This window comes from Pollachius pollachius, assembly GCF_949987615.1.
Source record: "Pollachius pollachius genome assembly, chromosome: 16".
NCBI classification, from domain to species: domain Eukaryota; kingdom Metazoa; phylum Chordata; class Actinopteri; order Gadiformes; family Gadidae; genus Pollachius; species Pollachius pollachius.
Window position 1 is genome coordinate 5,878,756 of NC_136949.1, and position 70,525 is coordinate 5,949,280.

Consider the following 70,525-nt stretch of genomic DNA (forward strand, 5'->3'; position numbering starts at 1 on the left):
AGTGTGTTTGTAGTTGTGTGTATGTTTTGTGTGTGTGTGTCTGTGTGGTTGTGTTAGTATGAGTGTGTGTGCATGTGGGTGGTTGTCTGTGTGTGTTTATCTGTGTGTGTTTTGTGTGTGTGTGTGTGTGTGAGGGGGGGGAGGGGGAGCTCCATGTGTACGTGTGTGTGTGCTGTGTGTCAGGCCAACCTCATGGCAACACACATGACATCATAGCACATTCACACAACCCATTTAAACACACTTCTCTACCGATAAAAACTTTCTCAAGCACACATGGTCGAATCGACTCCAACCTACTTATCCGTACTCAATCTGACGATAATGCGTATTTACGAGAATGACAAATTTGCATTTCTTACCCTGAAAACACACAAACACACACACGCAGGTTAAACGACTCAGGCTCGAGGCATGATTAATTGTTTTTCTTGTCAGTGCTGTGACAGGGCTGCCGTTGACTGCACGGCCGTGACACTTTCCGAGGTCTGCAGCGGCTCTGGTCAGCGACACCAATGACAGGTTGAGAACCTTTCTCCTTCATGTCCTGTCAAGCCATTGTAAGGGCAGCGCTCACACTTTTTCCGATGCCCTCGGAAAAGTGACTGCATAGGTGGTCTGAGTGTTTAAAATGGCTCTTTATTTCCTTCCTTTCTTTTCCTCGGTCTCTCCCCCCCTTCATCTCTCTTTCCCCGCTTTCCCACTCTCTCCATCTCTCTCTCTCGCGCTCTCTCCCTCCATATACATCCGTCCCTCTCTCTGTCGCTCTCTGTTACTCTCTCGCTCTCTCCCTCCTTATACATCCCTCTCTCTCTCTCTCGCTCTGTGTTACTCTCTCTCACTCTCACTGTCTCTCTCTCTATCTAGCCTACTTGCTCTCTCTCCCTATCTCTCCCCCACCAATATTTACATTCTCTCTCTCTCTCTACCAGATAGAGGAACGGGGGGGGGGGCTGATTGTCAATAGCATGGACGGGAGTAGCCTCAGGGGCCCTAGAGCGGCAGTCTGTGTATTTCTGGAGCTCAGGCTGCGAGGTTTACCGAAACGTATTTTTATCATGAAAAGCCAACATGGAGAGGGCCAACCAAGCACAGCTGCTGCACTAATTTACTCTAAGCATGTACAAATAGGACGTCCCACACAGACCATGAAGAGAGAGGGGAGGTTTTGCTCTACGCGGCACTTTTGTCTGACCAGAAGAACAGGGATGCCTTCCAAAGAACAAACAGATCACTGCAGACAAGGAGAGGAAGAAGAAGAGGAGGAAAGGCAAGAGAGGGGCGGGGGATGTACATGGGTGTACGTGCACACACACACACACAAACAGCCACAAACTTGCAGGTGTGCACATATACACACTTGTGTGCATACACACAAAGCATACTCACACACAGACACACGCACATACACATACATACACATTTGCCTTAATTACAGCGATGTACCCCCATTATCATTTGCTATTTTAACGTTTTTTTATTTCATAAATCTCTCATAAGCTACAAAACACAGCGGACATTAAAAGCAAACACAACCTTCCCAGATTCCCTCTTTTTCCCACAACTTCTAGAAGTCTTTAATATTTACGGAGTCAAGGTCAGTGGCTGTCAGGGCCTATATTTCAAACCCATATGTATATGTTTTCTCAGCAAATTCTCAAGGTACTTCTGTACCTTCAGACCTGCACCAATGTCTCCCCTGTTCGCTCCCCCCTTTGGTTTTATTGCACCATGGAAAGTTTTATTTGCTCTTAAGCAATTCGCTGTGGAAACCCCCCATAGATCCTGCACAGCATTGTACATCTGCACAGGGAAACGCAAACGGGACGTACGCAGACGCACAGGGCGGACCCGCGTACAATGTGCGCTCGCACACACACTCTCACACGTGCCGACACACACCAGATATATGTCATGCATGCTGCATAGGCGTATAAGGCGTGTGCGCGACTACACACACACACGCACACACACACACACACTCACAGACTCACGGACACAGACAGACAAAGGCTTACACTCTCTCATACACACACACACACACACACACACACACAGAAACACGCACGTCCTTACACACACACACACACACACACAGCATAATTACACACTCACACACAAACACAGACACACACACACACACACATACAGACAGGGGCGTACACACTCACAGACGCACACACTTGCTAACACACACAAACACACAAAGAAGCACACAAGGAAATGTATACAGGACAGACATTAACACACATAGAAGAACACACAGACACATATTCAACCACACACAAACGCACATAAACAAACAGACCCACACACACGTGTACACACACACACACGCTTGCAGGTTAATATATACATGTGAAGGGGGTTCTACTCAAGGCCCCAGATGAATGGGGAACTTCAAACGGGGCCCTGGGTGTTAATGAACTGAATCCTGACAGGGTCGGCTTTCTGTGCGCCCAGACCCTGCGCCCCCACAATGCCTCCATTCACGGGGTCCTGCTCCACACAGAGCGTCAGGGCCCAGGTTATCGTGTTTGTGGAGTTTGCGCAACCTTTTATATACCTCTCACTAGTACCTACGTCTTCCCCGCCCCCCCTACCCCAGAGACGGTGGGGGGGGGGGGGCGGGGGGGAAACAATCGGGAAACAGCGTTGGCGTTCAGCTGATACAGGGGGCAGCAGCAGCAGCCTACCCACATGCATTAGCATGTTTCAAAATGGCCCCCATTCATGGGAACCGTCGTCGGGGGTTTGTGTGTTTGTGTGTGCACGCGTGTGTGTGTGTGCGTGCATGTGGGTGTGTGTGTGTGTGTGGGTGTGTGCACGTGTGTTTGTGTGTGCGTCCCAGCGCAGACACTCGCAGTGTTTCTTCCCGTCTCAGAGGTCAGGGGTCGCTGCTCCAGGTTCGTTGTGCGGAGCGGTACGCCGGCCGGTGTCCGACCAAACACTGGCATCGGGTCGTTGTTTTTTAAGGGGTAGTGGTTGTCGTTGATTGATCGGCTGCACATCTGGGGCTATGAGCTAACGGGCTCCTCATATGCAGGCTTTAAGGAGAAAAGGGGGTTTCTAAAGTACCTAAAGGCAACATACGATGGGCAAGCAGAGGAAATCTCTCTCTCTCTCTCTCCCTCTCCCTCTCTCTCTTCCTCTTCCTCTCCCTCTCTCTCTCACACTGTGACACATTTAATCAAATTCACTGTGGGCGTGCATAACGGCGATACACTTCAACACTATTCTCTTAGTGCTTTATTGATATCCAGAATGCCAACAGAGACGTCAGCCGCTGGGAGCCCCAGCGCACACCTGGTGAGACTGACCATAAAGGTTAAAAGACAGATATAAGCGGCGACATTTCAACAGAAACTCCCATGCCAAAGCACCATAAAACTGTCGAGTTTAATCTGCGGGGGGAAAAGAATACACCCTCCTCTCTCTCTCTCCCTCCCTCTATCTCTCCCTCTGCCTCTCTTTCTTGCTTTCTCTCTCCCTCGCTCTCCCTCACTCACTCTCCCTCCCTCCCTCTCATTCCCTCCCTCCCTCACCCTCCCTCCCTCTCATTCCTTCCCTCTCTCTCTCTCTCTCTCTCTCTCTCTCTCTCTCTCTCTCTCTCTTCCCCCCCCCCCCCCCTCTTTCCAGCTCGCTCAACGTCTACCATTGCAACCCATTGGAACCCTGAGGTGAATCGCCATCGATTCACCTCAGGCCATCCGTCCATACACTCCATCCACATGGGGTTGTTCTTCGCCCTTCCTATCGCCTCCAGGGGGGGCTCCAGCAGCCGACGTAGGTCGAGGGGTAGAAGAAGAAATACCGTCCGTGACAGGGAAAGCGATAGCCGGTGATGGAAGTTGTTTTACGGTAGCCACCGTTTTCCACACCCCAAAAGAGGAAGAGGAAAGAGCTGCGATGTTTAAACATGTGATATCCCCTTTCCACAAGGGTTTCTCGCCCAATGTCTGGAGGTGGGGAAGGGGCAGAGGTGCGTGGAGCAGGGTCACGCAGCTCTGACAGACAGTATTTATGGCCATCTAACCTGACACCAGCAGGAAACCTTTATTCGTTTCAGATGGGCGGCCTGTGAGCCCAGAACAGGGGAAGGGGGATATCGTAGCACTGGTCTGGCGCGGCGCGAGCTAACGGAAAGTTACGTTGGGGAAGGGAATACACCTTAATACGAAGGGATGTTCTCACCCGGTACTTCTGCCTATTTTTTGCGCTACTAATATTTTTTATAGTCCTGGCTTCTGCTTGGTGATTTTTTTTTTTTATGGATAAAAATTCAATGGAAACATACACAAGCACACTGCTAAGGGTGCTTTCTGACAGAAACACCTTTGGGTTGCACCTAGATAAATAAACAATTAATTTTAGAAATGAAGCAGTCTTTATGCTGGGCGTCTTCTGCGGTGGAGTGACTATCTGTGGGACGGTGTGTCAGACAGACATAAATAAAAAATAAAGGGACTTTTATCAACATTAATACGTTTTATTTTAGTCAGTCAGTCTCTCTCTAACTCTCTATCTCCCTCTCTCTCCTTCCCCCTCTCTCTCTCTCACTGTCTCGCTCCCCCTCTCTCTCACTGTCTGTCTGTCTCTCTCTCCCTTTATCCCTCTCTCCCCCTCTCTCTCTCTCTCTCTCTCTCTCTGCCTCTCTCTCTCTCTCTCTGCCTCTCTCTGTGTCCTTCTTAGGCCATAACACATTTTATTCACTTGAACCCTCCGCGAATTTGACTTCTTTAGAGTCACACTCACACACAACGATGGGCCAGCCGTCGCTTCCTCATCAGAGCGAGGTTCAGGAGAAAATAGGGCATGTATTAGCGCCAGAGAGCAAACAAATAACGGCCAGCTGGTGGGCTTCAGGGGGGCCAAAAGTACACACGTCAGGTTCCCAGGGGAGAGGGGTGTGAGGTGGGGAGGGTTCAAACGGTTAGGTACCCCTTCTCTGCTGCTACTAGGTTCCCAGGCTTCCCTGCATGGACCCTTAGCTACCCCCCCAACTTCCCCCAAATACACACACACTGATACACACTGACACACAGTCACACGCACACACACACCAAGTACCACCAGGGTTGTACCAGAAAGATGGGGCCCAGCAGTGGTTATGGGGGGGGGGGAGACCATGGGTGAACCGGGGGGGGGGGGGGGGGGGGGGGGGGGGGGGGGGGGGGGGGGGGGGGGGTTTGCAGAGTCCAAACCGGCGCGGTTGTTCCGGTGATTCCCGGATTGTTTGTTTGTGTGTTTGTTTGACACCGGTTGTTGACATTTTAGGAACGATCCCACGGAAGGCCTCCGTGCGATTGCTTTGGACAGCCCTCCGGTGACACGTCCAAGAGGCCAGAGGGAGGTGAGGTCAGCTTCTCGGCTGCATTGATTCACTGCTCCTGGAGCAACCACCTCCTCCGCCTCCTTCTACCTCCACCTCCACCTCCACCCTCTGTCCTCCTCCCCACCAAGCATGGGCCGGGGGCTGGAGGCTGAAGCGGCGGCATGAATGGGGCATTGTGATGGGTCTCCGTCACGCCGGTGAATGTTTTCACTTCCATTTGATCCGTCGGCAAGGCTGCTAATTGGGTTAGCGTGTTCTCAGGTCACCGGGAGGTTTGTCTTTCCAGAAATACAGAGAGACCGGGAAGAAGAAGAAGAAGGAGAAGATGAAGAAGAAGAAGCTTCCAGTTCATGGGTTCAAGCTTCTAAAAGCAGCTTGATCAGGGAGGCAGATGCTTAATTGATTGTGTCTTATGCTTAACGACCGACATTTTCCTGTCTTACGTTCTTCCTCTCTCTTTTCTCACTTTGTCGCTTGTCATCTGCTTGAAGTGTTGCTCAAAGCTTTCCACTTCAATAAATGTCACTATCCATCAGAAGGAAACACAATGCAAATCAAGCCTATGGCCCACTGGAGAAACCCCTTGCATTTACACTACGAATGTTACGAACTGGGTGTCGATGGCGATAGGCGCCATGCATTCAAACCCCAAACGGAGTCGCTTGAGTGGCACATTTTCCATCACCAAGCAGCGGCCTTTCGGGCTGGGAGGATATGGCGGAGCTATACCACTAAAAGACTTGGTTGTCAACTCTCATGCCTGTGTTGCGGCGTATTCTTATACGCAATAAGCGCCGCAACAGAGGACGAAACATACATTTCGAGATTGCAACTTTAAGGACCAAATTGCCAAGTGGAGTATCTCTCCGAGATGTTCTGTATAATAGTAATAGGCTGACGTAGAGACCAGAGGTAGGCTTCGTGGTTATGGGCCCATACTGGGCAATGTCGGGCCTGACCACAGCTGTCGGGATGAAATAGGGTGAGTGTCCACTCCTGTCCTGACCCCCGACCGCAGAGATGTTATTTTCCATGTTGTACCGTCCACAGAAGACACGGTTGTGTGACACAGCTGCCACTATTTATTTATTTGTTTGTTTGCTCTTTTCTCGTCACGGAATTATGTTTCCTGCAGGCAGCCCCCGCAAAAAAAACAAAAAGGGGCCCTCATCTGTCATCGTTTTACACGTAGTTGTAAATAAAGATTGTCAAAGTCTCATGCGCGTGTTTACTTTTCTTCGACGGTTTTGGCGTGGCCGGCGAAGGGCGAGGTGGTAAAAACAGACTGTCCTTAAAGCAGTGTCTTGGGCCAGAGCCCATGTGTGTTCAGGGCTTCTATTCCGCTACCGCGTCCAAGAGAGGCTGCTCTTCAATTGGTCCTCCACATTTGGATGGGCCGTCTGGATGGGGATTTTTTTTCTTTTTCGTCTGGCACGATCTTGGTAAATAGCGGGTAGGGCCTACAGTTATCGAGAATAAGTATGCGGTGATATAGAGTAGCATGAAAAAACAAAGCCACTATTTGGGAAGCGACACAAAGCAGTGCAGGGAACTTTGCACACTCACATTTGAACCATCTCAGGGGCCAGGGGACGGATTGTTGGCTTACTGCTAAATAATAAAGTGAAGCATGCTAATGTTATACACAAAATGCAAATAAGTATTTGAGGTTTGTGCTGAAATGTGTCAAAGTGGCCAGAGTTAGCTATAGGTTCATAATTACTTTATTAAGCGTTTGTACTTTGACAAGATCATACATTTTGGTTTGCAATACATCCAGGCATAACCGACTGCCACTGGATAATACAAAGATGTGCAATTATAATCCAGGCAGGAGGAGGGGGGCACAAAAAGCATGATATAGGCCTATAGCCTAACTGAAAAAGAGAAACAACAACTAAGACTGCTTCTCAGTCAGAGTGCCATTATATAGCCTATACAAATGTGAATGTCTAAACACAGTCAAATGACAAGGCAAATCAAAGAGAATGGTATTAAAGAACGGTGAATCCATTATTTGATCAACAAAAAAAAATCTCCACTGAAAATCCCACTTGCTGTGAAATAAAGCGGCGGTCAGAGCAGCGTCGTTCTTTTTCCACTCTTCAAGTGAAGCTTTATTATAGACTAGTGGCGCCACCGTGTGGCAGAATGAGGGAACGTGGGAGCTTGTTTAGTTACATTACCGAAATATATTCTTCAAAATGACTGCTAATTATGGCTTATTACGAGATAAACAGGCCGAACTAAGGCATACATTTGTTGTAAATTCGTCTCAATTAAAATTATTTAATTGGCTTGCATTTGATAACACATAATACACCCACATTAAACACCTGCTAAGTAGCACAAACTTTAATAAGTAATCACCAGAGGTGGACAGAGTACACAGCTTCCTTACTTGTACAAGTAAAAGTACTACAGTCAGATGTGTGTTTTTTCATCAATCAAATCAATAAACCTAAACCAGCAAAGAAGGCAATATAGCAATGTTCTGACACACCTCTGAACCTGACCGTGTTATACACGCAGCATAGCAAAGAAGAGAAAATAATAATGATTAAAGAAAATCAGCTAATCAGCTGTGTTTAGGTCAGCGTACAAAAAGGGAAAAAAAAATTCAGACAGTATTAAGCCCCTTCCTCTCACATTGACATACAGGCAAAGGCAGGAGAAAATACTTTCAGCTGAATAACAATATTCTCACACATCTATGTGTGACAACTGTGTGTGTGTGTGTGTGTGTGTGTACTGTACTTCAATTCAATCAAATGTCATGAAGTCCTTGTTCAACTTGAGGAGAAGTTGGTTCTCAAAATTGTGAATGAATTGATCCCCTTCTTGGGGTGAAAAGCAAACTTGCTATGCTAAAAAGCCTTTCACACGCGGCTGAAGCTGGCAGGGCTGTGTTGAGCTTTAGTGAGAGGTTACGCACAGCTGGATAGGGGGCCAGTGTGTTCACTCCTTCAGCTGTAGTGGCTAGGTATCCATCAAGTTGCTTACTTATCTCATGGGAATGCGTCTGCTTGACATTGGAGAAGAAGTCATCTTCATCAGAAGAGGTTGATGTGGTATCAGGAGACCGAAGACCTTCATCGTGTTCTGGCAGATGTGTCTTGATGTAACTAAGGCCTTGATTAGAAAACACAGAATCACACCAACAAACACATTTTTTGTTATAATTACTCTGTAAGTGAACAACTGCATAGAATCATTGTTGGATGTAAAGGTTTTTGAAAAAAAAACAAGCAAACAAAAACAAACAATTTCAAACATTTCAAACAAACATGTTCCTTACCAAGCTGTAGGACTGTGTCATTGCTGGTCCAGGAGGTTTTGAACCTTGGAACAAGAATGGCTGCTGCAATTAGCTCTGGCTCTGACATCATGCTCTCAAACCGCTTCCTCAAACCTTCAAGAAGAGCATCAACAAGTGGCTTGCAAAATCTGAGTGAAGGTCTGAACTTTTCAAGCTTAGTTGTGAGGGTGGTGACTGTCGGAGCCAGCCAGCCCATCTGAATGTTGACTTCTCCTTGTAGTATGTTGAAGGACTTCGCAACTGGACTCATGGTGGTGACATATTCCCCTAAAAAGGCTATGTCAGCCGGACTGTACCTAATAGAAACAGAAGAAAATAAACAAACACATATTTCAACAAAATCAATACAGAACCACTGTGCAATGCTGGACATTTATTTATTTGTTTATGTACCTACAGCAGATAATGTGGTAAGCATTACTCTAACAAAACAAGAACACAATTATACATTAACATAAGCTACTTACATTGGAACATTGAGTGCAGCACAGACCGTTGTCACAGACCCCTCTCCTCGGTCTCTAATGGTTCTGACCACACGTTCCACGGCCATGAAAGAGGAGTTCCATCGAGTTGAATCAGGCTGTACCAAGTGAAGCTTACAGTGTTCCACTATAAGCTCTGCATTTTGAGGAGACCTTGATGCATTATTCCAGAGTTCCTGACACTTAGAAAAGGCTGATCTGGACAATTTCTTGTAAGCTTCTGTCTTATTAGCCCGATCAACATCGACTGTGGAAACTAAATTTAGTAAATGGCATGCACAATGATGATGTTTCGGCAGCTGATACTGAAGCCCATCATCTTCCTCCAGAATGGCTTCCACATCCATGAATTCCCCTTCCTCTTCACCATCAGATGCATCACAATCTTCTCCTACTTCGCCTTCTGCAACTAACTCTTCATTGTTATTTTCGTCCTGCTGACCAAAGACACGAAACGCTTTCACGAAATTCGACCCGTTGTCTGTTAGTTCTAAATACCTTTTGACTTATTTCATACTCTGCATGAATGTCGGTCAAAACAGCTGCCAAGGCATCGAATGTGTGGGAGCCCCTTAGTTGACGGCAAGCAAGGGCAACTGAATGGCGTTCAAAACTGCAAGGAACGAGCCAGTGGGCTCCTTCCCCTGGCCGTCCAACAATCAGTAGTGGTGGCGATGTATGGTACCTTTTTCATTTCGTTCTTGAGACGTTCTTTCATTTTAGATGTAGCTGAATCAATCTTGCGCCGCACAGCTGTGCGGGACATGACAGCACTACTCGGTTGTAATTCTACAATAAGGTCTTGGAAGGATGGTTTCTCCACCAGGGAGAAGGGTTGGAGACCTTGAACGATGAAGCGGAGGATAGCCCGATCAACCGTCTTCTGAGACACCTGCTTGGTCTCCAGCAGTTTCAGTTGCTTCGCCTTGAAGCCTGTTCCACCTTCTGATGGCCTCTTGCAGGCTGTTGAAGTCAGTTGACAGTATTCCTCCAGATGCGTCTCATGCCTTCTCTTTAAAACACAGCATAATATTTCAGTTTACACTATAATAAACTAATAAATATTAGAAAAGATACCCATCATGTAGTCTACATAGCAGTATTATTAATTATGAAGTGCTGGTTGTTCATAATTTTCCAATGGCTCAAGACTAACTTTTAAATTGGTTTTACTGGTGCAACTTACTTTAATTTACGTGGACCAGCAGAGTATTTAAGTGCTTCTGACATTCTAACAAGTGCTGCAATATTAGGTCAGGCAAACACAAGACTTTGGGTAGAATATCTCTCATGTATTTAAATACAATTGTAGGCTACAGCAAGTTTTCATTGTATAATAAGACAGGTATAAGTACACTCAAGAGCGTTCCCCCACTTAAATAGGCATTTAAGCCCCACAGTTCAACAAACACTATTGTAAATTGCTGTCTAGGCCAGCTGAACTGTTATTTAAAAAAAAAAAAAAAAAAAAAGCCAAATAGCCCCTTAGACTAAACTGTAGGGCTAGCTCTAGTTATTCGCTCTAGTGAAATAAGTGAGCTGAAATGCCCTGCTTGCAACTAGCATAGCCTACGACTGAACTAATAAGCTTTTGCATTTTTTTTGTATGGTAAAAAAGACGTTTCGTACTCGAGCTCACACTAAAAGCGATACATTGTATGCTCTCCCTATTTGTCAGGGGCATGTCAAAACATGAATCTGAAAGGTCTTCAGTTGATTATCTATGTTACACGATTAGCTTGCCTCGGCTTATGCTAACTAATTGTCAGGCCAAAGTTAGCCATCTGAATGGCTAGCTACAGCCATGGCTGCTGGCAAATTGGCAGGGGGAATGTGGCTTCGACTACTCAAACGTAACCGAGAATGTAAAAAGCTGCATTATCGCAGCTAGCCAATCATTTAGTGCACTTTTCTGTAGCTAGAATCTAGCATAGAAATGCAAGGAAGTTTATTACAATGTACGTACCTTGACATGCTTCCGCAAATTGGAGGATGAATTTTTGTAGGCGTTGATGAAGTTCTCTTTTGGAAAACACTTGAAGCGAAAACTATCATTAACTTGTTCAGAAGATTTAAGTAGTCTGGCGAGGTGGGGCCACGGGTTGGCACATTCCCGGGATGGACCTGCTGCGTCTTCATCCATTGGTTCCTCCATGGTTTCGTCTCTCATCTAAATCTGACCATGGAGTTGACTTTGGCGGAAAGCGAAGGTGATTGCTGATAGGCTGAAGGCTGTCCCCAATCAGTGGCGCCTGCACAATCCAATCACGTTTGAGAGGGAAACAACAAATTGAGGGTTTCCAAGATTTTTCTTTTCTCCTTTTATTTAAGTAACGGGTACTCGCGGTTATGGATAGAAATGTAGTGGAGTAAAGAGTACAATATTTGCCTCTCAAATTTACTTGAGTAAAGTCATGAGTACTCCCCAAAAATGATACACGAGTAAAGAACAGATCCCTCAAAATTGTACTTAAGTACTGCACTCAAGTAAATGTACTCCGTTACTGTCCGGCTCTGGTAATCAATTTAATATAAAGTAATTATTCGAAATAAATCATGGAAAGAAAAAATCCCCTATTGATGTATTTATTTATGTGCTCATTAGTATTGCCAGACAAATTCGTCAATGCACATTAGGCCGCAGATTCTTCCCCCAAGGCCAAGCATTAAGATGATTAACGTGGACGACGACTTTCTGTAAAAACCATCCATCACCAGTCCAAGTTCTTCAGAAAATCATTTGGTTCATTCTCACTCTTAAAGATTCCACATCAAAATTAAATCTTATTTAGTTATGGTTAGGTCTCAATCAACATATTTCTTTGTTAGTTCTGATCGGCAAGTATTTTTTTGAAGAAGACTTTATAGTTTGTCTACAATACCACAATAGCCATAACATCAATTGTATGCCTATTTGGCGCATATATCAAATGTTGTGTTTCTCAATACTACATGTTTAGTATTAGCCTAGAGTAATGATAACCAGTGCCACATATAGTCCTTCTCTCTCGCTCTCGCTCTCTCTCTCTCTCTCTCTCTCTCTCTCTCTCTCTCTCTCTCTCTCTCTCTCTCTCTCTCTCTCTCTCTCTCTCTCTCTCTATCTATCTTTCTCTTTCTCTCTTCTAATGTAATACATCTCTCTCTGTATAACGTAATTCTTACCTACACGCTCTATAACTGCTCTCTCTCTCTGTAATTCCTGGACTAGCTATGCATCATATCCTGGTGTTCAGTCATAAAAAGAAGGTGGGGATTGACAGCCCACTTCCTTCACCTGCCTGAAAGGGGCGGGCTCTCCCACCGCAGAAGTACGCTCGTTATTTTCTCCACTCCACTGGACAGGAATATTTTTTTCACCCCCGCGAAACGGTCAACGATCGATTCACCTTGACTCAATTAAGAGGTACGTTTTGTTTCTTTTACTTATAAAAAACATAACAATGAATTTGGCTCTTGGCCAGTTTGAAGAAGAAAAAACAACAGAGTGCTACATTGTTGAATGAAATGTCACATTAAACCCAGTCATGACACAGGCCAAGTCTATCCAGTGTAGTTTGTGTCTACATGTGAAACCACCTTTGTTAGGTTAATACAGCGTTCAGTAACACATCACAGTTTCAACCAGAAGATCAGTGACTCTTAAGTGTAACAGTAGGCCTAACGGACGTGAATACGTGTAACTGTTATTGATGATTGTACAAGTTGTCCGTGATTTGTTGTTTTTGACTGCAATGCTGTCGCCTAAAACAGATTTATTTTAGTTCAAGCAGTGTTTTTTTTCCCCTAAACAAATATAAGCTACTTTAGGCTTCTCGTTAGAGATTTCTCACCACATGCCGTCAGAGCCTCGCCCAGTAAACAGTGTTGCAACTGAGCTCAGTCTACTTTATGACTCTGCTACACGATGAGTCAAAACAGAACTCGGGTCAGACAGCTTGTGGTCATTAATCCTGCCCGGTGGCTACTCGGTTCAATAGTTACAACCGCTGGACATCTCTAGAGGAACGCGACAGGTATGCCTGCAGAATTGATAGCCTCCAGCCATGGAATAGGCCTGTTCAGCGCACACTGTAAACGTGTGTGGTGTGTCTGTGTGTGTGTGTGTGTGTGTGTGTGTGTGTGTGTGTGTGTGTGTGTGTGTGATATATTTGTGGCATAAACAAGTGTGTTTGTGTGTGTGTGTGTGTGTGTGTGTGTGTGTCTGTGTGTGTGTGTGTGTGCGTGTTGTTTTTAAGCCTATTGTTCTGTAAGACAGTGCACGGCTGAGATAAGGTTGTGTGTGTGTGTGTGTGTGTGTGTGTGTGTGTGTCTGTGTGTGTGTGTGTGTGTGCGTGCGTGCTTGCGTGTGTGTGGGCTGGTGGGTACATTGCATGGTCTCTCCCGATCAGATACGTGTTCCTACTCGCCAGACATTCCTCAAGCTGTTGTTCTGCTGCCGTTCTTCCCCCTTTCTGCTACCCTTCACTAACTCTGCTCTGTCTTCTCCTCTCTTTGTGTATTCTCTCTCCTCTTCTCTTTCTTCCCATCTCTGTGTTTCTCTCCTCCTCTCTTTCTCCTTGGTACCCCTATCTTTCTCTTCTCCTCTTTTCTCTCTTTCTGCCTCTCTCTTCGTTTCTCATCTCCTCTATTCTCTCTTTCTTCCCTTCTCCTCTCTTCTCTCCTTCCCTCTTTATTATCTTCTATCGTCACACACACAAACACACACACACGCACACATACAAGCTCACACTCCGAGCTGTCGAGGGGGTGTCTCTCACTGTGATGAATGCTGTTGAGAGCAGAAGCCCCCAGGGCAGTACGGCTGTGTTTTAACCCTGGGTCACCGCCTGGTGTTTCTGCATCTGTCCCCCCCTACGGCCCTTCATATTACAAGCATCTGTCTGTCTCCGTCTGATCACCGATCATTTATTCATCATGGGGAGAGAGAGAGAGAGAGAGAGAGAGAGAGAGAGAGAGAGAGAGAGAGAGAGAGAGAGAGAGAGAGAGAGAGAGAGAGAGAGAAGGGTGTATGATCATGAACATGCCACCCACAAAATGTCTAAGCTTTCATTCCCTCCCAGCCCCTTGAGCAAACCCTAGTGTCTGTTCTTGTCTCTGTGAAAGTTGCTCCAAGGGCGTTCGGTGGTGGTGCTCCTTTTGCGATCATGATTTGTGAAACCAAAGGCTGATTCATGTGTTAGTCTTGAGCCTTCAAATTTGGCCTCTCGTCTACTTTAACTGCCTAGCCCAAAGAGACCCCCGCTGTCGTAGCAAACATGAAAGGAACTTCAAGCTTCCTCATCACATTATAAAAAGCACCAGATGTCACTGAACTGTTGCCAAAACTCATTTCAGGACAAGATTAGATAACGCTTTATTAGTCCCGAAAAGGAAATGACAGAAGGTGTTTCAGCGGCGAGGAACGTCACAACAATGAGAACAGAAATTACGATAACAATACAAACTACAACACCTACAATGCATGTACACCTATGAATAAAATCAATCTAATGGAATTAAATGAGGTAAACAAATATAATATAATATTATATAATACATACATTTAGACTAAATAAATACTAATGCCATCACCGGCGTAGACATCGACTTCCGGCAGCTCTTTGAAGGGGACTTCGAACTCGAGAGCCTTGAAGGTCCCAAAACGTTCCTGTCTCACACTCTGTTCCGTTCCCCCTGCCCCTTCCCCGCTGTGAGCAGGCCGGCAGTCATGGTCACAGCGGCCGAGTATGGCAACACGTCCTGGGAGCTGGCGGTGAAGGTGGACCAGAAGGAGGGCGAGGAGTCCATGAGGTTCAAGCTGCGCATCAAGGGCGACCTCCACGTGGGCGGCCTCATGCTCAAACTGGTGGAGAAGATCAGTGAGTATTATGCGTGCGTTTGTGTGGGTTTTTGTGTGTGTCTGTGTGTCTATGTTTCTGTGGGTGCCAATTTGTGTTTTTATGTTTGCGGTGTTTGTTTTTGAGTGTGTGTGTGTGTGTGTGTGTTTATAAGGTGTGCATGCATATGTGAGTGTGTGTGTGTGTTTATCGGGTGTGCATGCATATGTGAGTGTCTGTGTGTGTATTTAGTGCCAATTGTTTTTTATGTTTGGGGTGTTTGTGTGTGTGTGTGCATGTATGTTTGAGGTCGGAGTCAGTGTGAGTGTGGGTGTGGGTGTGAGTGTGTGTGTGTGTGTGTGTGTGTGTGAGGGAGTGTCCTTCAGTCGGCAAGCTGGATCAGACAACCCTTAATGACACGTGTCCGAAATTTCCCCTTGGATGAAAGTATCTCCTAAAAAGACATAACAGAAAAAACCAACACATGCTCGATCCCAGAGCCGCGGTATCAATCCACCTGCCGACACATTGACCCCTGCTCACACACAACACCACACCTTTGTTTATCCCAACGTTCATACACTGCTGGAGCATTTAATGTTCTCCAGTAACACTCATACACCGCCACTCACTCCCCGGGGTGCAAAGGTCCCTTTCCCTGGTCCCAGACACCTAACCACAAAACAGTCCTAAGACCGCCATTAGCCAAATAACGGTGAGCTCACTGTGAAAAGGCCCTTCCTCTGAGTCACTGGGAGGTAATGGTTGTGTCATGTGAGTGGGGTGCTTCCAGTGGGTGACTCAGTGACCGGTCATCGCCAAGGTTATATTTGCGCTGTCTACGGAATTTTGGAGAATGATAACATGACGCAAGCACACACTCATTCCCAGTCATACAACCACACCTTGTTCCTTTTTTTTACTGTTGTGTTGGTCGGCTGTCTGGCCACATGACAACGGGCACAATTGTTGTTATTATAAGATGAATGAGAATATGAATGAGTCTTGTTTGGGTTTGGTTTTTCTTAACAGTTCAATTCGTAATACTGTGCCTATAAATATGGAATGCTTGAGAAAGTTTCTTCTTGTTTTGGAAGTCCGTTCACTTAGGAAGACTTTAGTCAGACCAAGTTTGTTGGTTAGTTTGTTTTTTTGTTTGCTAAAGGATACCCATTAACTGCCAACACTGTAGTCCGCCAGTGGTGGTTAGCCATTGTTGACACCTTTGAACTCCATTTCCCAGAGACGCAACAGGACTGGTCGGACCACGCCCTGTGGTGGGGTCAGAGGAACATGTGGGTCCTGAAGACCCACTGGACCCTGGACAAGTACGGCATTCAGGTACCGCGGGACTTGGTTCTTTGTGGTGTTCCTGTGCACTTTCCATTCAAATCTGAATGGTGGCTTCTCATTGGCCGATTGGAGAAACACACTGTAATAATACGGTCTTGACTGAAATCAACAAACAAACAAATGATAAACCTGATAATAAGCATTAGCAAACGCCAACGTTTCGTACAAACATCCATTAAAAAAAATTGACGTAACGATTGATATTGGACGAAGAAAATCCAGAAAAGCTAAAGCTGAGGCTGCTTCCCTCACAGTCGGATGCAGACCTGTGCTACACACCGCAGCACAAGCCTCTGTTCCTGCAGCTGCCCAACATGAAGACCATCAAGATGACCGTCAGCTACTCCAACGTGGTGTTCAAGGCGGTGGCCGAGATCTGCCGCGTACTCAGTGAGTCACTGTGGTTTTCTTTCCATGTAGCGATGGGTCATAGTGGAGCATAGTAAGTGGCGAGCAGTGTTTGGCTCCCAAGGTTCATGGTTCAGAATATCAATGTAATCAGTCGGTATGAATAGGCATCCATTGTTTTAAAGAATTATTTTTGTATTTTTATGCTTTTTAATGATGGCGGTAGATAGACAGGAAGGTATGGGAGAGAGCGCATATGCAGCTCAGAACCAAGGGCAGGGATCGAACCCGGGTCGCTGCGATCAGGACTAAGCCTTACAGGCATCCTTAAGCAAGATCCATAGCTCCTACATGCAGATGTTGGAATGGATTGTTCATGAATGAGTTATTGCATGGGCCCCGTTTTTTTCCTGTGTTTGACGTAATTTCGCCATGATGGAGTGATTAATGACCATTATGTAATCTGATTCTTATTGGATTTCAAGCACACCGTGTGTACTGGAAAGGAGCGCACAAACAACAGAGTAACTGTAGGACAGATTGAAGGTTCTGTTGTGTTCGCCATCAAGAGGATTTGAAGCAGACTATGTGATGGCGTCCCTCCTTGGCTTCATTTCTCATGTTTGCCTCCTCGCAGACATCAGAAGACCTGAGGAAATGTCGCTACTCAAACGCACCGAGGACTGCAAGAAGAAGAAGAAGAAGGAGAAGAATGCCTTCTTGGATGAGGTCTTGGACATGGATGACCTCAATTTAAATACAGCAGCGTCAGGTACGACTCACAAACTGATCCGGAACATCCATCTGTCTGACATTCAACCCCTGTCCAGCCATCCATCCATCCACTATCCATTCATCATCCATCAGGGGCAAAAACTCAAGTTGCGTTCATTCTCTAAGTCTATTGGTATATCTGTGAATTTGTGAGACCTCAAAGGATTGAGTCTGTTCAGTCTTTCCTTTTGTGCTGTTAAACGGCCACTTTAAACTTTAGCATATGAATACTAAAACACACTGACATTATCAATGTTTCTGTGCATTGCCAGAGCATCTCTGTGTACTTTCTAGACAAGCACCTTTAATCCACCTTCACATTTCGTGAATTCCTTTCTCAATTATTTTCATGCAACCGCTCACACTGTTATGCTGTGCTTCAGGAAGCCCCGCCCACAGTAAGACCATGGTGGCGACCTATGACCCAGAGAACGGCATGCCCCTAACTGCCACCAGCCTGTGGTTTGGGGACAACCCCTTCACCGCCAGCCAGCCTAATCTCCCGCCTGCAGATCTGGCCAAAATGTACCAGCCCCTATCGCTGGAGGACAAAACGACCATCAACGCAGGGTCAGTGACCAAATCCACCCATAGAGACGTCCACTAATCAAGAACCCCCTGGTCAGCCCAGAGAGCTACTGGGTCCAGTCACCCATGTTAATAGACTAAGTAGGCGTTCTTGAGCAAGATGTCCTAACCCCTCTATCTCCTCCTTAATGACCTGGTACACTACCTGAATCTTAGTTCCCTGCGAGTTGTTTTGGTGTAAAAAAGTGTCTGCTAAATGACGATTAATGAAATAGTAATGAGTGGGAGTAAATTAAGCGTTTTGCCTAATTCCCTGCACATCTGAGGTGATGATGTTTTTGATTGACAGCTGGCTGGACTCCTCCCGCTCCTTAATGGAGCAAGGCATCCAGGAAGATGATAAGCTGTTGCTACGTTTCAAATACCACATCTTCTTCGACCTCAATCCCAAGGTACTGACCTCTCACAAAGTCTGTGTGTGTGTGTGTGTGTGTGTGTGTGTGTGTGTGTGTGTGTGTGTGTGTGTGTGTGTGTGTGTGTGTTTGGGGAGGATTTTGCTATAGCGGTCATAGCCTGCCCGGCGGTTTGCTGCCTTTTACCTTTTGATGTGTTGTACTAACTTTGATGTTCCTTCATGCGTGTAACTAATGTGTGTGTTTGTGCATGTGTGTTCCACATGTGCATGTGTGTGTCAGTATGATGCGGTGAGGATCACACAGCTGTATGAGCAGGCCCGCTGGTGTATTCTGCTGGAGGAGATCGACTGCACCGACGAGGAAATGCTCATGTTCGCTTCGCTCCAGGTGAAACTCAGCCCATTACCGCCAAACCCCCAGAGACATGTCCTTGCTGGTCCAATAGAACACGCCGTCACCCAACATAAAGGCAACGCGTTCAGAAAAGAGCTAGGGATATGTGTCCACTGCATATTGTTTATATATGAGATATAAATAGGAATATAGAGTTTAAGTCAAACATACAACTTATAGTCAGTCATGGCCGTGAGTCAATTTGAACTCAAAACAAGTTCAAATTGTTCTTTCTAGTCTGTTATCCATATAATTGCTAGTGAAAACTTTAAATATAGAAAATTTGAAGTGTTAGTCGGATGAGCGCTTCTCTTCGGTTCCAAAATGAGATGTAATGAATGAGCTATAAAAGTGTGTCTTGAGGCCTTGATTATTATCCATCCTGGCAAAACAGGTTTGATGTCTAAATCCATAGAGAGAGACATGCTAGGACATTGGGGAAAGGGTGGAGCGAGAGAGAGAGCGAGAGAGTTCTTATTCTAGTATATAGTGTATTATAGTTTGGCATTGCCTACTTCTTTGACATCCGAAGTTGTTAATATTTTTTTTACAGACAGAAAGAGAGAGAATGAGAAAGAAGAAGGGACACACACACACACACACAGATAGTGGGAAACGCGCAGATCAAGGGACAGAGAGAGAGACAAAGAGGGTGAGAGAGAAAGAGATGGGTTGTAATGGGAGTTCCTTACGAAAAACATTTGCTACAAGAGAGAAGAGCTTTTGGTTATAATGATGACAAATGATTAGCTGCAGCCTTCTCAATGTTTAGCGCTTAGCCCTTTCAATCATCAGTTAAGGTGAAACAAGCACTTCACAATGTGCTGAATTTGCCGTTTTCTTTACTTGCACCCATTAGATGGGACAGATATACGTGTGCTATCATTAAACACCATATAAAGGGCCCTAGCGCTTTACCGCAATGCTATAAACAATTAGTTGCTTGAATTACCTTTTTTTTAATTGGTCGTTTGAAAATCATTAACGGCCATTATTAAACCTTCAGTGTTGTTGGTGGCTCGTTTCTTTCCTCGGTGACAAAATGTCCTCCCAGTACCACATTTGTAAGCTGACGACGTCCAGCGAACCGCTGGACTTCTCCAACGAGCCGGAGATCGACGAGGTGGAGGCCGCCCTGTCCAACCTGGAGGTGACGCTGGAAGGCGGGAACACGGATCGCCTCCTGGTGAGTGCCGCACTCACACTCCTATACGAGTTAATTGTGGCGAACGGTCCGTGCTTCACTCCACCGGATTTGGCCGTCACGCTCCACCTAGGTGACTTTCACAGGACCACGGGAGGGTGATCCCGGTTTACGTCGACGTTGATTGACTCATATATGAGCTGGGGTCCGGGTTGCCATGCAGGAGATCTCCCTGAGTGTATGTGCGGGGATGGCTGCTTTAAAGGTGACATATTGTGCCATCAGGTGTGAGTGCGATTGGCCGTCCAAGCTGTTTTGAGAAGAGACAGATTACCCGAACCTCACACCTGGTGGTGTAATATATCACCTTTAACCTGTTGCACAGTGATCACTCAACGTGCAACAGCTGTTCAGCCTCACCCAGCAACAGAGTCCAATCTCTCGGACTCGGGCCAGGTCAACACATTCCACACTGATGCTTTTGAATCCAAAATAAACTTGAGTCGACTCCAAAGCAAGTGAACGATTACAGCCCGTTATATTTGCGCTCTGTGTGCTCTGCCTTGGTGTAAACAACATGACACTCGTTATATTTTGTGTCAGACTACAAATGTGAGGTGAAATCCGTGTTTGGTTGTGCTGTGAGCTTGAAAGTGGAAGTTAAAGTCATAAAGTGAGGCCTCTTGCTCAGGGACGCCTATAGAGTATACTGTGGACATTGGGATTCAAGCCCAGAACCTAATGGCGTGGAAACAGTCCCCTGACCGCTAGACCAGGGGTTCCCAATCTTTTCCATTACCCTGTGACTCAGCTGTTGGGGTACTTTGGACCAAGGAGGATCCATCTAATATATCATGTTATTACATCGTCATTACCTTGTCAAAATGGTGAGACGATGAACATCTGTCTCTTCTTATTCTATATGCCAAGTCTTAAAAGCATCGTTATGATCCGATGCAACTGACAAGACAGTATGTCTATTTTTGAAAATGATTATACTCAAAATATAATTTTTGCTATACCACAACACACTGGTCCTGTTGTGAACAATTTATGGATGCCGACAATTACACATACCAGACACACACACACACACACACACACACACACACACACACACACACACACACACACACACACACACACACACACACACAGGGGGGAGTTTGTAGCGGGCTATTACACCTGTTTTCGGGCGGGAAAGGCGATTAGAAGGCCGGCGTGCGTGTTTCGACGTGCTGCGATGTCACGGGAACCCACGTCTGTTATCTACTGAGTTGTTGTTCTCTGCCTCCAGGAAGACATTACTGACATTCCAGAGCTGGCTGATTCCCTGCGGCTGTTCAGGTAAACCCTCTCACCTTGCCCTCAGGGGCAAACATTACACGCTTTATTATGTGGGACTTACTGGCTTATATCGGGAGCTTTTCCTTTTTTTGGGTGATGTCACTACCAGAATAAATGCTTGTGTTGACATACAGGGGGAAGCATTCCACAACCTCCTCTATTCCTCAAGGTTGTTTCTCTTCTGTGCCTTCTCTCTAAATCAAGATAACTGTTAACTCTTCTTTGAAAAAACAGAACACTTGACCGTCTAAAGCAATCATCTCTTGACTCTTTTCCCATTCTACTCCCCGGTCTAATATTTCTATTAATATTTGGATTGTTGCTCATTGTGTGTTTCAGGCCGAGGAAACTGACACTGCGACCGTACAAGGAGTACTGGTTTGTGTTCAAGGACACCACCATCTCTTACTACAAGAACAAGGAGTCTTCGATGGGGGAACCCATAGAGCAGCTCCACCTCAGAGGTCAGGGTCACCCCCCCCTCATCCCTTTGAGATGCGTTAACGGGTCGCCCCCTTATTCAAACGAAACTGACATTTGAGAAAAAAACTGTTGGAAAAGTGGAAGGGCAGAATTGCCCCATAGCCATGAAAACGGCTGCTTTTTATTTAATGTCCCATGATATTTATCAAATTTCCTTTTAAACTCTTCAAATGTGGTTACTCAAGCAGCAGCTTCATCTTTTTTTTATTTTTCTATTTCTGTTGGGGCTGATAATTGAATTAATGAAATGGCTTGCTCGAATTGCAAACCAAGTGTTTTATTCCAATGAAGTATCTATGTATATATGTGGACATAGTAAGAATTACTCTCAGACAACCTCAGCCTGGTTCACCCAGGATACTAAATACAGTGTCTGTCTGTCTGTCTGTCTGTCTGTCTGTCTGTCTGTCTGTCTGTCTGTCTGTCTGTCTGTCTGTCTCTCTTGTTGTGACAGGTTGTGAGGTGGTCCCTGATGTCAATGTGACGGACAAGAAGTTTGGCATCAAGCTCATGCTCCCGGTGGCTGATGGGATGAACGAGGTTTACATCCGATGTGACAATGTAGGTCAAGTCAATGATAGACCCTAATGATATGATCTATCACGCTATAAAATAACACTGATGAGAAGTAAGTAAGAGTCCCTGGAACTTACAACGTACATCAGAATGAATCATGGGGTATTTGATGGCACTATGCCACCATATGGGGAGGACTCTAAAGTACCTTAAAATCCTTAATATACCGTAACCCAAGCGAATCAAAACATTGTTTAACCTCTCCTCGCGCGAGAAACGCTGTGGCATTTCCAAACCCAACAATATCTTCCCGTAACGATTAAACAATGAATACACATTACGACAAACATAATAGCTAACATTTAAATTCTCCCAGGCCCCAAATGTCAGCGACCATTGCGATGTGACAACGCAATCTCCAAGCCCTGAACAACCAAGATATTTGGCTTATATGTGTGGAGTGTGTGTGGATGGCTGGTTGAGGCAGCCTCCCCTGCTCAGAGACATACTGGTTGGGCTCTGAGGCTGGGGGAGGCTGCATACCTGTTGAACAGTGAGCAATCAATGTGCACAGGTTAAGCCACCCGTCACCACACACACTGCACTATGTCCAATTTAGATGATTGTCATTATTGAGCAGGAAGGCTCAGGCATCTCAAGAATGTGGACATTGGGTTTCGAACCTACAACCCACACCCATACAATAGACCACCATGCCCCCTACTAATAAACTGCCAAACACACATTGAAATCTTTACCAGTAATTGTGGCTCGACAATAGATATCACTGCAGGATAGCGTAGTGGCCAGGGCTTTCTGCTACTAGGTGGAAGCGTCTTGCTTCCATCCTCAACATCCACAGCATCCACGAGCAACGTGCCCCAGCCATTATCCTGCTTCTTTAATGACCTGCATCTTAATCATTTTAATGGAAGTAGCATTGAACCATTGATTCAGCTTAACAAATAAATGGTACTAAGGCCTTTTGAAGATAATTGTGATATATATTGTAAAGCTGTAATTCTTTTAATTATAATTTAATCCTAATTATTTAACTCTGCTGTCCTCCCCCCTCCCGACAGGAAGTACAGTATTCCAAGTGGAAAGCTGCGTGTGTTTTGGCCTCCAAGGGGAAAACCATGGCGTACAGCTCCTACAGGTCAGAGGTCAAAAAGATCCAGTCCTTCCTGCAGATGAAGAGCCTAGCGCCCCCTCCTGGCCAGTCTGCACCCAACGTGGAGGCCATGGATATGGTCGCAGAGTGCTTTGTCTCGCCGCGCTACGCCAAAAAGCACAAGTCTAAGCAGGTTCGAAGGTTTTTAAATCCCCCCTCCAGTTATTTAAGCTGCTGTAGGTAAGATTTAGGAGTAGAAAAGGAGGGAAGCAAGATTTAGAAAGTAAACAACCTAATAAAAGGTCCCCTCCCTTTCTGCTTCCTCCCTCTGTTCCTCCCTCTCAGCCATTGAGAATCAGGGAAGAAATGCCCTGATAAAAAATAAGCCGAGATTTGTCTCAAATCTAAATTGACTCACGAGGGGGCAGGTGTAGTCAACTTGAAACAGATATTCTCATAGTACATTTCACTCACAGCTGACCGATGGAAAATTATATCCAAATAGCTCTTCAATTCTAGCTGTTAAATCTTACCTACAAGACCAAAATGGAAGTTAAGGGATTTTATTTATTTACTTTTATTTGTCAATCACATGTAGCATAAAATAGTATGGTCGGTATAGGGAAAGTAAAGTTCAGTCATGCCGTGCGCCATTTTATGAGGCACAACCTCTAAAGATGGCGCATTCAACGTGGTGTGACGTCAGCTTCACATTCCCTATATGAAGTTTGACTCCCAACCGAAAGGTTGAGGATTCAATTCCCCAATGTCCTTGAGCAAGATGCCTTTCCCTGCTCATTAGCGCCATGTACGTGACTTCACTGTTATATAGTAAATGGTAAATTGACTGCATTTATAGACCACTTTTCTAACCAGTGGCCATTCAAAATATTGCCTAAGATTCACCCATTAATACACAAATTCACGCACCAACGGCGATGTCAACCATGTAAGGAGACGGCCATCTCTTCGGGAGCAGTTAGGGTTAGGTGTCTTACTGAGGAACACCTCAACACTCAGGTAGGAGGAGCCGGGGACCAACCTGCTCTACCTCCTGAGCCACTGCCTTGTAAAAATACCTTTTCTCTGGGGTGTGTTCCCCTGCAGCTGACGGGACGCATACAGGAGGCTCATCAGCACGTGGCCCGGCTGTCCCTGATGGAGGCCAAGATGCGCTTCATCCAGGCCTGGCAGTCGCTGCCAGAGTTTGGGATCAAGTATTACATTGTTAGGTATGGTGCACCTTTTACTATTATACCTCCTTATAAGCCATAAGCGTATTACTTAGCGCTTTTGCTGGAACTTTTCAGGGCATCGATTTTGTAGAAGGTTACTTTAACCTCTGACTGGCAAGGAAACTGTTTGTACTTTGATACGCAAGCTTTTAGTGGGTATTGATTCTTTCGTCTAAAACTACCGTATTATGAATTCTACTACAATTATCTGTTTGTGTTTGTGCCTGTGTGTGTGTGTGTGTGTGTGTGTGTGTGTGTGCCTGCATGCGTGTGTGGGTGTGTGCGTGTGTACCTGTGTGTGTGTGTGCGTGGGTGTGTTTGTGTGCGCTCTAGATTCCGCGGAAGTAAGAAGGATGAGATCCTGGGCATCTCCTATAACCGGATGATCCGCATCGACATGTCGTCCAGCCTGCCCGTCACCACCTGGCGGTTTGCCAACATGAAGCAGTGGAACGTCAACTGGGAGATCAGACAGGTACCAGTCCTACGTCCGGATCGCTCTCTGGAACAAAGATGGATTTAATGCTGTATCATCTCATACCATGTTATGTGTGTATGTAGATAGATTATCTAGGACTATTTTTTTGTACTTTTTAACTCTTGGATTATTTTTTGTGCATTATTTCCTTTTTTTAATTGTACTACTATCCCTCTTATCTCTTTAGTCATTAATGATGCAGCATTATTGAATTCAGATCATTAACGAGCCAGCAAAGGGGGGCGGATATTGTCAACCCCTGGGAAGGACAGAAAGGTTATGGGTTCACATCCCAGTATCTGCAGTATACCGGCATGCCTCCCATAGGATCATTGCCCACAATTGGCCTTCAAAAACAGTGTGTGTATGTGTGTATGTGTGCCTGTGTGTCTGTGTATGTGTCTGTGGTGTGTGTGTCTGTGGTGTGTGTGTGTGTGTTTGTGTGTGTGTGTGTTTGTGTGTGTGCCTGTGTGTTGTTTCTGTCACTAGGTGGCCATCGAGTTTGACCAGAACGTGTCGATAGCTTTCTCCTGTGTGAGCTGTGACTGCAAGGTGGTCCATGAGTTCATCGGGGGATACATCTTCCTCTCGACGCGATCGAAAGACCAGAACGAGACTTTAGATGAAGAACTGTTTCACAAACTCACGGGGGGCCAGGAATAAGACACAAACAGAGAGCCACTATTCTCCTTATCGATTTTGATGTTTCCTCATTGCTTCAAGTGTTCATTGTTTCAACACACAGGGGGGTGAGGAGAGGCCAGGGAAATTGTGGCTCAGCAAGATAAAATAATTTCTTGGTTCACAACAACTCATTTGGCCCAGGGTGAAAATCAATGTTTTCATTACAAAGCATATTTTCTGTAAAATTGGAATCTACAACAAAATCTGTATTTTTTCTTAAAGGCATCATAAGTTAAAGATACCTTCATTGTAGTCAACAAGTAAACTCAGAAAACGACACACACAGGCAATTGATATATACAGTTATTCTTAAAATTTGTTTTTTTGGGTGCTACTTTGATGGCATGTTGTTGACTAAAACGATTTGCCCATTTACCCAATCTCCATTTTGAGGACTTCCTGGGCTGCGGGCCAAGGACCTGTTTAGCAGATTGTCGTGATAGGTATTCAACTAATGAGGCTCAACTGATGATGTCTTTCTTTGTGGTGATTCAGCAGAAAAAGCGTCTGTACCTTAGAGCGTTATTTGTGGTGTGGTGCTATTTCTACTTCGACGTCCTTCTGTTAGACTACGTTTTTAAGTGAAAGTGCTATTTTAACCTTTTGTTCACTTTTATTGTGCCTATATGTTGCATGGGAAACGTATACCTATTGAATAGTGGACTATGAGTAAAAAGACATTTTGTACATCACTAGCATCAAGTAGGCCCACAAGTCTTTTTTTTAATTTAATTTTTTTTCATTGTCTTTAAGAAATGGGGAAAACAGACTTTCCTGACAGTGTCCACAGAGAGGATGCTGAAATGTTTTGTTGTAAATATCAGATCAAACATTTGAGAAAGATCTTTTTGTAACGCAATAAACAGTGGTTTAACATGTCATGTCTATTTTTTTTTTTAAATGAGAATACTTGAATTCCATTAAATAAATGAATATTAAATTCAGAGCGGCCAACAAAAAAAACGAACCTACGTTTCTGTATTTCTTATTTTAGCACTCTATTTCTCATCATAGGACTAGGGTAATCTTATGAAAAGATTCTTCAAGTGAAAAAGCCATCAAGCAATCCATCTAGAAATCACATTAGTGAAAAATAATGCATTTGTGATATATTATGATACATTTAATTTCACCAAATATTTCATCAAATATAATCCAAATATCTCTGCACGGACACAGCCTGGCTGTAGAACACTGATAGGATCGAACCACCTCAGACAGGCTGTGCCGTTTCCATGGTTCCGCTCATACGATCTGCAGTCGATTAATGACCCTGCGCACAGCTACGGAAATACAAGCTAACACGTGGAAACAGTACATCGCGACTTTCGCTTTAGATTTTTGGGGTTACGTAGTGATTTTTCCACCGTTTGTATTCATTGTAGCAACGGAAGACAAGGTTACTGTCTAGTCATTTTACTTCGCCTATATTATTATGGCCGAGAGTATAGAAGAAGATGATTCTGCGTACATCATCAAAGACGGGGACTATGTTGTGTTAAAACGAGGGGACATTTACAAAGCTGTTCAAATTCAAATAAAAAAGTAAGTAGGGAGACTCTTTCAAATCAATCTAAGACATTTGTTCTCCAGCATATATCTATATATATATATATATATATATATATATATATATATATATATATATATATATATATATATATATGTATATATATATATATATATATATATATATATATATATATATATGTATTATTATGACATGAAAGTCGGAACTGTACATCCATAGCAAGCTGTCAGGTCCATACAAGGACCATAACAATATTGTATTATGAATCAGCCTCTCTTCCTACCTTTTTATTGTATGTTCTGAAATGTCCGTCGTATTGTTCACTTCAACATGTACCTCTCCGTTTCACAGGAAGGTGATGTTTGAGAAACAATGGCTTTTCTTAGAAAAAGCAATTGGACAGCTGTATAGTACTGCGTTTGAAGTAGTGTCCGGAGGTCATCTAGAACCTCAGAAGGCGAAGACCACAGAGAGTTCAACAGGTAAGCTTCAAGATCAGTGTAATGTTGCAGTACTGATGTGGGACGTCTAGTGTGAAGATATGATGTGTAGACCCATGCGTTATACAGGGCTCGATATGGGTCAATAATGCATTGTAATTCCATTTAGTCAGCAAGATAGTCAGATGTCTGTGTCCATATGTTCTCTCATACAGTTTTATTGTTTGAACTCTGTTCTACTTTGTTCTACTTATACAAAAGTAGAACAATGTTAATGTTCTTTGGGATTTAAATGTATTTTTTTTTATTAATACATTATTGGAAAACATCTTACACACACGTCTATTAAACACATCCCTCTTTCAGTGGAAATTAACTGTCCATACTCCCATTCAGCTGTCGATTCATCATATTAAAACATTCAGTTATTATTTATGAAGTGTTCTTTCTACTAAGCTTATACATCGTGTGGTGCTTACCTACTTTATCTCTATGCTACCAGATGCTCAAGAGGCGGGCTCAGACAACAGGAACATAGTGGACGACGGGAAGTCTCAGAAACTCACCAGGGATGACATTGAGACCCTCAAAGAGCAAGGACTCAAGGGACAGGTACAGCCGGAAAACATACACACCGGGGTAGTAAATGAAACAAAAGTATTCTGCTGGGAGGGGAAGCCTCTATTGATGGTGCACGCTCCACTCTGCAGGAAATCATCCAGCAGCTCATCGACAACAGCTCCACCTTCCGAGACAAGACTGAGTTTTCACAGCAGAAGTACATCAAGAAGAAAAAGAAAAAGTATGTTGTTTTGTGCAATTCCTCTACAGTTTCTATGTCTGTGACTCAGTATCACATTTACATTCTCAAAGCGCTTCAAAGGCCACCGTTATAGGACAGTCAGCCACCTAACCCTGAAGCCTTCTAAAGGGCAAGGGAAAAACTCCTCCATAACTCAAAGGGAAGAAACCTTGAGTAGGATCACAGAAGAGGGATCCAGCCTTCAAGGCAGGGGTTACAAGTGTGCAAGCATTAACAGTAGAATCAAACCAAGTGGAAACGAAGGTTGAAGTTATTTAAAAGTACCATTGTGTTGTTATATTGCACCGTGTGGTTCTGTCTCGCAGGTATGAAAGCACCATAGCGGTCCTCAGACCCTCCTGTCGCATACTGGCCATGATGTACCACGGCCGAGAACCGGGGAAGATCTGGTAATTATGCTCATGGCTTACGCAGCGCAATAAAAGGTTAAACAGGATGCAGCCTTTGCCTTTTTACGACTCCGCCACACTAAAAAGGAATGGCTCGTTTACCCTTGGGTTTATGCAAGGGTTTTATTTTTTGGTCCTTTACGTGTTAACAGCCATCTGAGGTACGATACGCTGGCTCAGATGCTGACTCTGGGGAACATCCACGCTGGCGGGAAAGTCCTGGTGTTCGAGACGTGTGCCGGCCTCGTCCTGGGAGCGGTGATGGAGAGGATGGGGGGTACAGAGACTTCTTCCCTTTGATATAACGGGGCGTATCCTAAGGCATTGTTTAGTATGGCTTGGCTGGGATGACTGTGTTGAATCTGCCATACAGCAGTAAAACGCCTCTAGCATGTATGACTGGTTGCGTAAGGATCTTCAGAAGAACAACTTTTGCTGATATACATTTTTAATTAATTCTTCCAATGATTTAACTTATTGCCGCCTTTGTCCAACGCTGTCTCTTCGAAGCGGTTGTCCACCGCTTTTTAAAAATAAAAAAATAAATCTTTTTCCGATGCTGCTCTCCCAGGCTACGGTTCGGTGGTCCAGATGTACCCAGGGGACGGGCCGGTGCAGGCGGGCCTGGAGAGCTTCGGCTTCCCCCCTCACTTCCACGACACGCTGCACACCTTCCCCATCGGCCACGTCAACGCTCTGCTAGCGGGCACGCTGGACACCGGCCCGCCCAAGGAGCTCGCGGCCGGTAAGGGGATCTGTTGCTTTTTGATTTTACTTTTGATTACGCTTTCATTAATCCTCCCCACCTCTATTTGGACGGTGTTTTTTTTGAATGACATATTTTTACGCGGTCGGTAAGAGATGTTGTAAGTGTTGCTGGGGCACAACGCCTCCCCTGCCGCTATCGTGTCCAACCACCGGGAGGCCTAAAGTACGGCCCTGGGTGTGATTCAGAAGCAGTAATGAACCAGACGCGTGTCCCAAAAGAGGGCCCTCAATACATACGCTGAAGGGGTTGCTTGGGCAACGCCATCAGAAGCTGAATGAGCTCAAAGAGCATCTTCGTGTTGCCTCGACTCCGTCCCCCCCATTGTCATGACGGGCCTGTGCGGGCCTGTGTGTCTTTGTGTGTGTACCTAATAGTCCTGTGTGTATGTGTCTCTTTGATGTCAGAATCCCCAGACGCAAGCGTCCCCAGCAAGGAAGGAGAGGAAACTGGACGGACAAACGCAGACACTGGGGGTGAAGGAGGAGAAGGCAAACCAGAGGAAGTTAAGATAGAGACCCCCACCCCAGCCGAGGGGGAGCAGAACCAGAGGGAGAAGTTGAAGGCGGTCAAAGTAGGTTCTTCTCTTCTCCTGCATCCTCTTCCCAAGCCCATTCAGAGTGTGACTTGAACTAGTGGTTTGACTGGGGAAGGGCTGAGTCCAAATACTCTTATATTCGGTGGGATACGCTACCCCGACTGGGGGGAACTTAAATTCATATACACCCTGGATCAAATAAATAAATCCTAAAGATGAATGGTGATTCAACACGGCGGTAGTGGATAATATAATCATAATAATCGTTGGTGGCACACATACTCCAGCTCTGGAGCCTGACGAAGAGGGGACCCGCCTTCATTTCTCTTATTTATCTGCCGTTCTTTTCAACAGCTTCAGGAGAAGCAGGAGAGGATGGAGGTGAAGAGGAAGAAGCTGGCAGTGGCTGCGGCCCTGCTGGAAGGGAAGAACGCCGATGGGTGCGTATATGAAAGCGCCAGTCCTGGAAGGTCCCTCTCCATGTTTGGACTCTGCATTGAACCACCCTTTTGATTCCTTGTCTGTTGTACCCAGCCGGTTGACATAAAACACCGTAGAGGGCTTTTCTCCCCAACCCCCCTCCGAAGATCCACCTCTGCAGACTTGATTCCTATTATTCTATGCGCTATGTTCCATTTATTCCTGTATTTATTACCTCTTCAGTCCCTGGCCCTCTCTGCCGCATTGTTTTGGTTCTGAACGGGCCCGTGCAGTGGACCGTGGTAATTAAAATCGATCCACTGTGAAAGGAGCAGTTCGGACGCACAAATAATAGTGTAATTGTATTTAGAAAATCGCGGCGTTCTCTAAATCTTACTGTCACTCGGTACCCCCTCGCTTGGTTTCCCACAAAGACGGCCGTAGTGATTACTCTGCAGCTTTTTCCCCATAAGTGCGTGGAAAATGAAACGGCCTCCCGGCTGTTTTTTTTTTTCCTGTGATGGATGGGCTGAAGGGTTGTGAGGCTGTGGCAGCAATACCAGAATTGATCTGCTATTGCTTGTTAATATGCTGTGTCGCGGGCCCATCGCCTCCAACCGCATCGCGCCTATATCAATCATTGTGTTTCGAAACGCCTCAGATACTTCCCCTGACGCCCACCTTGTAAGCTCGCCCCTTTTTTGCACTTCCACTGAGCTTCACGGAACAAACGTCGGCAAAACGCTATAGACGATAAGCAACACTGGCAGTCGACGCCTCGCGGTTTGACCGTCCGTTTCATCCTCCCCCCTCTCTCTCGCGCTAGGTTGATCATCGCCAGCCGGTTCCACCCCTCTCCGGTTTTACTGGGCCTGATCAAGTTCCTGGCTCCATCCAGACCCTTTGTGGTTTACTCCCAATACAAAGAGGTGAGACGCGACGCACTACCGTCAGGGCTTCCCTCATCGTCATGAATGAGAGCACTTGGCTTAAAGGTGACATGTTATACCACCAGGTGCGAGTGTGATAAGCCATTACAAGCCGTTTTGAAGATCTGCCTCTTACACAGCTAGGTGGACGCACCCACTTGTGATGTCAGAAGAGGCAGATTTTCAAAACGGCTCGTAACGGCTAATCACACTCACACCTGGTTGTATATAATGTCACCTTTTAAGGCTTGGATGGGAGATACTCGTTAACGGCTGGTTGTTGGTTGCGGCCCCCCTGACGTGTGCCCCTCGGGAGATTCCTGGTAGAATCCTGCCCTTGATAACACCTGTGGTTACTGGTTACTGTCACAGCACTGGTATGCTGCTGCCTCTGTGCCCGTTCCTGATTCGCGGCTCGCCCCGAATTCAGGGTACTTCATTGCCCTCTTGTGTGAAAGGCTTCTTTCTTCATCTCTTTCAGCCCCTCATCGAGTGCTACACAAAGCTCAAGGAGAACAGCAACAAGGAGCACTGCGCCGTGATCAACCTCCAACTCACCGACTCCTGGCTCAGGCATTACCAGGTAACACCACAAGTTCACTTTAAGGGCCGATATGCAAGATCGGCAATTTCAAGCTAGCCGAATTTTACATTTTGCTATAGAATTAAAAAAGAAAAACAAGGGGTTCACCGGGTAGATCACGTACCATTAAGGCTCAGTCCTTACCGCAGCGACCAGGGTTCGATTCCTGCCCGCGCTCCTTTGCTGCATGTCTTCCCCTCTGTCTTCCCTACCTCCTGGTCTATCTCACTCTACAATAAAAAGGAATAATCCTCAAAAGAAAGGAACAAACAGTCAAAAATAAAACTCTGCTCCTCACGCCTCCCTCTTCCTAATCTCTCCAAACCTTAACCCTGATCAAGAAGCATGTTTTGAGATTGAATATAAGATTTCTCTTAAGTTGTTTCAAAATCGGAGCGATTAACCTAGATACCTGTAACCTTATAATTTGCTTCTAAATGACCGAATTTGTTTAAGAGCACATTTTAAAAAAGACGATGCATGTTCCAACTTTTAAGTTTGGCCGGGTTGGAAGGTTAGCATGACATTTTGCCTTGTTGACTCCCCTAGGTGCTTCCCAACCGAACGCATCCCGTGCTACAGATGAGCGGGGGTGGCGGGTATCTCCTCTCGGGCACCACGGTCGACATGCAATACGCCAAAGCCGCGAGTAGCCAGCAGGCCGTCGAGCCACCGCCGGCCAAGAAGCTAAAGCTAACCGGTAGTGAAGGCTAACGGGTCGGGGGCGTGTGGCTAACATCCGTGACGGAGCTACGCCGGTGGGCAGGTTGGTCTCCGTTGGCAACAACGACTTATTTTTCATTCTGCAAAACTGAGTTGATTTATCTGGAATAGGGGGTGTTATGTGTCCCATTTGCATTCATCATCATAACTTTTTGCCTTTTTTGTTTGGTGTGTTTTGAGGTCAACAGCGCGCCGCTGAGAAATATTCAGCCTATCCGAACTCTCACTGTGTGTTATGTTAAGGAAACGTTCTCTGCGCTGCTAAGAAGAACGGACAGGCCGGAGTCTCATCCCCTTAAGACGAGCCGTTGTATTTTTTTTTATCCCATAATACTCTCCAGCTCTGAGGCTCTTGCTGAGAGAATGTTTTTTTTTGTTGTTTCTATTTTATTTACTTTGCTCTGTGGATGACATCTACTTACTGCATGTAATTAAATAGTTATTTAAAACGATTCCCACTCTGTAATTATCTGACTGGTAAATATAACAATTGCAAAGAATTAATTTGGTCCCAGATGAATTTTATTGCACACACAACAAAACATTATGATCATTGTTTAATCTACAAAGATATCGAAGTCATTCCCATGCTAAATAGGTTGGTTACATCAAAATATCGACTATACGAATACAATGATGGGCAAACTGTTCAAATCTTTTTGGCAAGGCTAATATTGATAATTTATTCCTCTATAACGCCTTAAGCACAGAAATAGGGTAGCCATAGGATTCACTGATGGTAATTTGAAACACTGCCAGGCCTGGCTCATTGAGTATTTCCATGCAACTTGGCAGCCATCTTCTTCAGTTCTGTCAACGATGCCAAATTGTCATTCCCCATTTCCTAAAGACAAGGAGAAGGAAAAATTAATTAAGAAAATTAAAATGGACAGCAATGCTGTCTTGTAGAACCACCCAAAGAGATGTGAAAGTTTCCAGCCGCAAAACAATATCAACACGCATCCGAAATGCCAACATATGCTGTTCTTCAAAAGCCTCCGCTTGCATTCTAAACACGTGGTTATAGTTGCTGACATCTCAACCTTGTTCCACTCGATTAATGTTGGCGTCAATGCCATTCAAATACGATCAGCGATCACAATCACAGTATCAGCTTGCATGTTTCACTGTTTAAAAGCCCCCCCCCCACTTATCTGTGGGTAGGGTCGGCAAAATAATGAAGCAAACTCCATTAATTTGGAGAACAGTGCCCTGTCTTTGGAACTAATGAAAAGTTTCATGAAGGGTGTTTGTTTGGAGCAGTTCTTGGAGGGTTCATTTAATCATGCTGCAAAAGATGACAAGCAGAAAATAAACTGCTTTACATCGTCCTCCTGAATCCTCTGGTGTTTATTTGTCTCAGTTTGTGTGTGCTATAATCTAAACGCGTGCCATCCAACTAGCATGCTGGAGTTGGAGAATAATCCTTATCACTATACATAACATTCATCCACCCTTGCCTCCTAGCACACATGCTTCAAGATGAACAATTCCTGATGTGCATTCGCATGGGCGGTCATGGTTACAGTTGTTCTGAAGGCTAGATTAGAGTCGTCCTTACACTGTCTCATTCTGATCTCCAATCTCGCCCAGAGATTTCATCTCTCTCGAAATTTACATAATAACGTCTGCGGGTATCAGTTGAATAATTTCACAGAGGGACCACGCTCAGGGCTTAGCTGGTTAAATAAACAACACCAAGCCCTTGTTTAATCCACTTGACTGCTCTGCATGAGGCCCTCCTTACAGTCTTCTGCTGTCTTGTTTAAACAGGACACCTGCAGCCATCCACTGCTGAACCTTCTTGAAGGTTTCTCATGTTTTTAATAGTGTAAATATACATTTGAAATCTTAGTGGCATTAGCATAGTTGCGATTCGTGACTGGTCTGTTGTGTTGTCGAAATTGCTTCATGTAGTGCATTGTGCCTCTCTCTTGCTCTCCAACTTTCACTCTTTCTTTGTGTCTCTTTCTCACTGATTTCTAGTCAGCCTGAGGTCATGGTCATCCACCAGTGAATGCGTGTTTTGTATTGTTTACCTCCTGGGGCATTGGTGGTTCCTGATGCGTGCTACTTCTGTCTTTATCATCTGATTGGTCGACCACCTGCTTCATCTTCTGGCTCAGCACTTTCACCATGTCCTCCATCTGTGCACAAAAAAAAAACATGGATCTAGATTAGGTTTCTGGACTTGATCATTCAGATGAAACCAAGGTTGTTAAAATACTGTTTGTTATGTACAAACACATTAAGGCATGACATGGCTTTTCAGTTTAGAATTAATGAACAGGGGGGTGATTATTTGGCATTGCTAATGTTAATTGCTAATTACACAAGCAAATGAGTACATAGATTAATTTATGGGATTTAATTGGACCCAATTCAAAAGGTCAAGGCTATGAAGAGGAGGCCATAATCTTTGTAATAAAGGAAGTGAATTGCATAATTATCTTTTGAGGCAGATAACGTACGTTGTGTGAGGTTGAACTTGAGTTGTCTGACCAGGATGGATTGTTGTAGCCTCTGTAAATCCCAGGGTTAGTCTTCTCTGTCAGGTACCTGTGAAACAGCACATCACACTTCGTAGTGGCTTGATAACCTAAGACTTGAACACTTATTAGGATCCTTTCAGGGATCTTACTAACAGCTAGGAACACCCAACAGTATCGTATTATAGCTATTATATAATTATATTCTAAATAATTTGTGAGGTATCAACATTTTTACATTTTTAAAGTATGATAACTGCATTATGGTGCTGTGCTTTATATGAATCCCCCCAAAATTCCAGGATTTAGGGATTGCTAATGGCAGTTAATTGTAAAACCTGTTTAATTAAAGAGGCTGTTACTACATCTGAAAAATGCTGATAAGAGTGCTAAGGAAATATCTGGATAATTTAAGGATTGTTAAAATATCCGTTATGTTTTACTACCTCAGAGCTTCAACCCGATCTCTCTCACGAGCTGAATCCTCTTCCTCAGGCTTCTTCTCCTCTCCGTTGTTCTCTGATTCACTCCTCTGTTCATCCTCCTCTTCAACTAAGTCCCCACCACGTTTCTGCAGTCGTCTTTTATGGTGGTATCGATGCGATGGTTTCCATATACGCTTTTCTCTTGCTTCCTCATCTGCTTCATGTCTTTTATTAAAATCCCAAGACTCTTGGCTTTGATCTTCATCAGCAATCTCTTTTGCGTCCTCAGAAAGTTCCTCATCACGTTTGTGTCGTCTTTGGTGGAATCTGCCAGGTCTCCATTTCCTTTTCTCAATTCCATTGTCTAAATCCCAGGACTCCTGACTGCGTTCATCATCGGGAATTTCTATTCCATCCTCAGAAAGTTCCTCATCACGTTTGCGATTTCTTAAGTAGTATCTGCCATGAGGTCTCCATTTCCTTTTCTCTCTTACATTGTCTAAATCCCAGGACTCTTGGCTGCGGTCTTCATCTTGCTGATCCCTTATGTCCTCTGAAAGTTCCTCGTCATGTTTGTGTTGTCTTGGGTGGATCCTAATGGGTCTCCAGCTCCTCTTGTCTCTGTCCTCAAAATCCCAAGACTCTTGGCTGCGATCTTCATCTGGAATTTCTCTCGCATCCTCGGAAAGTTCCTCATCACGTTTCCCTCTTCTTTGGTGAAACCTCCCGGATTTCCATTTCCTCTTCTCAATTCCGTTGTCTAAATCCCAGGACTCTTGGCTTCTATCCTCATCGGGAATTTCTCTCGCATCCTCGGAAAGTTCCTCATCACGTTTCCCTCTTCTTTGGTGAAACCTCCCGGATTTCCATTTCCTCTTCTCAATTCCGTTGTCTAAATCCCAGGACTCTTGGCTGCGGTCTTCATTGGGAATTTCTCTTGCATCCTCAGAAAGTTCCTCATCACGTTTTTGCCTTCTTTGGTGGAATCTGCCAGGTCTCCATTTCCTTTTCTCAATTCCGTTGACTGAATCCCAGGACTCTTGGCTTCTATCCTCATCAGGAATCTCTTTTGAGTCCTCAGAAAGTTCTTCATCCCGTTTCTGTCTTCTTTGGTGAAACCTCCCAGACTTCCATTTCCTCTTCTCAATTCCATTGTCTAAATCCCAGGACTCTTGGCTGCGGTCTTCATCTGGAATTTCTCCCGCATCCTCGGAAAGTTCCTCATCCCGTTTCTGTCTTCTTTGGTGAAACCTCCCGGACTTCCATTTCCTCTTCTCAATTCCATTGTCTAAATCCCAGGACTCTTGGCTGCGGTCTTCATCGGGAATTTCTCCCGCATCCTCGGAAAGTTCCTCATCACGTTTTTGTCTTCTTTGGTGAAACCTCCCAGATTTCCATTTCCTCTTCTCAATTCCATTGCCTAAATCCCAGGACTCTTGGCTGCGGTCTTCATCGGGAACTTCTCTTGCATCCTCAGTAAGTTCCTCATCACGTTTTTGTCGTCTTTGGTGGAATCTGCCAGGTCTCCATTTCCTCTTCTCTATTCCGTTGTCTAAATCCCAGGACTCTTGGCTTCGATCTTCGTCAAGAATTTCTTTTGCATCTTCGGAAAGTTCCTCATCACGTTTTTGTCGTCTTTGGTGGAATCTGCCAGGTCGCCATTTCCTCTTCTCAATTCCATCGCCTAAATCCCAGGACTCTTGGCTTCTATCCTCATCAGGACTCTCTTTTGCGTCCTCAGAAAGTTCCTCATCACGTTTGCGATTTCTTAAGTAGTATCTACCATGAGGTCTCCATTTCCTTTTCTCCCTTACGTTGTCTAAATCCCAGGACTCTTGGCTTCTATCCTCATCAGGAATCTCTTTTGTGTCCTCAGAAAGTTCTTCATCACGTTTCCCTCTTCTTTGGTGATACCTCCCGGATTTCCATTTCCTCTTCTCAATTCCATCGCCTAAATCCCAGGACTCTTGGCTGCGATCTTCATCTGGAATTTCTCTCGCATCCTCGGAAAGTTCTTCATCACGTTTTTGTCGTCTTTGGTGGAATCTGCCTGGTCTCCATTTCCTTTTCTCCCTTACGTTGTCTAAATCCCAGGACTCTTGGCTTCTATCCTCATCAGGAATCTCTTTTGTGTCCTCAGAAAGTTCTTCATCACGTTTCCCTCTTCTTTGGTGATACCTCCCGGGTTTCCATTTTCTCTTCTCAATTCCATCGCCTAAATCCCAGGACTCCTGACTGCGGTCTTCATCTTGCTCGTCCTTTACGTCCTCAGAAAGATCCTCATCACGTTTGCGATTTCTTAAGTAGTATCTACCACGAGGTCTCCATTTCCTTTTCTCCCTTACGTTGTCTAAATCCCAGGACTCTTGGCTGCGATCCTCATCGGGAATTTCTCTCGCATCCTTGGAAAGTTCTTCATCACGTTTTTGTCGTCTTTGGTGGAATCTGCCAGGTCTCCATTTCCTCTTTTCAATTCCTTCACCTAAATCCCAGGACTCTTGGCTCCTATCCTCATCAGGAATTTCTCTTGCGTCCTCGGAAAGTTCCTCATCACGTTTCCCTCTTCTTTGGTGATACCTCCCGGGTTTCCATTTCCTCTTCTCAATTCCATTGCCTAAATCCCAGGACTCTTGACTGCGTTCGTAGTCTTCCCCTTCTTCGGGGGTTTCCTCCCCACGCTTGCGGTACCTCCTCTTGTGGTGATAGCGGTGTGTTGGTTTCCATCGCTTGTCTCTTTCCTCTTCGTCCTCCCCCTCACCTGTCTCTCCGTCCTTGTGTCCTTTAGCCAACATGTCGAAGACATCCCGCATTTCCTGGCGAGGCTGGTTCCCCGGGGTCTCTCTTTTTTCCTCCACAGACTTTAAGAACGCCTCGATGTCTTTCACGTTTTCTTGTTTGGTTTCAGGGGCCTTTTGTTGTGCTGCTGGGGACAGCTCGTCTTGGGGTACAGCCCCTTCCCCCGTGTTGCTGTTCGGTGGTTCATGTCGAACCCCTGGAACTGACAAAGAATGGTTCTTATTATTCATCTGTATGTGATTTCTTCATTTCTGAATGCGCCACATTACTGTTATTGTTTTAAAATGATATTTATGCATATAATGATCATAAAATATTCCCAATGTTTTTCAATTCACTTAATAATAATCGTGATGACATTGATGACATGATATTATCAATAATTTCGTATTATATAAGCTTATTATACAATAAGTAAATCTAAATGAAAGTTAAATATATATATATATATATATAATATTCATATATTCACATATATAATATGTAACATGTAATATGGAAAAACCAAGGAACCAACATGCTGTTTGTGACTCTTTGTGGCTACAGTTTTCAGTTAATAGGTGATTTAGAAACATAGTCTTTATTACAAACCTGTTTGGAGAATATATTTGCAATCCGGGTCGATAGCATGAGAGACGGTCTTTGAGAGAGCTATGGACAGGACTTGGACCAAACATCTCTTTACCTGCAGTAAACAAACAAATGGTAACTCGAGGGAAATCAACATTCTCGGTCATGTAGACGAACATTGAATGGAAAAGTACCATGTCTTCATTGGGTCCCTCTCTTTCAAGTGGAAGCGCTTGATTTCCTAAAAAAATGATGGAAGAAAAACCAAAAACTGTCTTTTTAGGTTATAAACCAAAACGATACAGGCAAAAAAAAAATCGTTTTTATAGAATAAAATAATGCCGTCCTGCAAGAAATCGTACACTCTCCAAAACAAATAAAAAGTTGCCGTAAAGGCGATAATGGGGGGCGGGTACAGGGCAAACGATGTTAGAGAAATACTGCGCAATGCAGCCCGCGCCACGCGTCCAAGATCCCTCTCCATGGTTCTGATGCGCTTCATCCCCCAACTTTACGCACCGCACCACAGACAAGAAAACAAACCATCCAATACTAGTTTCTCAACTTACCTGAGACGATGGAGGCGACAGCGACCATGACCAGGAGAAAACGATCCATGTTTGCGGAAAAAGCACCTCCGCTCGAATGGAGCAGCTCGGTGCCAAAACTACAGCAGTGGCCAAACTACTGCTGCTGCTGTTGTGTCCCTCCGGTGCGGTGAGCTGCAGTCCTCCTCTCGGTGAGCTGCAGTCCTACTCTCGGTGAGCTGCGCGCTGCTGTGCGCCTTGGCTCTGTGCTGAGGGTCAGAAGAGCGGAGCGCCTTATAATAAAATAAGTCGTGCGCGCAACGCGTGGGAGGAACGGGCACGCACGCAAGCTCTGGCCCCGGGGGGCGTGTTATGTCATTAGTCGTTAGTTACACCCGAAAAATAAGAATAAATGAGTTAAAAAAGTTATTTAAAGGTCGAGTGTATTGGAAAGGAATGTGTGCATGGTTCAATTAGATGAGTGTCCAAAGTGATTAAAGGTTATAAGGGATGTTCTGCATTGGGGGTTCGTTTCATGGCGTGTTTCGTGTCAATGCTTTGGTTTTGGTGAGGAAAAATAACTTTTAAGATATATGTATTTTTATTTTATTTTATTATTATAATTATTATTATTATTATTATTATTATTATTATTAATATTATTATTATTTATATATGTGTGCGGGTTTCCCCAGGGCTACTTGGGTTCTCACGACTCTTCAGTATGTGCGCATGCGGGCCGATCACGGGTTTCCCTGTCTCATTAATGTTTCTCCTTTATGTGAGCGTTTTCTGGTATGAAGCCAGCAGCCCAGGGACTGAGACGAGACAGTATTTCATCCGCACACTCATGCTATGCTGTTGAGCAGCAGCACCCAACAGCTGAACTACCCCATGCGAACTGTGCTGCAGTGCTTTTTAATCCTACCCGAGGAAAATCCTTAGCCTCGATTGATAATATCAAGGTTAAAATCCACTTACTATGCCAAAAGTGTCCACTACACGACATACAGAGACTTGTATTCATTAGGCCTGCTTATTACTTACCTATGCATCTCAATTTGTTGCCTTCATTTTTATTTTTTTTTGGATGCAATGTAATCAGAAGGGACACTTATAGATATAATGTAAGAATGGGCTACTTGGGAGAATGTCTTAGCAAGCTTATTACAAATATATACACAAGCTGTGTGTATCTTTTGTGTGTGTGTGTGTGTGTGTGTGTGTGCGCACAAGTATTTGGGGAGGTACGGGAACCCCCTCCCCTTTAAGACACACCATTCCACAACAAGAACATGAATTAACAATGCCCTCATCTCCATAGCAACCTGCCCCGAGTGGGATGAGCTGACACACAACTTTCTGACTCCAACTTTGGGGCTCCACAGCAAAGCGCATTTCAACTTGTTTTATATATTTTTAATTCTGCTGATTAACTTGAAATAATATGTAGTTACTATTTAATATTCATATAATATTTAGTACATGTTTCACTCCTTGGTTCTGTGGTCCTTTTGAAATTAGCCTTTTTCAAATTTGCTCATCAGGGACCCAAAAAGGGTCCCTGATGTTGACAGCTGAGAGAAGCGGCATCACATTGTTTCTCTGTTATATACGTATTAATACACACATGAAAAAGTCCAACATCCACCTCCTCATTCATCTGCAAGCAAACAACAATCCACAGAACACCAGAGGGAGTCTGACTACATTGTTGTTGTTGTGTCGGTGTGTCAACCTGTCCACATGCCCCATGATTCCCTATACAGCGAGCACAACCTTTCTACAGAGCAATGTACAGCCTTGTCGCATCACATCTGTGTAAACCAGGCTCCGGTTAACGGGCAGGTCCCCCTGCAGCAAAAAGGTTAGTGTACATTCATACGCCTTCACTGCTCCCCCTGCAGTGAGCGATGCACCCAGGCAGGCCATGCACTTTCACCCCTTGGCTGGCAGGAAAGAAGTCTGAAGAACAGCAAGGTTGTCTTGCACCAGAATGTCTCCCCAGGGTGGCACGACGCAGCGTTGATCGACATGAACCGGTGCTTCCAGTGTTCTAGTGCAGAACGTAGATTTCTCCCATGAGCAACCTGGGTCATGCCTCAATGTTCCCCTCTGCCTTTACACCTCACCCACACAGAAACACCCACACCTCCCCGCAAGGGAGGAAGATATTTGTGTGTGTGTCTCTGATGCTTAATGTCCCACCTTGAAATTGAACCATCCAGAAATAGGATTTCAAAATCAGTGAAGCAATAAATGACATAGGCTCCCAGCTCTAAATTGTATATGTGTGTGCGTGACTGCGTGAGTGCGTCTGAGCGTGCGTCTGTGCTTGTGTGCCCATGTGCTTGTGTGTGAGTGTGTGTGTGCGCGCGTTCAATGCAATTGTGTGTTAGTATTTATGATTATATATATTTGTACCAACGATCTCATCAGATTGCGGATATGATTAATAAGGCCACGAGCGGTTAATACTGGAGTTAAAAAGCGCAGAGGGACCAGAGAATGAGCAGAAGACTTCCCAGTGTTCAGACAGCCTCCGTTTGTCATCATGCACCTCTGGGAGTCGACCCCCTACTGCGACTCTGGCTTTTTGTCCCACTGCATTTGCATGAACCGACAAAAATAAAAAGGGGGAAGGGGGCCGAGCGCTTGAAGATGAGCATGATTCAAGCCGCAGTATCAAAGCTGGGGGGCCCATGCTTTGATGTTGGTGGGGGTGATGATCTGTGGGGGGGGGGGGGGAGGTGGTTTTCTGAGAGTGTTCCCTAGAACAATGAGCTTAGCGTTTTGCATACAGCTAGCTTGGGTCCAGTGGTTGGGTATTCTGTGAGGGACTGACTGACTGACTGCGATAAATTTCCTCAGTTTTCTTTTTGAATGATTTAGTCATTAAGCCGATGCTTTCATCCGAAGCGACTTGGTGAATGTGTCTCTTCATGTGAGCTTGCTGGGAGCGCATCTGGTTCGAGAATGCCTACAATAGGTACATGTGGTGGTTATAGGGGATCGAACAACATCATAGCCACAACAATATCCGGCCCCTATGTTAAGCTATGCACCTTGGAAGAGTTTAGGTTCAGTGGAAATGTCTTTGGATGAATAACAAATACACAAATGTCCCTGATTAATAAAACGTAACTATAAAACTGCAAGTGTTTGCTCTCATATGTATTATAATTACAACAACTATAGTGATCCAAAGGTCTATGATCCTCATCCCTAGCAAGATGTTAAAGACCTATTGATTTTGTCTTAACCAAAATAAAAGAGAGTTTCAAAGGCTTATGAGGTCAAAATAGTCAAAATAGCAGTGATGGAGAATACAGGGCAAACACGTCCGGACCGCACAAACGGATGCAGGTGTAATTTCAAAGCCTGCTGCTCGTTTATGCATGCAGCGTGACGCCAGCGCTTTGAATGGGATGTGTTTGGATCCATGTGGCAGCACACACTGGATGCTGCTGCTGCTCTCACAATCAATACCATCCACACAGAATTGTGTGATAATAGTCATAATGGTGTTCCGTTCCATTGTGGCGTTGGGTCGAACAAAACACTAGACGCTGACTCTGCAGAATGGAAGGGGCTCATAACAGCTCAGGTAATGATTATTTCAAACCAATGGGAATAGTATTCTCTTCATCCCTCTGTGGCAAAGCAGGCGATGGCTAATTACCACCCGCACATAATAATTCCAATATTCTCTTGCAGAACCACAAAGCGGTCCTCCGTTTGTCTTGTTGTGGATTAGAGCACAATGTGGGTGCATAATTGAATCTATAATTGATCCATAGGAAACAGATAGAATAATCTGAATGTGATTGAATGGGAAGGCAGATTTGTTTGTGTGTGTGTGTGTGTGTGTGTGTGTGTGTGTGTGTGTGTGTGTGTGTGTGTGTGTGTGTGTGTGTGTTTCTTTTTGTGTGTCAGTTCTTTCAAAGTACTTTGAAGGGGACTGAAAATCCATGTTTCGTATTGTCGGTTTTGGGAAGTAAACTACCAAGTTCAGTTCATGTTCAGTTTGTCACAATTTCTCTGTTGAACACCATTTCTCTTCAGAAGCTTCTTGAAGCTTCTACAAATGAGTCAAAGAAACAGACTCCTGACTGTGGTTCAACTGCACCAACTGTTTTATCTAGAAGAAACTTCCAGAACATCTGAAGTCAGCCTCATCACTATCTTATTTCAAATCAGTGCTCAAAACTGCTCTGTTCGCAACAGCCTATTATTGTATTGTCTATTCTATATGTCTATTCTAATCATGTATCTCTGTGCTCGCATAGTCATTTGACTCTGACCTTGTATTAGATATATTTCATTCAGATAATTGGTTTTTCATTGAATGTTAGAATTGAATGTACCCAGACCCACTGACCACGCCTTTAAGAAAATGCTTTCAGGGTGGATTCAGGAGGGCTGTGTGCTTCCCTTTAATCAGCCCTTCAGTTCAGCTTCATTGAGCGGAGGACAGGTATGTCACATCAACGCTTAATTAGCATGTGGCCGGGTAACCATATCAGCCAAGAAGAGGTATGCATGCAAAAGACCTTTATCTCCAGAAACAGAAAGGGCTTTATTGGCGGTAAAGTTTGCACATACAAGGAATTTCTTCTGCTATGTTGACGCAGTAGGGTTAAAAAGTAAAAAATATGAAACCCAACTGTTGGATTTTTAACAAAGAATCAAATAAATAAAATACATAATATACAATATCAAAGTGAGAGTGTGTACATCACAGAGGTGTATAAAACAGGGGCGACAACAGGTGTATCTCATGATGTTAATCCCAACCACTGGGATGCCTATCCGATAATTAACTTAATAAGCTCCACCTGTGTGTACCACCCTACTATAACACCTCTGTGATAAAGGCCCATGTGTTAAGGGAGACATCAGATGTGAGTCAGAGATGTTAGAGCTTGGTTCTGCTTTAAAAAAAAAATCAAAATGGCTGTTGTGTCGACACTATATAAATAGAATTGCCTTATATATGGACTATGTATTTTCTCTCGAAGTTGTCTGTGGAATATCCAATAGTGGAACTGTCTTCCTTTAATTATATAAACAACTCTAGAGGATCATGACCTCTTTTCCAATTGCACCTTTGTGTTACCTTAAGATGTCAAATTATTAAGAGTCACAAAGGTAACTTTGTGATTCTTAATAATTGTATATCTTCTTGCTAGTGCCTTCCACTCATTGGTTGCGTGCCATGTCACAAGGAATTTCAGTGTTCAGAATAACCCTGGGTTATATTTTGCATATGACAGATAAAACACTTTGACCTTGACTCGTGTTGAAACAAGCATGCTATTTGCTGTGTTTGGTATTTATTCAACATTTCATTAGTTAATCTATGTATTTATGTGTATCACTATTGTTTGGTGTGAAACCATTTTTAAAAGGCTTGTGCTAGGTTTAAATAAATAGTATTGTTTTTAGTTTGTGTAGTGTGGATGGGTTTATAAACAAGGACCCTTTTACCCTTCAGAATCGATCTGTATAGCTAATTCCAACAACGATAAACAGGCTAGCTTGCGGATGATTTACTAGGTGATAATCACGTGCTTACGCCACATTTCTCTAGCAGTGATTAAGAAAATAAAACATCTACTCTGCCTTTGTCAATGGATCGGGATGCTTCTCATTAATATTTCAAGATGGTAGACCTAATAAAATATTTGCTATCAGTCAAGGGGGGTGATATTGATGAACCCTTGGTAGTATTGGTCTTTATGGTATTACAACAGTCTTAAAATGCTGAATGGGTTTCCTGCCTGGGGATTTTTATCATCTGTATGCATTTAAACATCAGTTGCAGTAAACAACCATCCTCTGGGCAGATGCACAGAATGCCAGCAGAGGTACATAAAAATGAACAACCAAATCTGTAGAGGTTGATTCACAAATAATGCAAACCATAAACCCATTGTGTTGAATTCTGTGATATCATTGCCCTCATGTTTTATGCCTTTTTCATGAATGTAAATTTAGACTTGTGTCTATAGTTTCTTGTTTAAATACTTCCCTTCCTTCCTCTCAATCCTTTATCCACCCCCCCCCCCCCCCAATTTCAAACATATTAATTTGCACGGCCTTACATAAATCTCAATTTCTGTTAGAGCCTGAAAACACACACACTCACACACAAACACACACACACCCGCACACACACACACACACACACACACACACACACACACACACACACACACACACACACACACACACATACACACACAATCAAACGCACACCATGATTCGTAAAAAAAAATAAACCTCTGTCTAAAACTGCCAAACCGCCATCATAAATTATGTTCTACTCCAATATTTTTTGCACAATTAAGCCCCTTCTCTAACGCACATGCAAAATGATTGCATGCAGACTGTGTGATTAAGGAGAGATTATGTTTGCTCTCCTAGCCCTCCATCCCTAAGATGTCAGTTGTTAAGTGTCTATAGACGCAGCCTTTTTCTTCAGGACTCGGGGGGGAATGAATGTGCAGGTGTGGCTTTCTTCCGTTATCTAATTTTTCCTCTCGGGACATGATGCCTTTCAGTGCACGTGCAGACGGAGTCAAATGCTTTCTTGATACAAATCTTCTGTGATGAGGCCATCATCCCTCAACCCTCCGGCAGCTGTCTGCGTGTCAAGGTTACATTAGACGGGGTCTTTCCAATCAATGCGCAGGAGGTCTGTGGACTGTGTTATGTCATTTTCGCTCCACCGGTGGCTTTTGATAAAAGGATAAACCAAAACACTATGAGTTGAAGTCTGTTGAAAAAAAAATGAAAATTGGTAGTTGGTTCATCTTGTGATGGTGCCATCTTCAAACATGTATTCTTCTTAGTAAATACATTTACAATCCATATGGTTAGTGCACAGTGAATAAAGTAGTCCATTTGTAACATCCAGTTGAGAGAGCCAGAAAGGAAATGCATGGTTTGAAGCAAGGAAGAAAGCCCCTGTGCTGTTTAATAAATCACTATGGGGCCTGCTGGGACCACCTCACTGACATCACACTAAATGTCTTTTGTCAAGACCAATCGAAATCGTGATACAAAGTGGATCCACTCTAATCCACTCTGACTGTGCCTGAGGAGGAATTGATAGCGGCGTGTGTTTGCTGTTGAAAAGGTCTGGCCCTTCTAATGAGATGCGTGTTTGTTAACGAGATCGTCTTAAGCCGGAGGCGCTGGTAAAGCGAGAATCACCTTAAAAGTGAAGGAGTGAACTAGTGACACTTTATAAGCAAATATAATAATAATAGTATTGTTGAGTATTGTTGTCAGTTTCGGTTGAGGTTTCTTCTGAATATTGTTGTATATAGGCCCTATGTTTATCGGGACGTTATTCTTCTGATGTAAGTGTTGCAATGCTAAAAAAAAAAAAAAAAAACTAATACCAAGAAACAATTACAAAGTCCCAGATCTCAGATCACAAAACCAGATCTTAATGGCTAGCCACCAGCAACATTTTGTATTCAATAATAATATAGAATATTGGCATATAATCATCACAGGGTAATACGTAGGGGTTTTCCAATAATGGCTAACAGATAAGAAAGCCAGACACGCATTTGTGGAGAAATAAGAATGGAAGAATACAAGGGGAAATGGTTACGTTGAATCAGTTACATAATTCGCAGGACGTGTTGTTCAGATTGTCACCACTGGGGGCCGCCATTGGGTAAGATTTGGATTATGATTATTTATTTTTCTGACTATTTTTCTGGTTTAGATATACAAAGATTTCAACACTTTTATTACATGTTATATTTTCGTTGCAAAATGTAGCAGGCGCTTATTCTGGAATAGGACACACACTGTTCCGCCACAGGTGGTTTTGAAGGGATGTTCCTTTTGGTGTGGTTTTCGATATGTATCACATGCTCTTTTCTCCAAGATCCTCGGATCGTCATTGTTCGTTTTGAACGACTTCCATTTCCTCCTTATTTTACGCTTCACCATTATCGCTTCCCTTATCTACCCTGAGTAGGTCTCCTGTATCACCAACAGGGCATTGGGAATTGCTGCCTCATCAAAACAAAGGCCTGAACAACCAACTTTTGCTTTGACTTTTTGGCCTCAGAGGAAGAATGAGGTCCGCCCATTATACTCAGATTAACATACAGTTGTCCGACATGAACAATACTAGGCCAGTCATTTCCAGGGTTTGTGCAGATCATTGTAGATCATGCTGGGGGCACACGGTGTCGTCATCACTTGTTTGAAATCTAAAAGTGAACTTCAGTGAAAGATGGAAGTGAGTGTTCTGTTTTATTGCTCTCATCTACGTAAAATATTCTTCGAAACAAAGTTGAAGAGGTGATTATGGTAAGCTCAATAGTATCTTACTGCAATACCGGAGGCTGCAGTTTCAGGACCACAGCTCCATGGACCATATTTTGGCATCATAGGAAACATTTACTCTAAAAGTTAATGTTAATGTCTAAAAAGTCTTTACTTAAAGGCCAGAACAAAAAAGAAGGTCCTAGAAGTGTGGGCCTATGATTGCGTTGCTGAAACCGCAACTAGTAATATGTTTCTGCAGTATTGCAGTAATATGATCCTGCAGGATCATACACTACTCGTTAAGCCTCATGAGACCGTCCAGAGAATCAAGGTGTATTGTATTTTTGACCACTAGGGTACATATATATATATGTATATATATATATATATATATATATATATATATATATATATATATATATATATATATATATATATATATATATATATATATATATTATAGGTCCTAAATCATCCCTGGTATGTTTCTGTACTTCATGATGTGATGGTGCATATCAAAACGCCCTAATGTCTCATACATAGGCCTACGTATTTTCTCCTTGCACGTGCTTTTTTGTAAGTATCTGTCTGATCCATCGTTTTAGATGATTAGAGTTATCTTATTTCATTACAAGGCTTTACCAGGAAAATATGCAATAACTTGCCGTTTATATATTGTTTACAAATGCTGTAGTCCCTAATTAGACCACAGTATTTGATGTATTGGTCACCCGATGGTTCCTAAACGGTGGACCGCTACCGCCTCCTGGCGGCGAGCGTAGCGAATCAAATTTGTGAAAGGGAACCCATCAGCCGGAAACCCCCTCGCCATCCGGGTATATGGTAAGCTTTTTTTGGTGGTTTTCAGTGTGGGGAGTTACGGACGCAACGTTAGCGCACTGCAGATCTTTACATGGTGCAGATGCAAGGGGTTCAAGTTTGTAACGAGAAAAAGAGATGAATTGGCTACCAAGTGTATCGATGTGTGGATATTATGTCGATAAAAGTTGACGTCGAACAAGAGAAAAAGGTATGGGTTTTTAAAGTTGGGTTTAATTACAACTGCCTCAGAATAGCAAGCGAGAGTAGCGGATTCTCCCGGCGGGGTTGTTGACGTCTACGAAGGTGCGCCCGATAACTGGCTTTTCCTAGCTCTTTACAAAACGGTGAAACAATGCGCTTTTACTCCGGTCCCGGTTAGCATCGGACGGTAAACAACGAGGTACCCAGAGGAAGGACACTGCGAGGGGACATGTTACCTAAAGCCTGTTGTCTACCAATTAACACATTCTGAGATGAAAAACTGTAGTCAGGCGATCCCTATATCACCGCAGTATCGGATGTTATAATTTGTGAAAGGAGAAATTGACCTTTTTACATTTTGCCTATTCCCATCATGGTAAATGAGGCAGGACCCTACTGTTGCCAAATATTCAGCATAAAATTCCGAATTATATGATGCGTTTTTAAGCTTTGGTAAACCATCCTCAAACAAGCAAAGATAGGCTTCTCAAAAAGGGAATAGTTGTAAATTGTATGGATAACCCGGTTATTAAGATCGGTACTAGTGCCTGATTGTGGAAACGGTATGGTCTGGATAGTCCAGTGCGTAGCGAGGCCGCGTCTCAGCCTATCAGATAGACCCAATACAAATAGCCCACTGTCTTAAAATTATCCTTTATAGTCAACTGGAACCTTTTGCATTATTTCAAAATCGATTTACTGTTTTTGAATACTTGTTAAATGGGACATCTCCGAAGACCCTCCAGCCGGGGACAGGCCCCAAGACACGTGGACAGGGACAGCAATAGATTTTGTTTAAGTTTTGCATTCCAGTTCCCCTGCCATGTTTATGTTACCCGTTATGAAACGTTGTCATTCGCCGCCGGTCCTTCCGGACGGTTGCCACCCAACCAACCAACATGGCCGCGAAGCTAATAAATCTGGTTTTTTTCTTGGACCTTTGCCAATAATGCAACATTTCGTAGTTGGTCCTATAGTGAACTGAGATAATAATATAAAAAATATGTATTTTACATATCTATATCTCTAGATAGATAGATATAAAGATCGATCGATTTAGACACACGCATGCATATATATAAATATAAACCGAAGGCGTAATTTTGATGAACGCGTGATGATTATGAATATCATTTGATGAAGGCATGTTTACGTCGCTGGCGTCGTGACGTCACTGCTAGTTTGCACTCGCGCAGACATCTCAGCGGCTTTCGAAGCATTATCGGTCGGTTTGAGGTAGAGACGTAGCCCGCTTTATGGTAAATACGCCTCCCCCTACTTTTGTTTTTATATTTAAAATGTATGTAAAGGGAAAAGCAAATCGGGTTAGCGAGCTTGTAACGTCTTCTGTCATGCTTGTGTATGTGTGTGTGTGTGTTTGCTGATCCAGAGTAAAGCGGAATGGACCGCCGCGTCTCTGGTTTCTTAACACACACCGCGTCCTCCTGTGAGAACTTCGGTTGTAGGCAGTTTTTAACGTTGTTTTTTCCCTCAAATAGGATGACCATCTTGTGTGTTGTTGTGCACTGACAGCGTCCCTGGTAACGAGCCGGAGGGTCCAGGGGGTGTTGTGTCCAGGAACAATGGCTCCAGGGGAATACAAATGGTATTTTGTATAGGAACATCCCTATAGCGGGATCCCCCTTTTCCAGCACCGAGGCAATATAAAGGTATTTTTTTCTTTTTTTTATTACGTTTTCTTTAAAAGGTCGGTGCTTTTTCCTTCTTCTGTTTAACTATTTACGATAAACCAAACCATACATGAGCGTGCCCATAACAATACGGCCGCATGTTATTTTCTTTTCCTCCATCTCTGTTTTTAGCCGTTTTTCAATTGTCAACTTTGTTAACCATGGAGACTACTGAAGTCACGTTGGCTGTGAGAGGGGAGACGGCTCCGGGTATGTTGTTTGCTTCTGGCTAAGATATAATTCCACCCAAGTTTGAATTGTTCCCTTTCTGTTGTTATGTTGCTAATGTTCATTTGAATCCCAAGTGAACGTAATATACCACTGGTTCTCCACTGGTCTTCCCACATATGTCATTAGTAATTAAGTCATGACCCCAACATTTTTTATATAATATATATTGATCAATATTGCAGTAAACAACAATGCCCTCATGTACGGTTAAAAACAAAAAGCTAACTGCTGCTGCAACAATTTGGGCTTAAAGCAATGAAATTTTAAGCCATTGAAACAGGAACTAACGTTGAAACATTAGTTAATCCATTGGCTCCTTTCTGAAAATTGAAGTTTGAAATATGCGCTGCGACACACTCAAAATTTCCCAACATCTCTCTTACGGGTGGAAACCCACTAGTTAAGAATCATTCGTACAGAGAATGGGCTATTAACGATAACAATTGCTTCATGAGGGCTCCCCTGCATTCCCTTTTAGCCCTGAATATCTTGTTTACCGAACATATGTAAAACATCTCTGTGTCATTGTGACCTAAGCTCATTTCGTAATAAGAGCTGTTATTACTTCTGACAATATGTTTAGCATTTGTGGTTCATACTGTAACCTTAAAAGCTAACATGACCTATTTTGATGTTTTTTAGGTGAGGTCGTTGCAGTGGTTGGTAGTTGTGAAGCCCTGGGAAGTTGGTGCCATAAAAGAGCAATACCTTTACAGCCTAATGTTGGCAATGAAGGGTGAGTTATTTGCTTTCTTGATTCATAGACATTTGCTCATACTTTGGCAATGATAGGTTTACTGTCGGCACTGTTCAGTAAACCTCATTTAATTTGGGTCTGGTCTCTTTTGGAATGAAATAATCATGAATTCATATATCTTTTCAGCACTTTCTGGAGTAGGACCATCACCCTGCCTAGGGGACTTGAATTCAAGTATCGCTATTTCCAAGGGTTCTTCCTCGAGTCAAAGGTGAGCAAACTGTAATAATGGATTTCATTTATTTAGTGAGTTTCCTTTTATTCCAATGCAATGGAAACAAGAAATGGTCATGGCAACAAATAAAGAATGACGTAAATCAAATGAAGTCAAGAAAAACGGAACTATTCTATTTATAATGTTCCATGAACCAAATATTTGAATTAAACTGCATCGTTACACTGCAGATGTTTATAAATATTTTATAAATTAATCAAACAAATAATTGATTATTTAACAATTGAAATTTGATTCATATTCTGTCGATCGACTAATCAATAATCGACTATCTGTTGCAGCACTAGTCTGGACGTGTTTATTTCAAGTGCTTTCTCATTAAAGTTTGTTTCTGCTAGAACTGCTAAAGCTTACTATCAATGGAATGTATCGCATGTATTTTCCTGCTTAGTACAAACTATGTACTGGTGCCTCATCGTGTCTTTGATGTCAATGTCCAAATAATGGGTGGATTGCTTTTTCTATGTTTATTTTTTATGGCATTGAACCCAGTGTTTTTACAGACGTGGGGACTTGGGAGGTGGCTGTCTGATAGGAACTGTGTGTTTGTGTTGCTTTCCCTGCCCTTTGTGTGTGACGTGTTTATTCCTATTGAATTTGTCTGAGGTCAAAGTCATGGAAGTGGCAGGCCCTGCATCGCTGCCAGCTGGCTCTATTATAATACACGTGAGCCCCTCCCATGTGAAAAAACAAGCTCTGGTTGAAGTCTGATTTATAATGGCACCCATGTTGTAGTATTCATGGAAACATCATTCAACATTAGCATATACACTGCAGTCGCTCATTTAATGTTTGGTTTAAACCATAAACAAACATTTGAGCCATTAAAAAACCCCACGAATGACTGTATAAACAAAGCTTCTTACAATAAAGTTAGTGCATACATTGCTAGGATTGTTGGTCCCAGAAGCAATTTAAAACAAAACAAAAAGGAGCAAGAGCAAATGCTGTTCATATGCTAATTGGAACTTTGGAGCATGGCTTATGATTTATTCAAATATAGCCTGTGACGTCATAAATTGAGCTTTGGACATGAAACTTGGTACACTTGTTAAGGGGAATTTCCTACGTGCATACTAACTTCAAGGCCCTGGGACCTTCTGAAGTAGCCATTTTTGATCCAATCTAAATTTATTTTGAAGTTTTTACCAGACCTGTCCATAGAACATGTGTACCAATTTTGGTGTCATTTTGAAGACCATTTTTGAAGTTTCCCAAAACCATTCATTTTACAGGAGAATCTATCCATGTGGACCGTATGGGTTCAAGGCATTGAATGCATTTTAGAGTGTATACCAAGTTTCAGAAATGTTTTCCATCTGGGGACGAGGCTGATCGTTTGACTTTGACCGTGAATTACAGCGTCCCCTCATGGGCAAGATGGTACCAAACTAACAATGTCGGTTGCTAGACGGCCCCCCCACCTTGATTCCCCCACGAAGGACGCAGGCTGGTGATGCTGAAAGCCTTTTTTGTACGAGTTCGTAGTCTGTGATACGTGACCTGTTACTCAACGTTGTCATGCAGCTGAGTGGGGAGGCTGCTTAAACCAGCCATCATCCACACACGCTCCACACAAACCTTTTAAGAGATCCGCTCTATCGGGATGAATTTATGTCGGAAAAAAAATCAAAAACTTTAGGCCAGTCTCAGGCTGAGGTATGGGCGCTCAAAAGTAAAAAATAATATCATAAACCTACAATAGCTATCCACAGATACTCTGTGAATACCTCACAAAGACAAGCGAACAAAGTTTGGCGATCTCCCTGTTCATGACTTGAGCCGTGCCACCTGAGAAGTTTAATGAAAGCCCTGTTTTTTTCAAAGGATTCTAACCTGACGCCCAGAGAGCTGAAGAGCCACAATACCAATTTGCCAACATCCTTCTTGTCGTTTTCCGCCCATGTAGTTGCGGAATGTTAAGGTGTTCCAACTTCCAAGACCATGTGACGACTGTACCCGATCTAATCCTCTCTTCTTACCCCTTCAGTCCCAAGGCGGCATTGAGACTCCAGTATTTATCTATAGTTGTATTTGAATTCACCCCTGTATTAAACATTGGCATTGCAGAGTGCAGGGGGCTCCTGCCAAGTGATCGTCAATAAGTGGGAGACCCATCAGCGGCCCCGCACCATGACCCCGACAGGTATAGAAACCCCCGCGAATAAGGTGCACGCGTGGCTTTGGTTTGGGTTTTTGGGCAGTCAAAACCTAGGGCACCCGGCACTCCCCAATTCCCTTTTGCAAGCACTATAGGAGGTAGGAGACATCCTTTGTCGCTTACGGGTCAGATCTTAGAAGAGATCAGGAAGTGACGTCTCAGTAAATCTTTAGATTTCTGGGTTATATCACCATTTAACCTCAACTCTCCCTCGAAACGGACCGAGTTTCCTCCTGGTCTTCTGTGCTGTTACCGGTCCTGGAGTTATAATCTCCACTCCACCTGTAAGCCGACTGAGCTCCTGAAATAGTTCTCGTAAAGCAGGAGGTCAGACGGTTCTTCTGTTTTTAAAGGCTGGATCCTGTAGGGTCGCAGAGGAAACACTGTTGTAAACTGCCCATTGTTAGCTGATATTTGGCCGGTTCTCTAAGAGCCCAGGTTAATTGTTGACATTGTCTCTGTCGAGATGTGAATCAGTCATGATTATTGTTCTGTTTAGGCGCCACTGCCCATGTTCACGGACTTGTTTACTTCGGTACGCATTTAAAAATTCTGAGCCAATATTGTGGCAAATTTCGCAATTTCTAAATGAACATTCTTTGTGAGTAGGGGTGAGTGCAACAAGTTTTTTGGCTGATTGACATCTTGACGTAAGACATTGTCAACCATTGACCTGGGGCCTCAACACACCGGCCAAATCCTTTAGCTTAGGTCTGATACATCTCGATGTCAATGTGAGAAAACCATGAAAATATTTACCGTTGTCCCTCGGTGTGGGCGTCTGGCACAACGCTCAACTAATGCATTCTCGTGTCTGTGCTTAGTTTTAGCCGTATCTCGTTTGCCTGTCTATCTGATAAAACCACCAGCACCAGCCTTTGGCAGTTACTGTAAAACATGTCAAAACGCGTTAGTTGTGTATGCATTATGCAACGTGTGGAGTTTGCTTGACCTTGAATAGTGTATGTCTTGTTTACAAAGGTTAGGTTGCCTGGTCCCCTTCTTATCAAGTGGTTGACATTCACATATTTAAATGTTACCCATCTAAATATGTCAATGTCAGCGTTGTATATGATCCCTTCTCGACACCCCTTCCGATGCTTCCCCTGCTTGTTTTGTTACAGAGTCTCACATGAACCCCGACGATGGCCAATTTGGTACTCACGGTAAAGCAATGAGCCTAACCCAAACATATTATAATTATATAGAATTGTATTCTATTTTTGTGATTTTGTCTACTTGCATGTAGAGACCCTTTTTCACCGAGGAGCCAACGAGGGACTAACGCGGTTGTCCCTCATAAAACCTATTAAATGTCTGCTCCGTTTATGTACCTTTTTGCACATAAACTAACTGTTGAAAACTAGTGAAGAGAAGTCTACATGAAAGCAGCGGAGACATAATTAGTGTCCGCTGTGATAAAGGAGATCTTCTCATAGCCATGCTGTAGCCCCTGTGATTGTCTGTGCCCCCCCCCCCCCCCCCCCCCCATGGTAACGGCCCGTGTCCCTGTCCTCCCCCAGGTGGGGTGGCCTGTGTGGACTCTGGCTGGCTGACGTGCCAGACGGAGGTGCGTCTGCGTCTCCACCACTCCAGGAGTGCTCCCGTGTCCATCACCAAGAAGAAATTCAAGAAGTCCCGCTTTAGGTAGGCGCCCCCCCCCACACACACACAGCGGGCCTGACCCGAGGAGAGCCCTGGGTGGGATGGGACAAGGGACAGTCCGTCGGGGGGGGTTGGGGTGGAGGAGAATCTATTGAAATCAACACCTCCAGGAAAATTTTTTTTTTTTACAAATGTAGAAACCTCCACTGTCAGACACTATATATAAAAAAAATCCTTTAGATAAACCTCCTAGGACAAAAATAAACCATGTCAATCATGCATCGATTTCTTTTATAAAATGTTTTTTTTATGTCGTTCAAAACGTTGGGACTCCGATGTGCTAACATCCTCCCTCCTCCCCAGGATCAAGCTGAACCTGGTGGGCTACGAGGAGGAGGGCGAGGAGGAGGACGAGCCGGCGGAGGAGGACCAGCTGTCCCCGGACACCATCTCCCTGCACAAGACCAACACCACCACCCTGGAGATCAGCATGATCAGCAGCGACGGCTACAAGTCCCGCCACTCGCAGCCCGACTGTGGCTACCCGCTGGAGCCCTCGCGGTGGACAGAGTACACCATCAAGACCATGGACCCCGACAACCTGGAGCTCACCTTCGAGTTCTTTGAGGTGAGGCGCCCCCGTGGCTTCCTGTTAGCCACTCTGCACTCCAGTGGGCCTTTTCCTGAAGCTTCTTTTTTTTCAAACCGCCGCGTTTCTTAGTCTTTGTGTAGTGACTCAAATCTGATGTTATGCTTTGAATGATCTCGGTCGCTTTGCGTAGAGGCATCCGATGAAGGGCCATACGCACATTGAATGTGATCCGGGTGGTGCAGGGTAATGAGCGAGACGCTTAACCCCTGCCTGGTCCTCCATGACGTGCATCAGAATGAAATAGCTTTGGATAAATAACGTCTGCCAAAGAGTGACGAGTCGTTTTCCGGAACACCCTGGAGTCGTTTTTGGGTTCGAGGGGTCTAAATCAGTCTTCAGCGGACTGGCCTAATGAAACCCCATGTCAGGTTCACGTAGCCCTCTCCAGGGGGACACAGCTCTCATGGCACTTGATTGCACTGGGTTTAATCTCTGTGATTGCTCATTAACCCCCCGCGTCTAGGAGGACATGGGCGAGCACGTGGTGCAGGGCGACCCGCAGCCGGGTCACGTAGGCACCGCCTGCCTCCTCTCCTCCTCCTTTGCGGAGAACGGGAAGGACTCGGGCGTGGCCACGCTGCCCATCATGGGCCGCAACTCCAGGCAGACCATCGGGAAGGTCAGAGGTAAGGGCTCCACCTTCTTCCCTGTTCTTTTGTGTGGTTTTTGTTTTGAACGCAACCGACCTGATTCACAACATTGCATTCATACTAATAATGAATCACACAGGCAGTGCGAGACGGAATATAGTGCCACTTTTGATCAAGCCATGTGGATAAGAGGTGTGTGAAACCACACATTTTTTGTTATTCAAAGTGTAATGCATGTTTATTATGATTATACATTATACTAACTGATAATCATACATTTTACTAACTAGTGCATTAGATTCACTTTCATTGGGCAATTGTCCGTGCACACATTTTTGATACTACCCTAATTTACAATCCAATGTTGGACGAGGAGTGTATTTAATTTTTTAATAATTACAGTGAGCAGTGTGCCGTTTTAATTAAAACAGCCCAAATTCTCATAACCTATGCATTCCGCTAGTGAAGCAGTATAAAGGTTGGGCGTGGTCTCTCTTGGCTTCCAGTGGACTACTTGGTGATCCGGCCCATCCCAGGCCTGCACTGCGACATGAACGCGTCCTTCACCCGATACTGGAGGAAGAGGAGCGCTCTGGACGTGGGCCACCGGGGAGCGGGGAGCACACAGGCTGCCAAGTGAGAGGCTGCTGCACACACACACACACACACACACACACGCGCGCACGTGCACACGCACGGTATAGCGTTCTGTGTTTCATTATAGATGTGCGTGTGTCACTACTTGACCGGAATGCATAACACTTCATTACGTGAACATTTTTAATGGGAATAATTAGTTAGCATGTAACCTCTGTGAATAAACCCTGTTTTGTTGATGTCGGTTAGGTAAAGTTCAAAATGATTGTCCCTCAGCGGAAATTTGTCTTGGGCACATTGCATCATTGCTTTCATAGAAACATACTTCACAGAGTACAACGTAACAAAAAACAAACAGACAAACCCAACATTTTACCATCAACAACATGTAGCTTAATATTTCTGGTTTGTTCAAGCAGGTTTTTTAATTTTATTGCTATTTAAACTGAACAGTTAAATCAAATAATAATCCATAAAACCCTCTAAAATCATAAGCTTTGTTGAGCTTAATTGTCGAAACAAAGGAAACGTGGGTAGGCTCGTCGTGGCGGGCTTCCGTCAACAGTTGGATGTCGGGTGTTTATGAGGCCTGTCAGCAGGCTCCTACCAAAACCTGTAGGGTTGTTATTGCTGGCTGAAATTGTTTGCCAATATTTATTCAACAGGCATCACAAAGTGCAAGAGAACACCATCGCCTCATTCAAAAGCGCAGCCAATCACGTGAGTTTCCCCGTACCCTGAACTACACGGCGTGACCGTGTGACACCCGACACGGCATTCCTAGATGTTCTTCACCTTGGTTCACTGTTGTAACACAGGCATACCTGTATGTGGTATCTAGTGAGATCCAAATCCATCACGCAATAAGCAAACAATCATGGGCGGGTAAAGGCAAGCCACAAGCTGTGGATTACTCAATGATTATTTAATATCTTAATCCTCCACATGCCTTTTTTGTTTTGTCCTTGTAGAAATATGTCTCTAAAAGCCGTTACGAGTGGTCCGTCGAATGCTTGCTTAATGTATTCAGTGTTGTATTTAGCGTTCATTTGTGGAGTGTCATTAAAGTATACCTTCGCTATAACGTGCATCGACCCAACGCAACCTCCCATATATCGCATTGCTTGCCTGGACCCGAATTTTGCGGCAAGATATCATTTCCAACGCTTTCCTCATCCATTTGGTGGCACTACTACTAACAGCACTATGAAAAGACGGAGCATTATGTATTTTTTTAGCTTGGTGTATGATGTGGGGACACAATTGTTGTGTGAGTTATGAAACCTATTTGTTTTATTTCCAAGCTTTTTCAGTTTAGTTGTGTCGTACTTGCTATAATCGCACTGCGGCGTATGAATGTGGTTGATTCTGATCACACTGGATTCATAACAATAGAAACATGCATGTTAAGCAATCTCAGGAATCCCATGGTCAGGCATTAGGGGAACCCAACGACCGCGTTACAGTGAAGGTTGAGTGTCCCTTATCTACCTATCTACATATGTTATCGTATAGCTTCCTGTCTGTTTATGCACAGGGTGCGGCCTATGTGGAGTTTGACGTCCACCTCTCCAAGGACTCTGTGCCGATCGTGTACCACGACCTGACCTGCTGCATCTCAACCAAGAAGGTACCGTTAAAACGGGCCTGTGTCAATAGAATAGGATCTCAAAAACCTATTTTATATCATTTGTATTCATGGTTGGTAATTCTTTATTACATAAACATGTCCTATTAATAATATTCCGATTTTAACATTCATCGTGTACCATTTCTTATTTTCCTATTTTGTCTTTGCCCTCCAAAGAACTTCACTATTATTAGTTAATAAGTCAACGTTCCTAATAAGAAGTGCTTGGGAGCCACATTTAACCATAACATGTTTTTAGTAAATGCTGAAGCCCTGGGTATTGAATAAATACCATCATAAGACGTATTTGTCGTTAATCACTGTTCCGTGTCTCTTTGGGAACGGCAGAAGAATGACAAGAAGTCCCTGGAGTTGATCGAGGTGCCAGTAAAAGACCTGACCTTTGACCAGCTGCAGCTCCTCAAGGTACATGCTTGCTTAGCTTCATTCCTAGAAATGAATGCATCTCCAAGAAGCGGCATAGCCCGATTCGACCCCCTTGCGACATCTGACCTACATTCCTCCTTTTAACTCCAGTTAAACCAAAACTCCACACGCACTAATGAGGCGGCACATTGACCATGTGCCGCGTTATTGGTGTGTAGTACATTCAGTCAATTCTCTGCACTTGTTAAAGCCAGCTCCTGGCGATGAAACGCTTGTATCTTTCATCGATTGCAGTTGTTTTTATCGGATTGGATTTAACTCTCATTTATGTCTTATCTTAGATATTATGTCCCAACGCCTAATATCAGTTATAAAGAGATACACCAAAGCACAGCTAGTTGAGCAATATGTCTGAAAACAATGTCTTGATGTTGTAAAATGTTATATATCAATATTAATAATGGTTTGTTTGGGTTTGTGCTACAGCTGGCCCATGCCACAGCCATTAAATCGAATGATCTCAAAGGTAAAACTTCTGTGTATATATCAATTTTTTTTAAATATGTTTTTCTGCCTGCAGCAGTATTTGTTTGAATAGTGTGTGTGTGTATTTTTGTGTGTAACCATGTTTGAGAACTAACTCAGAGATTCTGTTTAGATATGCTGGATGATGAAGACGAGGTGGATGATCAACAGCCGTTCCCCTCGCTCTCCCAGGTATGGCAAAAACATCTGGTTGAGTCCTTTTCCACTCACATACTAACTCATTGATTTCTCATTGAAAAGAAGTGGAACTTTGCTCGCCTATCACACTGACTGCCTAGTAATGACAAGCTCACACTTTGTGTTTCACTGGCGTGTCCTTTCAGATATTCCAGGCAGTTCCTGAGAACGTTGGCTTCAACATTGAACTGAAGTGGATCTGCCAGTCCAAGGTGACTGTCCCACAGCTTTGATATTGTAGTGGGCTACATTTGGGGAAAGATTGAATGAGTACTGGGATGTATTGTTATGAATATTCTTTTTTTATTCTAAAATTAGGCTGAAAGTATGCTTTTCCACCTGCACTCTCTAGAGTATGAGGGCTTTATTTGATCATTTACATAAGCTCCTCGTTATTTGTTAGTTTTCAGCTAGTGTAAACGTATTTTTCAACTGTGAACAACAATACAAATAAAATGGAAAGTTAAACACGATAGACCAATATTTAAATGTTTCTGCCACACAGTAAATATTGGACATTACTAAAAGGACTCGGGGAAGAGACTAACTTGAGGGATGTCAGTATAAATATACCTGGAAATCCATCCAGATTCTGCTGTATACTGATACAAAGGGAAGGCTTAACGGTGTGTTCTCATTAGCAATGACCCCGCTTGTGATCTGTGTGCGGCACTAACGTGCGTGTGCCTCGTCGTTGCTGGCAGGACGGCTCATGGGACGGTAACCTGTCGACGTACTTCAACATGAACACGTTCCTGGACATCATCCTGACCTGCGTGCTGCAGATGGCCGGCCAGCGCCGCATCGTGTTCTCCTGCTTCGACCCAGACGTGTGCTCCATGTATGCGCTGACACACACACGCGCACACAAGCGCATGCGCACGTGCTCACATGCTCATAGGCACACGCACGTCCACGCCCCACCCTACCGTGTCTCGTGGATTAGTTGAGATTAAGATATTATGTATTGTTAATGGCTCCTAATGTGTTATGTGCACATGGCAACAGTGTTGACCTCTTAAAAATTACCGTGGGGAACGGCTGTATCATTATAGGAATAATCATATACAAATATTTTGTTATCCGATATAAAGCAGTCTATCACCTACTTCAACTGAGACAGTGAGTCATTGGGACGGATGAAACATTTTGCTCACTGCTGATGTTGACTGCAGACTATAGAATGTACAACGTCTGCAGTGACAATGCTGATACCAGCCCTTTTACTACACTGGCTCTCTGTCTTATCTCTCCCTCCTCCTCCCATCTCTCGCCCTCGCCCCCCCCCCCCCCCCCCCCCCCCCCCCTCTCCCCCATCACTCTTTATTGTCTCTTTCTCTCAACTCAATCTCTCTCCCATCTCTCGCCGTCTCCCCCTCCCCCCTCTTTCTGTCTCATTCTCTCAACTCTCCCTCTTCCTCCCTCCCAACAGGGTCCGCCAGAAGCAGAACAAGTACCCCATCCTCTTCCTCACACAGGGCATCTCAGACATCTACCCCGCCCTCATGGACATCCGCTGTCAGAGCACCCAGGTCGCCATGAGCTTCGCCCAGAGCGAGAACATCCTGGTGAGGAACGCGTGCACGCAAACACACACAGGCGCACGGATGTGTGTGGACGTGTTGGATCGTTCCTTCCTTCATGTGTGATTATGTTACGGATGAATGGGTTGTGATGGATATAAACCGTGAGGATCAGATAAATCAGTGGGGAATATTTCAATGCTTTGTTTGAAGGATTATCCGAATTGCCTGTTTTATATTGATGTACGAAACGGATGAATGAGTCCGGCATTGGGGTTATTAACTGGATCTCTCGCTCTCTGTCTCTCCCCCTCTCTCCCTCCCTCCAGGGAATCAGTGCCCACGCAGAGGAGCTCCTGAAGAGCCCCAGCTTCATCCAGGAGGCCCAGACAAAAGGCCTGGTGGTGTTCTGCTGGGGAGAGGACAACAACAACCACAACAACCGCAATATCCTCAGGGAGCAGGGCATCAACGGCCTCATCTACGACCGGTACGCTCAGACCGCACACACAGATGTGAAACACACGGCTGTGTTGGTTTATCGACCAAAGGTCGTGATGTTACATACACACGGACACACCTGTGTTGACTTGCGTACGTCCGGTACAGTCAGAGGTAGTCTCGACATTCAGACTCGGCAGATCTAAAATCTGATGGCAGGTGATCTCAAATCTGGGTAAACGGGGCATTTTGGATTTCTCTCACCTCACATTTGTTATGTTACCAATCATGTTGCTGGGGGAAGGGATTTGTAGGTGGGGTTTCCATGGCTTGTGTCTCTAGGGAAAACAATCTGACGGGCAGACCAACGGCCTGCGTGACGTGACCGACCGTTGGACTGTACAGAGAGCGATAGCGTATTTTGTCCATGGGTGGGAACACCTGCTAAAATATGTTGTTTTGGCAGTAACATTCCTATCATCCTCAAAAAAACAGGAACTACTAAGTTATTCCACCCCCTTGTACTTTTTGTTAACCGTTACGGGCTCCCTACATCTCCCCTCCCCCATAAACCATGAAACTTCAAGTCTTTTTAAAGTGATGTCCCAAGCCAAGCACCTGGCCCATCTCATCTTACCAGCAAAATACCAAGAAGTGTGTGTGCAACGCTTCTGCTTATAACTATTGCGTGTCCCAAAGTTTCTGAGAACGCCATGTCCCGGCTTGTTATCTTCTCTGTGGGAAGACTTTTTTTTTTGTCAGCCCACCGAGTCACGCTAAAAAGGCTAGCATGCTAGCCCCAAATGCCAGGTTGGCTTAAGAACAAGAAATCCCTTTTACTTTTCGGTTAATCAACAAGGAATAGTTCTGGCAGGCATGCTAGGCAGCTTAGCAAGGGCATGTCGGCTAATCCTTTGACACGTCATTTGCAAACCGAGTTGGAGGCGTGCGTGTGTGCGTGTGCGTGTGCGTGTGCGTGTGCGTGTGCATGTGTGTGTGCGTGTGTGTGTGTGTGTGTGTGTGGGGGCGGGAGGGGGGCGTTCTGCTGATATCTACACGTTTTCCCGTGCAGTGACTTCTGCTCCATATTTATGTTGGGAACAGGGCCCCTCTCTGGCCGCCTTGTGCCTTTTCAAATTCCAAAGGGCAACCCCTTCAGTGCGGCATCGCTCAACTCCCCACCTGACTAGCAGCTTGTGCCTACGTCTGCACACGCCTCTGTCGCCCTCTACAGGCGTGTGTCATAACTGTTCCTCTTTCTTTCAGAATTTGTGATGGCTTGGTGCCAAATTATGAATCAAGTTCTGCAGAAATCCGTAATATCATTCTGGTTTTGGTTTGTGTGTGCGCTATATTTGTACTCACTCACCGTTTGTGTTTTTTTTCTTTGACGCTATAAATACTGCCTGAACCTTTGCATCTCAGCAACAGAGTGGTGATCTGTGATGATGGGTACATTTACAATCACCTCTAACGACGACATATTCAAATATACATGGTCCATCCAGTCATCCAACCATTTCCAAAACATTGTATGTCCTTCATTGAAGTACGTTAGCGTATGAGCTTACAAATATGCAAAGTACGCTACTTTAAAAAGTTGACGCAATGTGTGTGCGCGGGCAACATCCATTCCATTCCAAACGATATTAGACCGCTGCAGACCTCATCTCCATGCCACACCCCCTACTTTGAATAACGTAAAACGTGACTACGGAAGGACTTAAGGTTAAGCTTTATAAATGTAAAGGGATGTAAATTTACCCACTGATGGCAAAACAGTTGACTTCTGATCAGATCCAACATCTGAGTATGCAACGTGTCCTAATGAGACAAATAAGCCTTTTCTAATAGTATTATACCGAAAAAAAACTGTTCAGATATGTCAACTGCCTTGTTTATCAGCTATGAGAACGTTATCTCCGGCTGCCAAATGGTTCTTTCATAAATCATGCTTATGTATTGTATAGTTGAAAGACACATTATGCAGACAATGAGTGTCTGCATAATGGTCTCAACCTGATCTGTACGTTTTTTGTCAACTAACCCATTAAGGATAGCCATCTGTATTTTAATATTGCTGGTGGAAGGTCAATATTTAAAAACAATACTCACAAACCTTAATAAGCGCTGCTACTCACCTTGTATACCAGAAGACTGCATCTTGGTTGGTCAATGTTTTTCGTTTCTTCGTTTTTTAAGAAATGTTCCGTTAGTAATGCCTGTATTTGCTGCCGTGGAGCTGTGAAGGATCTCAAATTGGCTGACCTTACAACTTGGCCGACTCGAATGTGGGCAAGAAGTGAAACAGTGTTGCGAAAAAACCATAACAACAATGCATGGGATTTGTTTTGCTGCTTACGTTGGAGTTGATGCGCAATTATGTTCGTCTGTGAACAGAGCTTTGGATACTTTTGCATTATTTAACGTTGCTTGACAGTCACTGACCTAAATCGTAGTACGATCACAAACCCAGCTCCACATCAAGTCACCGTACTCCTTGTTTCACACCGTGCGTTGTTCCGAAAGCCTAACCGCCGCCTCCGTCCGCCCCGGCAGGATCTGCGAGGATCTGGGAGAGCAACCCAACGTCTTCAAGGTAGAGGAGCAGCACTCCCTGCGGGAGGTGATCTCCGACGAGGCGCGGATGAACTGCCCCTGCTCCCCGTACACCATCCCCTGCTCGGCCGTTGACGCCTGTGGCGTCCCCGCCGCCGCCGCCACCGAGACCAACGGCGGCGGCAGCGTGGAGTCCGACTCGGGCCTCAGCTCGTCCTGAGCCGTCACTATTGGCTGGAATCCACGGTGGGTCGGTCGCTGATGACACTCCGATGGTAAAGACACTGGTTTTCACGCTGCTCACTTTTCTCAGTTTGTGTGTCGATACTCTGTGACCCGTCCACCTCTCCGTCTTCACCTTTTTTAAATCTTTTTATCAGGAGGGAAGCATTTTGCCAAACACGTCCTAAAGGTTGTGTGAACATCATTTGTGTATGATTCTTTTATGTGTCGATTTTTGAAGTGTGAGGATAGTTGCCATGGTAGGCTACCTCCATTGCCATAGCTAACATAAAGTTGACCAAAGAACACCTTTCATGGTTAACTTTGCATTGGTTTATTGAATCTTAGCTGTTCCAGGTGTAGGACTGAAACAAGACAGAAACAGGCTGTCCCAAAGCCTAACATGTTGGTGATTATCAAATAACTGCCTACATAAGTAAGGCTTTCCCTCTGACCCGTTTTACCCCCATTACGTTGGGTTTTACTGTTATTGGTATGGCTGAAGACACCGGAGCTTAGTGATTCAGGGTAATATTCAGCTCCTTCGCAGGGATGCACCATATTATGCTTTATTTTGTGTACCTTTTGTGTTCATATTTTGCCCTGGCTGAATTCTTATAATTTCAGCGGGCCACTACATACTCATCATTGATCAACATATTGAAGGCGTATTATCAAGAGTATTCTATGTATTCAATGTGTCAGCAACTACCTTTTCTTTGACGTTGATGGATGTGTCATTAATGTATGTATATACTGCTTGTCTTGCCTCTCAATCTGCCTACTCCCTGGATCTTTATTGTATGTCGATCCAGCTAGTACTCCAAATAATTTCACAACATTGCCTCTTACCACTGGAAACACTTGCAAATACTTTGCACTTTCAGATTTAATTTCAGTCCCGATGGCTCTATGTGATACATACGTGCATGTTAAAATCTTTCGTTGAGATCTGACAAAGGAAAAAGACAAATCATGTAATATGTATTTTTAAGATCTCGAAAGGAATTTTAGCTTCCGCATGCTCTGCACATGGGACGTTTTGGATTGATATCTGGACCCATACTCTGTCTCTGGGAAACATTTAAAAGGGCATGTGGTATAAGTCAAGTAATAAATAAAACTGATTCTCACATGAACGTGAATGAAATCGCTGGTCTCCATTTTACAATACATCTTTAGTTCTACATTACTGGTTTATTTTAGTTATTTAGTGGGTTCGTCCTTATCATTGTTATAGTTTACATTACAGGGATTTAAATTAAATGTAGCCTAATAACTCCTTAAAGCTGCATTAAATTAAAATTTAATATGAACAGGAGTTGTGTTGAATGGACTATTTCGTTAAATTTTATATATTTTTCGAAGCAATTAATGGACACAGGCCAACCATGAATGTATGATGAAATTTTGTTAACAGTTCAATATCAAATAAGATTTATCATAGAACTATTTACCATACTATTATGTAGATATCGTAGTGTATATGAATGTTGTTCAAAATCTGAAATAAATAAGAAAAAAAATCAATTAAATATAACTTGCTGGCGGAACTGCCATCGCACCATACTTATGCTTTGGCGCCCTCTGTTGGCTCAACAAGCAACATGCATGTCATATAGTATTTACCAATTTGTGCCATAGAATGTAAAATGTATAAAAGACGTTGGGTGTCTTAGCTACAAACCAAAATGTGTTAAATAAGAGTAAAACTTGTAAACGGACTCTAAAAAACAAAAATCCAGCGATCTGCGAATACGAACTCAAATTACGTAACATGGCTTTTAAAAATGTCCGGGAGTTGTAGTCCAAACGAACGTCTACTGCAGCGTTCGTCGCGGAGCGAAACTCATATCCCAGAAGTCTTTGCGGCTCGCCAAAGCTACTAGCAGGTGCACGCCTACGCTAGATAAAACCATCAAGTGTAATCCTCGCTAACCGTAGCTGAATCCTAGGAGGCTGCTTTCTGTGTCTACCTTATCAACAGTTCGAGCTCAACGTGCGGAGATGGACAACTCGGGGAAGGAAAAGGAAGCCATTCAGCTGATGGCTGATGCTGACAAAAAAGTCAAGTCATCAGGCTCTTTCTTAGGAGGGATGTTTGGAGGGTAAGGACCACTGCACCAAAGACTCACCAGCTAGCAAGCTAGCACACAGTCCAACCATTGGAAATGAGGACCGTATAATGTTAATACATTTTACATGCATTGCATCCAGATGTTACGTGGTAATACATATTGCAAATGTTGCTAAAGGTATACGTATCTGTCACAATCGATCACAAAAACACACCTAGGTCTGAATGTAAACAAGCCAGTCGCCAATCGCATCACCTATCAAACCATGCGATTGCCTCATTCTAATTCCGGCATATCTGATCATTGTTGCTTTCATATAGCATTTCATATAGTTTGCCTTTGTTTATATAGTTGATTGTGTCCGCTTTTATACAATGTATATGATGAGGCCTACATGAGATATTTTGGTTCTTTTTAGCACTGGTAGTATACTCGTGTGGTGGCAAGGGCTCACTGTAATTGATTTTGTTGTAATGAATAATCAGCCATGATGGGGGTTGGACTCGTACGGTCGGTCTGCTCTTCTGAGACCGTCCAGCTGTTCAGGTCTGTGTGTGGTCTCGCTGAGAGAAACAACGTGAACGAAGTCGCGAGACAAGAATGGTGTCACGAGGCCAGAGGCTGGACATATTTTGAATTCAACATCAAAATATATGATTTGGTTAGATGATTGAGTAATCATAATTTTTGATTGAGTAATCATCTTTAATTTAAAGGGCATGATGCTAGTAAAGGATGCTCACATTCAAGGGATGGGGAAGTGTGTTTTTCTTTTTCTTCTTTTTGTAAATCTTTATTTGCTTTGTCCGTGAGGATCGGTCCTACTTGACCTGAGATGTTGCCTCATGGAATTAAAGGCAGGGCTGAGTGTAGCCCGGCGATGATGTCATTCGCTTGTGATTGGCCGGCACAAGAGTTATCACTGGAGGGGTCTCCCAGAGGTCTGCTCAATGTCAGACAGAGAGAGAGAATAGTGTGATTCATCTAAGCTATTTTAAGCTAGTCTGGCCAATGCCTGTTAGTTTGGATTCACAACCTGGTGCAGGGCAATACCCCACCGATGGATCAGAAGAATGCAATTATAATTGTTATAAGCAAGTTATTAGCAATTACTAGAATTAGCGTTATTAGCAATTCAGCAGGTCTTTTATCTAAAGCAACTCCCAATTCAGATACCTTCACTGAATGAGTAGTAATGAGCAGTTAGGCTTCTTGCTTAAAGGTTAGGCTGCGGGTGTTGGGTTATCGACCTCACAACCTTTTGGCCGCGAGTCAAACACCCATTACCAAAACGCAGAACACTGTCATACCTAGGTTTTCTTTCATGGAATCAAATAAATGGCGTTTTCCACCACCTGTCACTGTACAGTGAAAACGCGTGCTGGTCTGTGTTGACCGTGTTTTGTCTTTTCTTTTGTCCAGTGGACCTCACAAGGTGGAGGAGGCCTGTGAGATGTACTGCAGAGCCGCCAACATGTTCAAGATGGCCAAGAACTGGAGCGGTGAGAACCACGCCCCCCCCCCCCACGCACAACAGCCTCCTTTCATCTTGCTTTTTTTCCACCCACCCCTGGCCTGTTGAGATAGCTCTTGGCATTGTACACCGTGTGCCACCGCTGCACGACTAAGCACTATGGCAGGAGCCTCCGGGAAGAGGAGGAGGAGGAGGAGGAGGAGGAGGAGGAGGAGGAGGCGGGGGGTTATATTTGCATATGAATGCACTTTGTTGTCGACGCGGGCGCGTGCCCGTCTGGTATCGACGCGTGCCGCTAATTAATTGCGTGTCGCCGCGTCTTCTTCCTCTTCCTCTTCCTCCGTCCTGTCTGCAGCCGCGGGGGCGGCCTTCTGCAAGGCTGCGCGGATCCACAGCCAGCTGCAGAACAAGCACGACTGTGCCACCAGCTTCATCGACGCAGGGAACGCCTACAAGAAGATCGACCCAAACGGTGAGACGCCGGTGACGCGCGACCACGGAGACGTACGCACGCAAAGTCTGAGGTTGTCTCGAGAATGAAATGACTGATTTACTTTTGTCCTCGTTCAAATCGTGAACCAAAGCACTGCACTATGAACCAGTGGACAAGGCTCGATTTGGGACTGAACCCAGTAGCCACTAGATTAATGACTCGTGCTCGTGTTATGAGATTATGAACGAGGGGACTATGGAAACCATAGATCCACTAAACCACACAGGACTCAAGGGCTTAGGAGAGCATGGTGCTGCATGGCCCCCCCTAGTTTGTCAAGTGCTTTCATTAGGATGGAGACAAATAAGGGTGTCACCGGCTGAGCAAACTACCTCTGGATTCATAAAGTGATCCATTAGCAAGGAATACTAGTTTAACAAAGGCTTTTTTATGCTAGCATTTTTCTCTGTACATAGTGTACAAGGTATTCTCAAAGTCAAATAATATTGTGTAAGATGTTGTACCATCCTCACTCTCCAACCGATCAGATGAACACCCAGTGCCGATTAATGACTCATGATTATCAGTGTAACACCTCATACTAAAATATACCCAAGATATTTATATATATATATATATATATATATATATATATATATGCTGTCTAACTATTGCTTCTTCTTTTTTCTAATGCTGCCAATAGAGGCAATCAAGTGTTTAAACGCAGCCATCGATATTTACACTGACATGGTAAGATGCTCGTAGATGGATACTGCCATAGCCATGAGTTACCTTCTCTCTGTGCAGTCATTGAATAATTCTTTATTTATATTCGGTGTAAGCCTATGACCAGATTTATTGGTAAAGTACTGACATTAGTTAAAATGAATACCTCTTTTTATAGAAATTGCATCTTCATCTTTGGTATAAAAAATCTAAATCAGCTATAGTTTCAGATATTCATGTTAGCTTTGTGTAGGAAAAAGAAATAGTATAATAAGGCCTTGTGTGTATATACAGACTGCATAATGATTCATGCACTATAACTATACTGTGACTTCTCACCACTTAGGGTGGTGAAATGTTGAAGGGCTTATAACGGGAAGTGAAAACAAGTTTGGATCACAAGGATTTTCAGGCCTTAAATGAAAAAGGAGCCCAAAATACAATGACAGGCTAGGGGACCTGAATCGCTGTTGACTTATCATGTCTCTGTGCCAAATGTGAGTCACCTTACACTGGGCGGGGCACGTAAGTAACCTCTCCTCTTGTCCATCACACACTGCAGGGAAGATTCACCATCGCAGCCAAACATCACATAAGCATCGCAGAGATCTACGAGGCAGAGTTGGTGGACATAGAAAAGGTTAGACAACACCCAAGTTTGTCACTGACTTGAAATTATTCATGAATGAATGAATCGCAAGGATTCATTGGGTATATTTGCTGATGCAGTATTTAAAAAATGTTACTTTAATACATTTAGTCTTTGTTC

General features: G+C 44.1%; 4 protein-coding genes across 11 annotated transcripts in view; all 4 read left to right on the forward strand.

The window, feature by feature from the left end:
• Positions 1 to 12,468: 12,468 nt before the first annotated feature.
• On the forward strand, positions 12,469 to 26,644 carry fermt1 (FERM domain containing kindlin 1). 2 transcript variants are annotated; one of them, XM_079754000.1, is made up of 16 exons: positions 12,469 to 12,542; positions 14,837 to 14,997; positions 16,199 to 16,296; positions 16,563 to 16,698; positions 17,294 to 17,428; positions 17,814 to 18,000; positions 18,308 to 18,410; positions 18,654 to 18,761; positions 19,822 to 19,953; positions 21,209 to 21,258; positions 21,598 to 21,722; positions 22,196 to 22,302; positions 23,340 to 23,564; positions 24,479 to 24,603; positions 24,940 to 25,081; positions 25,574 to 26,644. In XM_079754000.1, the coding sequence occupies exons 2-16, from the start codon at positions 14,847 to 14,849 to the stop codon at positions 25,745 to 25,747; spliced, it is 1,998 nt and encodes a 665-aa protein (XP_079610126.1). In that variant the 5' UTR covers positions 12,469 to 12,542; positions 14,837 to 14,846; the 3' UTR covers positions 25,748 to 26,644. The 2 variants fall into 2 exon arrangements, with proteins under 2 accessions (XP_079610126.1, XP_079610127.1); XM_079754001.1 differs by lacking the exon at positions 12,469 to 12,542 and adding an exon at positions 13,053 to 13,152.
• Positions 26,645 to 27,060: 416 nt separating this feature from the next.
• On the forward strand, positions 27,061 to 33,414 carry trmt6 (tRNA methyltransferase 6 non-catalytic subunit). Of its 3 annotated transcripts, none has more exons than XR_013812529.1 (13): positions 27,061 to 27,313; positions 27,651 to 27,781; positions 28,242 to 28,351; positions 28,450 to 28,541; positions 28,868 to 28,951; positions 29,104 to 29,228; positions 29,523 to 29,696; positions 30,125 to 30,291; positions 30,610 to 30,695; positions 31,502 to 31,604; positions 32,086 to 32,187; positions 32,737 to 32,953; positions 33,099 to 33,414. XR_013812529.1 is itself a non-coding variant. In XM_079753763.1 (12 exons), the coding sequence occupies exons 1-12, from the start codon at positions 27,204 to 27,206 to the stop codon at positions 32,899 to 32,901; spliced, it is 1,449 nt and encodes a 482-aa protein (XP_079609889.1). In that variant the 5' UTR covers positions 27,061 to 27,203; the 3' UTR covers positions 32,902 to 33,414. The 3 variants fall into 3 exon arrangements, 1 of the variants encoding a protein (XP_079609889.1); XR_013812530.1 differs by having other exon boundaries at positions 33,154 to 33,414; XM_079753763.1 differs by having other exon boundaries at positions 32,737 to 33,414.
• Positions 33,415 to 48,901: 15,487 nt separating this feature from the next.
• gpcpd1 (glycerophosphocholine phosphodiesterase 1) lies at positions 48,902 to 66,195 on the forward strand. Of its 5 annotated transcripts, none has more exons than XM_079753592.1 (21): positions 48,902 to 49,048; positions 50,541 to 50,711; positions 50,865 to 50,942; positions 51,606 to 51,699; positions 51,847 to 51,931; positions 54,026 to 54,101; positions 55,241 to 55,282; positions 55,640 to 55,763; positions 56,085 to 56,349; positions 56,837 to 56,999; positions 57,470 to 57,599; positions 58,226 to 58,280; positions 59,098 to 59,190; positions 59,539 to 59,616; positions 60,064 to 60,103; positions 60,236 to 60,294; positions 60,447 to 60,512; positions 61,005 to 61,141; positions 61,733 to 61,868; positions 62,153 to 62,313; positions 64,824 to 66,195. In XM_079753592.1, the coding sequence occupies exons 3-21, from the start codon at positions 50,894 to 50,896 to the stop codon at positions 65,041 to 65,043; spliced, it is 2,073 nt and encodes a 690-aa protein (XP_079609718.1). In that variant the 5' UTR covers positions 48,902 to 49,048; positions 50,541 to 50,711; positions 50,865 to 50,893; the 3' UTR covers positions 65,044 to 66,195. The 5 variants fall into 5 exon arrangements, with proteins under 5 accessions (XP_079609718.1, XP_079609717.1, XP_079609720.1 ...); XM_079753591.1 differs by having other exon boundaries at positions 50,575 to 50,711; XM_079753594.1 differs by lacking the exon at positions 48,902 to 49,048 and adding an exon at positions 50,211 to 50,300 and having other exon boundaries at positions 50,575 to 50,711.
• Positions 66,196 to 66,973: 778 nt separating this feature from the next.
• The window catches only part of napbb (N-ethylmaleimide-sensitive factor attachment protein, beta b), a 6,447-nt gene continuing 2,895 nt past the window's right edge, over positions 66,974 to 70,525 (forward strand). Inside the window, exons 1-5 of the mRNA XM_079754187.1 lie at positions 66,974 to 67,153; positions 68,546 to 68,625; positions 68,953 to 69,069; positions 69,734 to 69,780; positions 70,319 to 70,396. Coding sequence (XP_079610313.1) covers positions 67,053 to 67,153; positions 68,546 to 68,625; positions 68,953 to 69,069; positions 69,734 to 69,780; positions 70,319 to 70,396 — 423 coding nt within the window. The 5' untranslated portion in view covers positions 66,974 to 67,052. The remainder of the gene's footprint in view (positions 67,154 to 68,545; positions 68,626 to 68,952; positions 69,070 to 69,733; positions 69,781 to 70,318; positions 70,397 to 70,525) is intronic.

Bases quoted from the DNA above. Each gene is read 5' to 3' on its own strand.
- trmt6 (XM_079753763.1), top strand. From the start codon at position 27,204: ATGGCCGAGAGTATAGAAGAAGATGATTCTGCGTACATCATCAAAGAC. The intron at 30,696-31,501 runs GTGCGTATATGA...CTCTCGCGCTAG, and splicing joins GAAGGGAAGAACGCCGATGG to GTTGATCATCGCCAGCCGGT. The intron at 32,188-32,736 runs GTAACACCACAA...TGACTCCCCTAG, and splicing joins CCTGGCTCAGGCATTACCAG to GTGCTTCCCAACCGAACGCA.
- gpcpd1 (XM_079753592.1), top strand. From the start codon at position 50,894: ATGGAGACTACTGAAGTCACGTTGGCTGTGAGAGGGGAGACGGCTCCG. The intron at 55,764-56,084 runs GTAGGCGCCCCC...CCTCCTCCCCAG, and splicing joins TTCAAGAAGTCCCGCTTTAG to GATCAAGCTGAACCTGGTGG. The intron at 60,513-61,004 runs GTGACTGTCCCA...CGTTGCTGGCAG, and splicing joins AGTGGATCTGCCAGTCCAAG to GACGGCTCATGGGACGGTAA.
- fermt1 (XM_079754000.1), top strand. From the start codon at position 14,847: ATGGTCACAGCGGCCGAGTATGGCAACACGTCCTGGGAGCTGGCGGTG. The intron at 16,699-17,293 runs GTGAGTCACTGT...GCCTCCTCGCAG, and splicing joins CGAGATCTGCCGCGTACTCA to ACATCAGAAGACCTGAGGAA. The intron at 18,001-18,307 runs GTCAGTGACCAA...TTTGATTGACAG, and splicing joins AAAACGACCATCAACGCAGG to CTGGCTGGACTCCTCCCGCT.